At 43.4% G+C, this 72,089-nt stretch overlaps 2 protein-coding genes across 4 annotated transcripts; one reads left to right on the forward strand and one right to left on the reverse strand.

The window, feature by feature from the left end:
- Positions 1-2,374: 2,374 nt before the first annotated feature.
- LOC148020961 (putative methyltransferase At1g29790) lies at positions 2,375-4,447 on the forward strand. The gene is made up of 2 exons (XM_087698790.1): positions 2,375-3,260; positions 3,766-4,447. The coding sequence occupies exons 1-2, from the start codon at positions 2,500-2,502 to the stop codon at positions 4,316-4,318; spliced, it is 1,314 nt and encodes a 437-aa protein (XP_087554916.1). The 5' UTR covers positions 2,375-2,499; the 3' UTR covers positions 4,319-4,447.
- Positions 4,448-19,064: 14,617 nt separating this feature from the next.
- LOC148020962 (uncharacterized) lies at positions 19,065-60,107 on the reverse strand. 3 transcript variants are annotated; one of them, XM_087698791.1, is made up of 9 exons: positions 59,846-60,101; positions 59,535-59,647; positions 59,185-59,423; positions 22,209-22,273; positions 22,046-22,110; positions 21,866-21,955; positions 21,640-21,773; positions 21,297-21,402; positions 19,065-19,676 (listed from the first exon to the last, which is right to left on the reverse strand). In XM_087698791.1, the coding sequence occupies exons 1-9, from the start codon at positions 59,998-60,000 to the stop codon at positions 19,417-19,419; spliced, it is 1,227 nt and encodes a 408-aa protein (XP_087554917.1). In that variant the 5' UTR covers positions 60,001-60,101; the 3' UTR covers positions 19,065-19,416. The 3 variants fall into 3 exon arrangements, with proteins under 3 accessions (XP_087554917.1, XP_087554919.1, XP_087554918.1); XM_087698792.1 differs by lacking the exon at positions 19,065-19,676 and adding an exon at positions 19,708-20,194 and having other exon boundaries at positions 59,846-60,107; XM_087698793.1 differs by lacking the exons at positions 59,185-59,423; positions 59,535-59,647 and having other exon boundaries at positions 19,114-19,676; positions 59,846-60,093.
- Positions 60,108-72,089: the final 11,982 nt, after the last annotated feature.

Here is a 72,089-nt window from a genome sequence, read left to right on the forward strand (position 1 = left end):
GAATCCAATCCTATGGCAGGGTGGTCTCGATTAGCAGAGAGGTTTCCCTAAAAATAAATGCTAGGAAGAAATTCTAGACAGGGTCGATTTGCTGACTTACCTAGGGTTTGGTCTCAGAACCCGGACTGTAAATTATCTTAGGGAAAAGGTACAGTAGCTATACTAGAGCACTGCGACGGATTTCATAAAATCCTTAGTCTGCTACTAAAAAAAGTGTTGTACTCCATGAACCAAGGGTAATGGCAAACCCTCCTTTCGGACAAGAAGCCTCTCGAAGGACACCTTCGGATGTGAGCTAGTTGTTGATAGGTGACTGTTAGGTCAATTAGGAACCTTCAAGTTGGTCCTCCGTGGGTAACGGCAAGACGCTTCCCCTGCGGGAGGTAGACCTAGGGTTATAGAGACAAGAAAAAAATCCAATCATTCTGGTTAGAGTATAGATGGCGACGGCTGAAATGTAAACTCTAGATGAGTACTAAAACATTACTCGTCACGTAATAAAGGCGGGTATGTTACAAATGGTATCAGAGCTAAAAGAAATTAAAAAAACTTAGTAATTGTAGCCTGAGATGTGAGATGTTTTTCCCTTTCTCTTGCTGATATGTGTTTTTTTTTTAAATCTTATCCAGAGAGACGAAGATTGGGAGCAATTCCTAGTCTTCCGAGCAATGTTTACATAGGCAATGCATTCTACGGATTATGGATGGAGAATGCAAGTAATGTGAATTCTGGATCGCATCTACGATCCTTCTCTACTATACCGGGAAAGATACTAGATGATAAGTGGTGGATATTGTTATATCGATGTAAACCGTCTTGCATTCCTTCAAACCAATTTGAAGAGGATAAGATGGATGAAAAACCTTAAAGTTGTGAAGATTTATTTATTCCATGAAACTAGAGTGAATTCAACTTTACTCACTAGATGAGTGTTATGTGAATTAGGAACTTTCAGGTCGGTCCTCCATGGGTAATGGCAGGACACTTTCCTTACAAGGTAGACCTAGGGTTATAGAGCCGGACAAAATCCGATCATTCCGATTAGAGTATGGATGGCGACGATTGGAAAGTAAACTTTGGGTGACTACTAAAACGTTACTCATCACGTAATAAAGGCAGGTATGTTACAAACACTTTGCAAGTGCATGACAACTAAAGAAGATAAAGAGAATCTTATATGTGCTTGAACTACATACACCTCATTAATGGTGTGCTTAGGTACAAAATGTGTGACAAACACTAGTGTGAAGTACCGAGAGAATCTAGGCATGGTACGCTTGGTAGCCTCTATGAATGGCATCATGGCAAGAAGTTGTATAAGGCCATGGCTAGTAACTCTACATTGGATAAATGGCAACAATATTTAAAGAGACATCGTACATGAATAATTCATAAAACTTAAACCATATAACTAAGTAGCATTTCAAAAATTGTGTTTAGCAAGAGAGTGTTGTCATCACATAATTGGTAGGAAGCTACCATAGATAAGGGGTAATGGGTATTATGGTTTAGGGGCCATCACTTTTTTGGCATTCAACTATGAAGGCAAACGCTACATTAGCTTAAGCATAGACTACACTTATATTTGAAGGTATTTTGGATGTGAAATGATACTGTATTAATTGAATATCAAGGTTTATATTGATATTGCCCAAACCCTTGACTACCAACTCTTATTAGTTGTAATTGAATGTCATTGTCCCATTACAACACTCTATTGCTTGTAATGATGATAATACCCTTATTACTTATAATGGGATGATAACTTGTAAGTGCCATCCAAATCACCATTTACAATATGCAAGGTGTCTTCACCATTGCCCATGAGAATGGAATCCTTTACATTGATACTTGTGGCCAAGGGCTATCCAAACTTATGACTACCAACTCTTAGTATATATAATAGGGTATTGTCATCCCATTACAACACTCTATTGCTTGCAATGAGACAATGTCACTCTTATTATTTGTGATGATGATAGTTGGTAAGGGCTACCGAGATCACTTTTTACACTGTAAAGGTTAAGCGCACACTATCTCACTACCATCTTGTGGTGGTGGGTCGAACACACCATCTCACTACCACTTGAGTTAGCGAGTCTTGGCGATTGGTATTTTATTTTATTAATGCTATTATAGGTTCATGTCTAAGCGTCTCTAAGGCAAACACTAACCTCGCAGAATCATGGATAGCAGAACCTTCAATAATAAAGATCAAACATCTTGAATCCGTGACGGGTATGATATGTCCCCACGAGCGGAGCGTGCGGGGGGCGATCAAGAAGAAGCCATGTTGTACGACAAAGGAAGTCTGATGGAAGGGTGGTCCGAAAGGCACAGAGAGAGAGAGAGAGAGAGAGAGAGAGTAAGTACTCGTCACGTGTGTGCCTCTCTCTCTCTCTCTCTCTCTCTCTCCCTCGGTGTGTGTCTACGACTGAAAAGAAACTGCAAGAATATCGATCGATCGATCGAGAGAGAGGGAGAGGGAGAGAGAGAGAGATGAAGGAAGGTAGAGAGAAAACAGGAGGTGCCGGGGGGGGCCTGTGGGCTTTCGCATGGAACTCCCTGGTGATAGGGTCTCTGGTGGCCACCAACATCCTCAGCCTCTACAGCCTGACGGTGTCGCGGGAGGTCGGCCGCCACCTGATGGCGCCCGCCGACGCCGGCGTCTGGCAGCTCACCCGCCTCGCCCAGGAGCTTGCCTCCCTCCGCCAGCAGCTCGACCGCGACTACCGCAACCTCACCGACTGGCTCCGTCACCAGCAGCCCCCCTCCGTCACCCCCACTGGCGCCGTCAATTCCGACGGCGACGCCACTGACCAGAACTCCCCCTTCACCCCGCGGCTAATCCCGGAGCTCACCGCCTTCTCGGCCGTTCGCGCGTTGCCCCTCGGTCGCAACCCGGCCTCCGGCGAGGACACCATCGTGGCCCCCGTGGGCCACCCCTGCCACCTCAGTCTTGACCTCCTCCAGCAATACATGAACTACAGCGTCGGTTCCCTCTGCCCCGATGACTGGGACCTCGCCCAGCGCCTGATGGTGCGCGGTTGCGAGCCGCTGCCCCGGCGCCGGTGCTTCGCGCGCACGCCCGCTAACTTTCCCCGGGCGCCCGACCCGCTTTGGACCGTGCCCAAAGATGATGCTATCCTCTGGACCCACTATGGTTGCAAGAGCTTTGCCTGCCTCAAAGAGCGCCCTAAGACCGGGCGGTTCGCGGACTGCCTCGATTGCTTCGACCTCGATGGGCCCGAGAAGGAAAGGTGGGTAACCTTTCTAGTTAAATAAATAAATTGCAAATATTTTAACCACCTTGGGTTGTGTCATGCTAGGATTTGATTAGATTTTGAGTTGCAAGACTTCAAGGTCAAGTCAATGTGACTAGAATTTTAGTTGCCACAAGATTAATTCAATTTGTAGCATCCCATGCGAAACCAAGATTTAGCGCAAGTGGTAGAAAGGGTCTCTTGCGCTATAGAAAGGGTCTCTGAAGTACTTAAGGTCGCAAAATCAATTCTATTGGATAGCACAATGAGGCATCCTTGGGATGGATTGTTTTAAGGGCTTATGTCACAATGTCCCCTAATGTGCTATTTGGATGGACACCTTGCAAGGGACAAATATTGTCCTTTGTTGAGGGTGTTGGGTACCTTAAGACCTTGGAGCCCAAACCAACACGTCGATATCATCTTTTATGTGTACCTTAATGTGAATGTACATCACTTATTGAACAATTGTTGAAGCTAATGTTTGGGCAAAATTGTGTAGGTGGATCAAAGCTAGGGATCGTGGCGATTTTACTATAGAAGAAGTTGTTAGTATTGGGAGTGGTCGTTTTCGCATTGGTTTGGACATAGGTGGTGGTAGTGGCACCTTTGCCGCTCGCTTACATCCCTACAATGTTACAATCATCACTTCTACCTTAAACTTTGATGGTCCGTTCAATGAGTTTGTATCATTGAGAGGCCTTCTTGCCCTCTACATCACAGTATCACAACGCCTACCATTCTTTGATAATACATTGGATTTGGTGCACTCCATGCATGTACTAAGCTATTGGATACCACCTCTCTCCTTGGAGTTTTTGTTGTTTGATATTGATCGAGTATTGCGGCCAGGTGGTTTCCTTTGGTTGGACCACTTTTACGCTACATCAGATGGTATGGTAGCTACATTTATTCCCATGATTCGACGCTTGGGTTATGTGGAGCATCGGTGGGCTACCTTCAACAAGAATGACCCTAATGGTATTAAGAACCAAGAAGTGTACCTCTCGGCACTACTAGAGAAGCCTGTTAGGACATCCTCATTGTATACCTGAGGACTTTTTAGAATACTTGTAAGCATGTAGGATGTGTCACCCTAGGGTCATTCCATTATTTCAAAAGACATATAAAGATTATTAGTTTCATTTATTTTTGAAATTGTAATAAAGTTGGATTTCTCTCTACATGTGGGTATGCTCTAAAGCACATAAGCATTGATTTTTCAATGCAAGTGTCTATAACACTTTCATTGTGAATTTTCATACATGTTATACTTTTTGAGTAAATATGGTCTAATTCATTAGTAGCTATAGAGATGCTAATGTAAACATAATGTTTACAAAGAATGTTAAGATAATCCATGCAAAATCTTTTGAGAACACTTGCCATTATTGTTAATTGTGAATGAGATGACATTGAAGTCTACATTTGTACTAGTGATTATAAATGACAAAGAGTGAGATTCAACTAGATGACATTGAAATCTCCACTTGTACTTGTGATTATAAATGCAAAGAGAGAGATTCAATGTATAGCATAGAACTGTAATATCTTTTTCATGCCTTGTTAAATTTGAAAGAGTTTTATAATTGTGCCATTTCATGAGATTTTATTTCATCTTTTTTATCAAATATTTGTGCTAGTTCATTTGTGCCAAAGCACACACAATTTGTCACTCACTATGCAAAAGCACATTTTGTTGATAGTGCTATTATTAGTATGGCCACTAATAAATAACCATCACCTCATTTTGTTGCATTAGAAGATAAGTACTAGCCATGCAATTAGAATTTGGCTCTATTGAATGCTAATTCAAAAAATTGGGAGCTTATTCAAGTGCTATTTTTGAAAGTGCCCCACATTGGAATATACGGTGCATTCTCTTGGAAAACATTTGATTGTTTATTCATTTAACTTTAGGTTGGTTGACGTATGAGATGGGAATATAATCAATTTTCTTTTTCTAGTGAAAACATGGATAAAATATGTTGGGATGATTTCATGTAAATCAAGAGTCTTAACCATTTAATCAAGAAAGTTTAGTGTTAGAAGTGGGCTACAACAAGTGCTATTTGCTTTGGAGTAACAAAAATAATTGGTTACCAATAATTCCAATATTGAGACACATAACAACCTTCTTTGAGCTTGATAAATCTTGAAGGCAAGAGAGAAATTTGGAAACAAGGGTTTAAGATTTCTAATTCCACAAGCTATCAAGTATAACCTATTCATTGCAAATGATCTCGTTTAGTGCAAATATCTCAATACAAATTGGTACTCCACCTTATCTAATTTCTTATTAAGATAGCTAGAGCAACAAATAGTTAGCTTGCGTTCCCTTTCTTTGAACTTTGTATCCAATAAGATTAGCATTGTAAAAGCTTGTTGATCATCCATTAAGTCCCTATCATTATATACATCACCCCAAGAAAAATTGAGCTATATAATATAAACTTAACTATGAGGTTAAATTCCATAAATTAGTCTCATGGGAGTTTGTAAGATATTTGTTTTTAAAATATAATGTATAACACTATATACATGTGTGTGCATGCATGCATGTGTGTGTGTGTGTGTGTGTGTGTGTGTGTGTGTGTGTGTGTGTGTGTGTGTGTGAATAAATAAATAAATAAATAAAGTTAAAGAAGAATAGCTTTGAAAGATACCAAGTGTAACTTTAATTTGAAATTTATCAAGGAATTTAAAGTTATGTAATAATAAAAAAGGTAGTAAATGAGGCTTTTTGAAAGATAGCTAACATGCTAGAGAGAGAGAGATTGTGAGAAATAGAGAGGATTATGAGAGAGAGAGAGAGAGAGAGAGAAGGATTGATTAAGATAGAGAAGAGAGAGGGATAGAGACAAGTAGATAGTGCCATGGAAAATACTTCTTTGACTCTCTAACAACTATTTCGATCTTCCCTAACATACTTGGTCTTATGTGGCTAGGGTCATGAAACTTATCAATCACCACCTCGAAGCAAGCTTAAGCCGATTGTTGAAGATCTATTAAGTGAAGATTGAGAAGGGGATTCTATATGTGAAGTTTGACCTTTGAACAATAGGTGACATGGTACCCAAGAAAAGCATTCTAGACTCAAAGCACACGATTGTGACTACAATGATTAGTCTACACATTGCAAGCTTTCCAAGTGCCTTTTATATAGTTGGACTTCCTTTTACCTAAGCAAATTCTTAAAAGGATAAGTAATCTAGTAGTTGAAGATAAGCTACAAGTTGGTAAAAGCAAAAATTAGACGAGTATAATTAGTAGCATGAATTGCTTGAATAGCATGACTTATTTGAAGAGGAAGCTTATGTGATTACATTCTAAGAAAGAATAAGTTGTGGATCGCATCTTCTTTTGCAAAGTATCTAACGATATTGTTTTGCTTTGTTGACTAATTCTTTTAAGATAAGATTTATTGACTTGGGAAAGTGATGGTCTTCTTAGTCAAGAAAGTCGCTTGATGGAGTATTCAAAGTGATTGTCTGGATTGAAAGGGGATGTTTTTGTAGCTCATGATGATAGGTTGGTTGCCTTGGTTGTGTATTCTTGAAAGGTAAAAGGAAGGAGTGTGCTAGACCTCCCCCAAGGCTAGTTGCAAAACCCTACACCAAGAGAGCAAGAGGTCCTTCCATAGGGAGGACATTAAGTAAGAGGTAGTAAGGGTGCATGGGGGATCTGGCTAGTAAATTCCTTATTCACTTAGGAACTACCTAACCCCTATGTGACTCTGGATGGACTTCTTGAAAAGCCTTGAAACTAGTTAAGGGTGGAATCTTAGTGGGATTGAACCTTTGGATTGTTACTTCCATGTGGATAGAAGGAGAAATTGTAATACTTTTGTATGGATAGGAGAAGAGATTGTAATATGAGGATGAATAAAGGAACTATTTGGAACTACTTGACAAAGAACTATTTTATCATGTTCACGTGTTGTGATATAAATTATGTGGATGAACCTAGTATTCTTAATCGTTAATTAAGAGAGTTGCCTTTATGTGTTGAAACATAAGTGTGATAGGTAATTAGATAACTCAAGTTGATCCAAAGAGGGAAGTAGGAGGTCATGATTGCCGACATATCCATCCTACAGATAGGTGGTCTTGGTGAGCAGATATTTTTCCTTCAAGACACTAGAATTAGGAAAATGCCAAATGCTTGACTACCTAGTGTGTTGTCTTAGATCTTAATTAATGTAATTTTAGGGGATCGAAGTTGAGCTTATACCCTACAAGTAGAGGGATCGAAGCTATCGCTCCCCCTTGTTTCTCACTCATTATAAACCAAGTGTGAGATTGATTTGCTTTGATTTGGGCAAACTTGCAATGGTTCGAGTACCAATACTAGAGAACTTATAGGTGACCTAAGTCTACTCTAGAAACCCAGATTCAAGTTGATCCTTATGGGTTATGGTCGAAACATTCCGTTGTGCGAAGTGGACTCAAATGAACTTAGGTGACAAACCTCATGTTATTCCAATGAGTACCAAGTGGCATTGCTTAGAAAAAACTCTTGATGAACCACTAAAATAATGTCATTGAAGGGATTTTAATTGGGCACATTATAACAAAAATCTAGATACATGATATGCTCAACACTTTCTATATATCTTCATTTATTGAATGCCATTTCTTACTTTATTAAGCATTGCATATAAATGCAATAGGACAAACTTTGGCACTAAAGCTAAGAATCATTTTTGTTGGATGGACAATCCCCTATTTGGAGCCATCAAACTCTAGATTCACAAACAAAATCCAAGAACCTCTAGAAGCATAAAACCAATCTAAGTGTGTTGCTCTCCATGATTGATCATTGCCAAATCTACCATCTCATGGGGGGTATCCACCATATTCTAGTCCCCCATGTACGACATATGAGACCATCCCAATTGACCCTACTTGTTATAAAAGAAGAGCAAAAACAATATCTAGGAAAATGCCCATTCTTCTTATTACTAAATAGCATGCATTAGGGAAGGGTGAGAATTTAATTGAGCATGTGATATCAACATTCAAAGCATCAATACACTCCAATGCTACTAGGGGGTTCCATCCTCCTGCCCTAGGGGGTGGGACATAAAGCACTTGACTTCATTCTAGCGCAAGATAATAGCTTGAATTGCCCTTATGATCAAAGCCTTGAGCCTTGAGATCATAGTTTTACTTGCTTCTCATAGGAAAAATATGCGATCTCCACATCCCCTACATGCCACATGTGCAAACTATTGAAGGCCAATTGCCTTATTAAACACCTCTTACAAAATATTGACTAAGGCTCTTACTCAAAGAATAAAGCATACCCTAAAGGAAGGAATCCATTGTATGCAATTCATATTTGTCTATAAAAGAAATATCTAGTAGGCTATATTGAACATGGTGATGGATCTTGATTATGCCCTCTCTTAATAGAGATTTTTGTCGTGGTCACTCCACCTTGATAAGGCACATGTTAGAGTACAGTGAGATTTCATCCTACTTACTCTTGTTGAGAAGATGAGATTTGATATGGTATTTTGCAAAATGGTAAAGGTTTTGTTTGTGAATGCTTCCTCTAGACTTTTGTCTCCATGGATACCTGAAGAATTCTTTTGTGTTGGCAAGATCGGCATGGTACGGCTATCTATTGGCTTTGCTATTGTTTGTAATGGCATTTAACCCCCTACTACATAATTTGGATAGGCTAGTTTCCTCTAAAGCAATGAAAGGCTTACCTTCGCCAGACGGTTTGGGCATATGTTTGCTAAATTTGGATGGGCTAGTCTCCTCTAAAGCAATGGAATGCTTACCTTTGTCAGATGGTTTGGGCATATGTGCTAGATGGTTTGGAAATATGTTGATGATCATGTGAATATCATTGAAGAAGACCCCTCTAGTATCAACACATTATCTGAGGTGTATGATGCATTTATTAGACCACTCATTTGTAGAGAATATCTCCTAATAATCTCAACCCACCATCTAGCCCGTTTAGCTCTTTCTTGCTTCTGAAGCTTAGCTTGATGGTCTTTTGGGTCTATTTCACTGCCTTTTGGCATACACTAATAAACTAGTCCTTGTCGACCGAGATTCAGAGGCCACCACTTATTAGCGGCTCTTGGTAGACGCACCACTTGTTGGGACCTAAAACAGGTCTAACAATGGCTCTATGGCACTAGCCAAGCCTCTACTATACACCTAAACCACCCCTTGGCCTCATAGCCAAGAGCGTCTAAGGGGTATACTACCCTAACCTCTAATGTAGAACTTCGCGTTTGTATGGATTGTAATCCAATGGATAACCCTTCCCACACTCCTTAGAGGGAGTCCCTACACATATCACTATGATACACCATGTAAGCACAGATAAAGAAAGTGCCCCTCAACGAATTGCATGGCCCCATTACACCTCTCCTACACCTCGGGGATAGGCCCCAAGATGTGTCGCTCATACATAGAACACATGCGATATATACTCCACTCTTTTAATGAATCGATCCAAAAGATGTAATATATTCCAGACTATGGATCCAAGGTAAGTAAGAAAAGATTGAACTATTGTGAATCTCTCTAAGAGAGGATATGGGTATCTTTGATATACTTATGGAATCAAAGATATTGGCATAGGAAAGTTAATTAGATACCTTGGCTACACTATTGGTCTAGGTATCTCACTCAAACAAAGAGTTGAGTGGCTTTTGCAAAAATTAAAATAGAAATTGGTAGAATGGATTAATAAGTCTCTTTCTACTGGTAATAAACTAGTGGTCTTGAAGTACATCCTCTAGTCATATATCATTTTTGTAGTTATTATATTTTTCTTTGTGAAATTGGCCTAGGAAGAAGTTAAAATTTTGTTTAGATAGTGGTAGTCTAACCAATAGCATAATTGGCATTTCATTTCATGGTCTTAGGTTACTACAAGAAGAGAAGGGGGTCTTCGGGTGTCCTGTCTAATTGAAATGGCAAATAAATTCAATTTGAAGTGGCTTTAAAAATTTTAAGACTCAAGCTAGATGTGGGTCCCATGTTGAAATCTTGGATTGCATCAGCCCCCATCCATAAGAAAGTCAAACCTGCCCTTAGATGTGGGGTCCCATGTTGAAATCTTGGATTGCATTGGCCCCATCCATAAGGAAATCTTGGATTGCATCAGCCCCCATCCATAAGAAAGTCTAACCCATTCCATTATCATGTAATATCATGGGCAATGAATGAAACATTGAAAGGGTTTGCTTTTACGAGGATTTCACTTATACACCTACTGACACTAGTTGGATTGTCTTTCAATCTTAACACTCATATGGTACCATCTTGTGACATATTCCTCACATTGTCCAAATCTAGCCTTTATCACCACTTGTAACTACCTCAATGACATATTTCTCAGGTTTTCTAGACCCAGCCTTCATCGCCACAGATAACTACCCCTATGGCACATTTCTCAATTTGTCTAGACCAAACCTTCATCACCATATGTAACTACCTCTACAACTACTACTCACTCTACCAAACCAAAAGAGAGTAGTGGAAGAAGACAACCTACATGCACTCTTTTTTTATGTGAGTGCAATGATTGACATATATGCCATGGTGAGACATCCTTGGAGTGACCATGCTACCAACCTACTACTTCGAGATGCTCAAGGATATGAATGCTAGCAAGTTCATGAATTGTAGCCATCTATTCCCTCTAACAACACCGCTACTAAAAGAGCAAAATTGGTCCCCCCAAAGAGCTACACAATTAGAGCTTGCATCGAGCAATCATTGAAGCTACTCCCTCTAATAGCACAAGGAAGGGAGAAATAATAAAAATTAAATTTTTTTTATTTAAAAAAAAGAAAGAAAAAAACACAAAACATCTAATATAGGATAGATACCTACACAATCCCATCACCTAGGGGCTCTTAAGCTAGGTACATCTTGTGGTCTTGGTTATTAGGTTCCACTCCTAATCCCCTATGACATCCCCCACATCACAATCTCAGGGCACATTAGGGGTAAGACATCCCAAGTTTACTTGGCAGATCTATCACCTTGAGCATTATATCGTACCTCCCCTCACACCAACCAAGTCCTCAAGTGCGACATGATACTCTAGGCTTGCTTGGAGTTCAACCCATCTCCTGGTTGCACTCACAAAAACCCATGCATTACAATAAGATAGGCACACCCCTAGGGAGTGCATATTTATCTAATTATTTCCTTCTCTTCCTCAAGCATATGCTTATATCCTTCTACAACAAAGATAAATTAGACCTCAACACCAATTTCCATTACCACTCCTCTAAGTACCCCATTGTTACCATCCTACACATGATGCTATAAACTAGAATAGAGTGTCATAAGATTGGCACTCATAGGGGAGTAATGTTAATTGTTGTTCATGTTCATGATTTACAAGTCCGAAACTATAAAAGTCCAAAAAGTGGAAATAGCAAAAGTGAATGCAAGTGTGGTGTGGTATTAATTTTTCTCAAATGCCTATAATTTTTTAAAAGTTTTAATTTGATATAACTATGAGAGCTAGGCTTACTCCCGTACAATTTGTAAAAATATTGTTTAGTCACAAAAGCATCCGTAATAGTTGGACGATTGTGAACATGGCATCTCTATTCACCATAAGTTAGGATGGCCTGATTAATTTAAGTCATGCATAAGAGCAAATAGGTCAAACTTGAGTAAAAAGAAAAGGGGTGCCTAATTTTCAAAGGGAGTCCTCATTTTAAAAGCTTCATGATAAAAGTCAAAAAGTGGATGCATGGCTCATTCTAGTGTGTGCAAACTTGAGAGAGCCTCATCCCTTGATTCTTGCTTCTTGATTCTTACTTTATACTTGCTTGTATGGAGAGACAAACAAACAAACAGACAGACAAAGAATGAGAGACCAATTGTAAAAGCTTTTATCCTCTTCTATCTTCCTCTTCTTCTTCTCTATGTCTTTCAACATATGAAGTTCACACAAATCGGATCAAAGTGATGAAAAGAAAGCATACTTGAGGAGTTGCATTCGAATCGCGGAGCCATCAATGCATATTGAAGCCTCGACTACAATGAGGTGAGTTTATAAATTCACTACTCATCATTCTAACTTTCATGCTTTCAATGTTGAGGGATGGAGAGGAATAGATAAATGAGAAAGTACATGCAATGGTTAGGCACAAGAGAGCCATAGTGGTGCCGATCAAAGCTCTTTAAAATAAGAGTTCTGCCAAGTCCCTCGTTGTTCGTATTGCATTGCGAAAGTGGCAGCAATCCCCAAATTGCCATTGCCATCAACATACATCACCCACCCAACCTATCTAACACTTTCATATTGCTTTCCTCTATTCTGTTTTAACAAGCAATCACATGCATATAAACCCTTGAAAATGCTTTATTTTAAGGAAAAAATATTGGTACTTTGAAAATAGAAAGAGGTTTTAAGGCAAGTTAACATGAGAGCTAATACCAATACTTTGTTGCAAGAATGCCTAATGTAAGGAGTAAAGGAATCTCACTCCATGCAAGGAGGTGCAATTAGAAGATTTACCATTCCTTCATGAAGTTCTCACATTTGTCAACATAGCAACCCTATCCTCTAACAAGCTTTTCATTTATTTTGACACTTCTCAACCCATGTAAGGAAGTACAATTAGAAGAATTACCATTCCTATTACTTCTCTTGCCCTATCACCCTATTAATAGCTCTGATGGGCTATTTATTCATTTTGCTTTAGCACGTAGCTCTTATTTACCAAACACCCATGCTGGCATTGGTAAAATTATATGATTGTAACTTTTGGAATAGCCTATAGATTAAGAAAGCACTTAAGGCGGTCCAATGAATACAAGACAAAGATTGCTAGTCTCAAGGCTCCTTTTGAGGTACATGGTTAATTAAAATTTCCCAATCTTTTACTTCAAACTTCATTCGATGGTCATATCCAAACAATGGGATAGAAACAAGAGGATAGCTTCAAACTTCACATGATCGGAGCATATTTCTCGCAGCCCAAGAACCTTGTGCTATAAGGGTCATTGAGAATGACCAAAATTCAACAAAGTTGAGCAACCAAGTAGTCATATAATCAACCATTGTAAACTCATGATGCTCTTGTATAATGCTGCACATACCTAGCACAGTGCAAGTCATGCAACTGGAACACCTGGATAAAGATTTAAAACACCCTGGGGGCTTATCATAATAAGAGTTGAAACATCATCTATGGGAATGGGCATATCATGAGATTGTGAGAGCAGAGAATCGAGGTACAGCCAGATTCAGTAGACACTGTGAGAGTGAGAGAGACAGAGTTGAAGCACGACACCCAAGAGAATAGACTGAATGAGTGTAATCTGAAAGTACAAAGTACAACCCTTAAACCTTAGGGTTGTAGGGGGGTGTTCACACCCGACACACACTAAGTGCCCAAATGTGTGTAACATAAGCACATAAGTACATACGATAATAAGACCATAAGTCTGGGGGAAAAAACCTCTCCTACCGAGAGTAAAAAGTGCCCCAATGTCCTACTGATCACCGACACTCCCATATGAGCGTAGGCGTAAGTAAGGCGTGAGTAAAATACCCAACAAACCCCCCTGGAGTGAAGAGTGATCAAGAGTACAAGGATCATCCGCCACCAAAGGATATCAAATTTAAAGCATCGCGAAATGCTTCAAATTTGTCACGAGGAAGAGCTTTGGTGAAGATGTCTGCCACATTACTGGTGGTAGGACAATAGATAAGGCTGATATCACCTGCATGTAGCCTCTCTCTGACAAAGTGATAGTGAATCTCAATGTGTTTCGTGTGAGCATGAAACACTGGGTTCCATGCCACTGCAATGGCACTCTGACTGTCAGTGAACAATGGAGTAGGCTCAGTAACAGATACATCCAAATCAGCTAGCAAGCGTCTAAGCCATACGCATTCAACTGTGGTAGTGAAAGCTGCCTTGTATTCAGCTTCACATGACGATGTGGCAACAGTGGATTGTTTCTTGCTAAGCCAAGAAATGCAAGAAGTGCCAAGAAAGAAACAATTGCCACTAGTAGAGTGACGTGTATCATAATCACCAGCCCAATCAGAATCACTGTAAGCATGTAACTGCAGTGGTCCCCCCTTGGCATAAAGCAACCCAAGAGAACGAGTACCCTGCAAGTAGCGAAAAACACGCTTGACAGCTTGCCAATGTGACATACGTGGCTGATGCATATACCTGCTCAAAGCTGAAACTGCAAATTGTATGTCCGGCCTAGTATTGCATAGATAGATAAGACATCCAACTGCAGGCGCATATATATGTATATCAAACAAATCACTGTCATCGTGTAATGACAGTTTCAGTCCAGGTTCCATGGGAGTAGTAACTGGCTTGCAATCCTGTAAGCCAAATTTCTCAAGAAGCTGCCCAATATACCGTGACTGTGATAACCCAATACCTCGAGCATTATGTATGAACTGGATGCCCAAGTAGTAATGCAAAACTCCCAAGTCAGACATGTCAAAAGTTTGCTGCAAATTTTGTTTGAATGCTGAAATCTGATCAGCATGTGTTCCAGTGAGCAAAAGGTCATCAACATAAAGACATAAAATCAGCATAGATCCCCCTTCTTTACATACGTAAAGGGTAGACTCAGATGAGCTGTTTAAAAACCCCTAACCAAGCAAGAAAGCATCTATCTTTTCATACCAAGCTCTAGGAGCTTGTTTTAAACCATATAGTGCCTTTTTGAGCTTGCATACCAAATGTTCTGAGCCTTCAACTGCAAAACCAATGGGCTACTGTACATAAACTTCCTCCTAAAGTTCCCCATGTAAAAATGCAGTCTTGATATCTAGCTGATGGACTGTCCAACCATAATGTGCAGCCAAAGCAATCATAGACCTGATGGTCGTCATACGGGAAGTAGGAGCAAATGTCTCCTCATAATCAATGCCCTTTTTCTGTGCGTAGCCTTTAGCTACCAGCCGTGCCTTGTATTTATCAATGGATCCATCTGCTTTTCTTTTCAATTTGTAGACCCATTTTGTTCCAATGGCTTTCTTCCCAAATGGCAAGGACACCAAATCCCAAGTGTAATTCTTAGTAATAGAATCTAATTCAGCTTGCATGGCTGCCATCCAATGCACACTGTGTTGTGCATCCTCATAACATTCAGGCTCTTCATTATCAAAAGTACTTGCTGCCATAATAAACTCCATGGTATGTGCTGAATCATGCAAACGAGTTTGCCTTCTAGTACGACCAGCCATGGGTGCATCCAAAGGACTATCTTGCATAGTCTGCAAATACCATCTAGGTAGCTGTCTAGCATCCTAGCTGTGTGCAAGCTCTTGCTGAATTTCTGTTTCAGCATGATGCTCAATATTCCGATCAGCCAATGGCTGAATTTCTGCACTTTCCATAGGAGCAGCTGGCTGAACGTTAGGTTCATTTTGTGAACCTCCAACTGAATCACCAAAAGTAATGGGCAGCAGCCCTTCAAAAACATCACGGGCAGCCTGATATGTGTCAAAACCAGCCAAGGATAATTCTGATTTTTCATCAAAAACAACATCCCTGCTGACAAAAACCTTCTTCGTAACGGGATCATAGAGTCTGTAGCCTTTGCTCTCATTGCTATATCCCATAAAAATGCACTTAACAACCTTGTTGTCCAATTTTCTTCTAAGTACCTGTGGAATATGGGCATAGGCAAGACACCCAAAGGTACGAAAGTGACCAACAGAAGGTTTACGGCTGTTCCAAGCCTCAAATGGTGTGATGGTCTTCAAGGCTTTGGTAGGGCATCTGTTCAAAATATGGCAAGCACACATGACTGCTTCCATCCAAAAACTATGCGGCAAGCTCTTTGCCTTCAGCATACATCTGGCCATCTCCATGAGTGACCGATTTTTCCTCTCTGCTACCTCATTCTGCTGTGGAGTATAGGCTGTAGTATACTGATGTACTATGCCCTTCTACTGCAAAAAAGAATTCAGCATAGAGGACATATATTCCCCCCCTTGGTTCGAACGGAGAGTCTTAATGTGGCATCCAAATTGGTTTTCAACAAGTGCACTGAAAGCCAAAAATGCATCATACACTTCTGACTTCTTTTTCAAACAATAGACCCAGCAGAAACGTGTGAAGTCATCAATGAATGTCACAAAATAATAACAACCACCCAATGACATGGTCTGCATAGGCCCACAAACATCTGAATGCACCAACTGCAATCTGGTTGTTGCTCTGAAAGCAACATCACGAGGAAATGAGAACCGATGCATTTTTCCCAAAATGCATCCCTCGCATAAGTACTCAGGAGGTCTCTCCAAGAGAGGTAAGCCATCCAGCATCTGAGTACGCTGTAAAAGCATCAAGCTGCCAAAGTTTACATGCCCTAAACGAGCATGCCATAACTCCGCCTGTATCATAGCAGAAGTGAGAGTGGATGTCAAGTATGCTGACTGATCTACTGAAAGAGCATCCAACTCATATAAACCATGACACAAAGATCCTGTCAATACCAATGTCATGCATTCTTTTTCTCGAACCATGCAACGGTCATCATCAAAAGTGACCTGCATACCACAACGTGCCAAAGAAAAAATAGAAAGCAAATTCTTCTTTATTCCAAGCACAAACAAAGCATCCTGCAAGCGGAGAATGGAGCCATCAATGGCTGTGAGCTGAATCTCCCCAATACCACGAACAGGGTATGATGCATTATTGGCACACTGTACCGATTTCCCAACGGAAGGTGCACTAACTGAAGCAAACAAATCTCTGCAAGATGTGATATGTCTAGAAGCACCACTGTCAAAGAACCAAGTGTCGGCATCCTCTGTAGATCTAAGTGCTCTATCGGCCCAAGAGATGTCATAACTGCAAGTGTAAAAACAATAGTCCCTGTCCACAACAAAGGATGGGGACTCACTAGCAATGGAAGGAGTAGTAGAAACAGACATTCCTGACTCCTTCTTCTCTTTGGCAATGCGCTTTCTACACTCAGTGATATAGTGGCCGGGCTTCTTACAATAATGACATTTTCCTTTCTTTGCTTGCGTCCCCCCTTGTGATTGATTCTGCAATGTGCCCGAAGTGCCAGAACTCTGTGGAGCATTTTTCACCTTGCTGTTCTTGCCTTTCTGTCTTGCCACAAAAGCCTGCTCAGAGACTATAGCATCTACACCACTATTTTTCCGTGTTTGCTCCTCCTCTAGAAGCAAGCTAACCAGCTGAATAAAAGTGAGTGGGTGCTCAGCAATCCTCATGGTGAGGTTCAATGCAGTATGAAAAGACAAGTACGAAGGAGGTAAGGAGTTCAAGGTGGTGGATATCAACTGTGCATCCGAAAAATACTCATCTACATTCATGAGCTGCTCCCTCAAGTCCTGAATCTTGTTTAAGTGATCCTACATAGAATCACCTTCATGCATCTTCAGAGTTTCCAACTCTTTTTTCAAAAAAGAGATCCGAGTCTCATTCTTTCCTGCAAACATATGCTCCAAAGTCAACCATGCATCTCGTGAAGAAGATGCCGAACGGATATGAGGTATGATGGACCGCTGAACTGCCAGAGCAATCAGCGACAAGGCCTGTGCATCACGGGTAGCCCAAGCTTTTTGAGCTGCAATTCTTGGAGGAAGTGGCTGAGGTGGAGCGGGCTGAGGTCCCCGTTGTCCACGTGCGCCATGGGGAGGAGGAGTAGCGGGAGCTACAACTCCCGGTCGAGTTTCCTCTCCACGACATAATCCCATAAATTCTTGGCCACTAATACATTTTTCATCATGAATGACCAAAGGGAATAGTTGTTTCCGTCCAGTCTGTCCTCCTTGGATACATACGTAAAAACATCACCTCCCTAATTTGCCATGATGACAAATTTCCAAAGACAAAATGAGCAATGTCAAAGCAGTACGAACTGGAAATCTGCAAATTTCTAGAAATTGCAGCAAATACGTTTCTGCAATTAATTTGCAAGGGCGTACTCTATTAGAAAACTGTCTTTTAATGCACGCTTCCCAAGGTGCAAACAGTGCACTGCAACACTGTTATGTCAAAATCCCCAAAATTTCTGTCAAAAACAGTCTTTCTGTGACTGTATCAACAGTTTAAATGCATCTGTCCTCCAAATACACAAAAGCCCCAAAATGTCTGACGATCCTGTCCAAATATTTGCATGAAATTTTTCCCTGCACTTGTTCTGTGTTGCCGCGTGTGAACCTTCTCTTCCAGAGCTTTGTTCTAGGCTGAAATAATAAAAAATTTTGAAATTTTTACCTGTTGCAGAGCAGACTGGCGTGTGGTCAAAAACGGTGGTCTGACGGGCGTCGTCTGACGAAGTGGGCAGGGGACGTGGACAGGGCAGGCGACGTGAAGATTTAAAACGGCGGCAGGCGCAGGAAACGGTCGCGAGCTGACGTGGAGGTTGACAAGCGGCGCAGGCGTTGACTCGTGGCTGGTTGTCAGGCCGTCTGACGGAAGTCGTGTGGGCGAACAGTGCAGACGTTGGAGGACTGACGGAAGTCGCCTGGGCTCACGAGGGCAGCGCTGACCTGGCGGGTGGAGCAACACGCTGTATTCTGGAGTTGCGCAATGTAACGCTGGCAGACTGACGGGGGCAGGGGCATGCTCAGCAGGCGAGCAGCTCTCTGACGTTGGCGACTGTTGGCGAACAGCACTGGCGTGCTGAAGACTGACGACTTGCACACTGCAGGCAGGAGCTGAGTTTAGAGCTGTGCTCTGATACCAAATGTGAGAGCAGAGGATCGAGGTACAGCCAGATTCAGTAGACAGTGTGAGAGTGAGAGAGACAGAGTTGAAGCACGACACCCAAGAGAATAGACTGAATGAGTGTAATCTGAAAGTACAAAGTACAACCCTTAAACCTTAGGGTTGTAGGGGGGTGTTCACACCCGACACACACTAAGTGCCCAAATGTGCCCTCCTACCGAGAGTAAAAAGTGCCCCAGTGTCCTACTGATCACCGACACTCCCGTATGAGCGTAGGCGTAAGTAAGGCGTGAGTAAAATACCCAACAGAGATTGTAAAAATATCATATGATAATCAACAAAAAATGTAGAATCAGAGATTCTTATGCTCCATGGCTCAAGAATGATCAAGTGTATAATAACACAGGCATCCCTTCTTCCGCAGAGATTTCTGCTCTACATTGTTTGAGGGTGATCTTACTATCTTGCTTCAAGTTTATGGACCACCACAGTCATTCCATCTTTCATCAACTTCCGAAAGTTCTTGTAGAGCCCTTTGAGAACTTGGAAATGTTGATCCCTCCATATGAGGTCTGCATACTCTGGGTGGTCAACAAAAGGATTTCGGTTGTGCTGATAGACTGCACACACTCGAGCATTCCTCAGCTTCTCTTCAACTGAGGGGGGATCTGTAGTGTTCCAATCCAGTAGAACAGAGAGAAGTCCCATTTGTGCATTAGCTGAAACATTTCAAAAAACAATTGTTTACTGGCCGTTTCCTTGCATGTCAGGAAAAACTAAACAGCCATGAACTAAATACACAAATGCAAAACATACAGCAAGTATCATTATATGTCGTATGTGAATTACCACAATCTTACAGGCAAAGAATCTACCTCAGCTAATATACTCAAGTTGATAGCATTTCATGAACAATTTGCAAGCAGAGAAAAATATCATCACAACCTAGATGAATTATCACAAGCCTACAGCCAAAGAATGTAATCACATGGTTTGTAGCTGCACTCAGCTATAACCAAGCTAAAATAGTACAGTGGACAGCCAACTCAAATGGTCTAAAGTAGCTTGAGCAAACATATTCACATTAATTTCTAGTATTTCTGTCAAGATCAGAAGAGCCATTGCAACAAACAAGATAATGTGTCATCTGCCAGCTGAGTACAAGGCTTTATTTGTCACTGTGCATGAAGCCTTACAGCATTTGCATTCACGTACTCGGTCATATATTCCTTGATGCCTGTCAATTACAATGCAAACTTCAAAGTGCTTTTGCTTTAACTAACCAGATTTCCAATTGAAAATATTGCTGATTTTCAAGTATTCAAATATTTGGTCCACACAAGAGGAGGTGGAGGGTATGTTATTCCATTTTAGACTTCACTGGTCTTCTGATGCTTTGCTGAGAAAGCTAATGTCAGATCTATAACCAGACTGCCAGTGAACACATCTGTTAAAGTTGTCTTCTGGAAGTGAAGCATGGCAGACTGCCGTCATCCATGTCTCATTTCTACAGAATAGTTTTCTGATAGCTATACTTTCATATGTATTAACAAATGGCAGATGTATATGTAACCATCTTGGGCAGCTTGCAGCTTGATCATTTTCTCTCTGTAATGAGTTAAGGGATGATCTATGGAAAAGTGACACCTGTCCATTAACATGTATTCTCAGTCATGCATGACTGGCCTTGCCATGTATGCTGCATTCTTTTAATCCCAAAACTAGCCGAGTTAATTGATGCCTATGAAACAATCTGCCTCTCCTTCCATTCACCCTTTACAAATCTCATCAAAGAGACTTTAATAAGAGGAATTTGGCCATTGATGTTGCCGTACTCTTGAGTCTAAATTGGTCTGCTCTTATCATCTCTGCAATGCTCTTTGAGTAACAATCATTCTTGAAGGATTAGGGGTAGGAACATTTAATCTGCTGTTACAGATTATAGCAGCAAAGCAGCCCTTTTTCTATTTACATTTGCAAGTAGCTTACATTTTGCATTTGTCCTATTGTTTGGATGTAATGAAAAATGCACACATTCAACAGTAATTTTCATCGTCCCCTCCCCCATCCCATCCCCTCCCCCCCCTATCATCATTGTTTGTAGCTGCCTTTTAGATCCCCCCCTAAATCTCTTGCTCTAGCAATCTAAATTCTACTTCACCTGATACTGTGTACAAAGTTCATCTAGATACATACACGTTGAAGATATACCCACCCCACCCAATACTGTGCAAATTTTTTGTGGAGTTTTGAGTTTTACAATCCATTTTGTCAATGACAACCTAAAAGACCACGTAAACAAGTGCTCACTATTCTAAAATTGAGATTAAGTCCCAAACCATCATTTGGAGTGTCCGACAGCTGAAGTGTCACGTTGGTACTTGGATCATTGCTTCCATATCGTACTGCCATGTACATTAAGGACCGTGCTATATCTCCTCTGACCTGTAAACGACAGACGTGTGATAAAGGCATGAAACAGGCATGTCAACTATCTCCAAGTCTCTAGAAACCCTTGTTTAAACAAAAGGGACATAAGAACTTGCTCATGATACAAAATACAAATTATTAAGCTCTGGCATCACTATTTAACATTATGTTCTTGACATACTTCACATACTGTGTTCATGACTTTTGAAACCAGAGAGGCTCCAATACAAATAACAAAAGAAGAAAATAGACCCGAGATGGTGGCAACCAGACAGCCTTGTCTGTTGCTGTATCCAAGGCAGCTTCTCGGTTTGCAGGCACATAGCATGTCTTGCTCTTTTTCTGGGTGCAATCTCCATAATACTTGTTACCACGTGCAGAATTGACTGCAGCCATAAAATGCACAAAAACATGAGTATCAATGTGTAAAGAGAAATAGAGCTTATCGATATCACACATTACAAACGTAGAAGACTACCATTTACATCTGCCGGGCGCAGATTATGCAAATCACTGAAGTCAGGATGCCCTTTAGTAAGACCATAAGAGCGTGGCCATAGATGTTCTCCTACGACAAAGATAGTAGCAATCAAAATAAGTATTGGCTATAACCTGCAGACAAATGGAAATGGAATAAAGTCAATAACCCAAGCCTTACTATTCCATCCATCTGGTTTTCCAGCTAGCTTTTTGGAAACTCTTCTCTGAGAATATATTTCAACTCTACAAAACAGCAGTTATAGAGAATAGTATGAACTCCAGAATGCAAAGATGATCTATAATTATTCAGAAAGGTAATAGATGCAAAAGGAAGAACTTACACATCAGAACACATTTCTGGATTTTTTGCATCTACTGCATCCAACAGCATAAGTGCCTCCCACACCTTTACAAAGAAAACAAATACATAAATACATGGAACTGTCTAAAACACAGACAAATCAACGGTTGGCATGTTAAATTGTTTTGCGTGATACAAGAGATAGACTACGAATGCCTTTCCTTGTCTGGACCGTTGGTGTGTTTGGATTGTGTTTGCCTTGACACAGTTGCTGTTCTTTCCTCTTTCATCTACACCCTCGTGTTAGCAAATGGAGGACCTAGATTCAGGATGATAGCATCTAACCACCTAGAAGAACCCTCAGAACCCTTACATGAAGCGATGACGGTTCAAAGTTAAAGAGGGATGTATTAGTTTGGTATGTATCATGTATTTTAGGCACTTTGTTAAGCCTTCAGTCAGGCACCTTTAAGAGGCAGCTGGGTGGCTCTTTTAGAGTTCTTTCAGTTGTCTAGGGTCTCGTCTTGAGGCTGTCTATGGACTCATCCAGGGGCCTACATATGCTCCTCTCCACTTTCAGTTGTATCACATCATCTTGCATCCTTGGAGAGAGGGAGACCGTAGGCACTATTGCTGGTCATCATTTTGTTGGGACCCTAGTGGTGTTTTACTATACATCTAATGCTTCATCTTATGGATTCCATTGCCCATTCATCCTTAATCCTCCTATTTTTGTGTTCATTTCTTTCCATCAGCGTTCATGCTTTGTCTTTCTCGTTCCGATCATATGTGCATTCTCACATGCTATCCAACCACCTGATTTCAAGTCTGAAACCCCTATGTTTTCCACAGCCCGAGCTTTCTACCCTTGCATTTCTACTCCCTACCCCTTTCCACCTGGCAGCCTGCACAACAACTGGGTGCCCTCTTCCTAGCAATAGGCGACCAGTTCTGAAAAAGGCTAACCCTGTCTTTTCTGCTACTGCATGTTCATGAGGGGGCATATGTTCATGGATATGGTTGTGTTGTGTCTTGCATGGGCAGGTTGGATCCGACATGGACCTTTTATTTGTATCAAAGCCTCCAACCTGTTGTCTGACACAAGATTCAAAGGCATGCACAAAACCACCATTTACCCATGGAACCGTGATATTAACATTTGACAAGTACACTTTCCTCTCATATAGGGTGATATTAGACAACATGTATTTTAGGAAGTGTTAGCAGCTACAACATCATTAGTAATCGTGGTCATGGGGATAGGTAATTCTTTTCCATAGACAACTCCAAAAGGTGCTTTACCAATAGCAAAGTGTGGAGTGTTATTGTAAACAAATTGAAGGATGGACAAATATCGATCCCATTTATTAGGTTTGTCAATGGTGTAGGATCTAAGAAGGTCAAGGATAGTACTAGTCGCTTCAAATTGACCAAGCTGAGGTGAAATCCATCTTAGAACCTAGATTTTTAAACAATGCTACCCAAAAATAATTACAAAATCAACCATCACGATCAAAAAGTATAACCTTAGGTAACCTGTGATTAGATTCATGGGCTATTAGATACTAGTAAAGGTATAAACTATCCATATTGTTTACCATGATAATGTTTAATATGTTGAGAGACAATGCATTCAGACACAATTTTTGCAATATCGTACTTCACTGCAAGCCAATAAAAACATTCTTTGTATGTAGCTATCGTAGATTGAATATCTCAATGTCCCATATAAGCAGGTGCATGCATTTTAGTCATGGAAATATCTCTAAAAGGTATAGTAACACGAACTTTCTTTGATCATATAAAAATCCATTCATATAAGAGTAATTATAAACGGATATTCATTATTCTCCTGCCATCGCATCGTTGCTGCCCCCCGTCTCTGTTCGAACTGTCGTCGTGCCAGTCCTCCCCTCCCCCTGCCTGCACCAGTCCCCCCGGCCCTACGCCAGTATCCTCCCTCCCGTTCGACATCCCTCCCCCCCCCCCCGGTTCGACTTTCCTCTTCCCTCCCCGTTTCCCCCCCTCCCCTTTTGCCAACCCTACCCCCCCACCCTCTGCAACCGCCTGCTCGCCCTGCGTCCGCCGCCTGTCCTACGCCCCCCCCCCGTCCGCCCGCCCTGGGCCTCCCTGTGCTCCCCCTTTCCCCCCCTAGCCGCCAACTGCCCCGCCGCCCCCCCCACGCGCGCTCCCCCGCCCTGAGGCCCCACCAGACAATCACACCACAGTTTGGAAAATAGAAACCCCCCGCCTCCTCACCATTGACTCCCCCCCCCCCCCCCCCCCCAAAAACCTCCAGTTGCTCCCTCCCCCAGCAGCAACTCCCCCCCCCCCTGGTAGCACAGCAGCGTGATAGGCAGGTTCCCAACAGGGACACGCAATGGAAACCTCTAGTCAGACGCCAGCACATTCTGCGAGTGCCCCCCAGTCAAACACCTTGCGCATCATCCTCTCTGAGGAACAGCTCTTGGCCGTCCGAGCCACAGAGCTAGAGTTAAAAGAAACGGCGATGTTTGGTCAGGTCGTAGGACACTCCCCATCGAGGGCCTAGCTGCGGGATTGGCTTCGCTCCACGCTGCGCATTGGAGCAGCGCAGATTGTGGAGGCAATCCTCATGGGCTAAGGGATCTTCATGGTTCGACTCACCTCTGCGGATGTAGCTCGTGAATTAGTGGAGAGCTCGCCCTATGCCTCCACGAAGGGGGTCATCTACATGGTTCCCTGGTATAGCGGCTTCACAATGGAGACATTTGCGCTCCACAACAGATTTCTCAAACACCTAGTCACCTTACTATTCCCCAGACTCGCAGTAGAGTACCGCCAGTTAGTGGAGAACTTTGGACGGCTCTTCGGCACAGTTCTTCCTGCCTCCTTTGCGGATGCAGTGACAGCTGCAAGAGTCCCAAAGGTACAAGTGGCCGTGAAAGACACAAAGAGTATACCAAGATTCCTGGAGATTGAGGCAGGAGGTCACTCCTTTAGGCAGTAGGTCATTGTGACTGGGCAACCAGCAAGCACTGCCACAACTTTGGGCATCAAGCAGCAGACTGTACGCGTTTCGGAGCCAAGACAGCTTTGTCGACAGGCCCGCAGGTGGACGCCAACGGCTTCACACGGGTCCAGAGACGACAGGGGGGGCCGCAACCAGCTCCTCAGATGCAAACTCGACAACAGGGAGCAGGAGGGTGAGCGACACCCCCTCGGTAGAGCACTTTGCAGCCCCCCCCCCACCCACCTGGTAGGACCGCAGTCCCGCACAGCCACCACCCGCGCCACAGACTACCTCACCTGAGATCCCACAGTCCCCATATCCACCCCCCCCTCAACCTCCCAGGTTTCCCCCACTGACCCTGGTCCACAGCCCCCCCTTTCCAGGGCCACCAGTCCCCCCCCCCCAACACCCGCCACGTACCTCCGACCATCCCACCTCCACTCGATCCTCTTCCCCCCCACCACCTCCCCTGCCAAGCACCCCCCCAATCCACATCCGGTTCAGGTAATCCCCCCCAAATCCACCCCCCCTCCTCCCATAGAAGGTGACGAACCACACACGCCTACATCCTCCTCGCACCAACAGTTTTCCCCCTCCCCCACAGCCACCAGCTCATCTGCCTCTGCCGCCTGTCACTCTCTCCCAAGACAAGCACAGCTATTGCCACAGGAGTTCTTCCGCAGTGGTTCATGATCCTACCTGAGAGTTGCGGAGCGTAAAGAGTTTCCACTACCTCTAGAGGTGGGGATGTTCGCGATTTGCAAGTCAAGAAGGGGCAAGGTCCATCTACTAGCACCATGGACGTCGACACAAATAGAGGAGTTGAAGAGTCTGGTGGCAGACCACATCTCCCAGTGGATGGGAGAAGAAGGACTAGCACTGTTTGCACAACAGTGGCCTGGTTACATGGTGGACATTAACTGGTTGTGCTGAGATCCCACACTTGAGCATTATCTTTCAAGCCCCTCCACAGTGGAGAGCTCCGAAGGATGTGACTGAGTGGCCCTTGGCACAAGCGGCCCGTTTCTACCAGTGCACAGAGTCACGACTCTCAGTATAGCTGAGATGCATTGATAGTACCACCTGGAGCATCTATCACCCCTATGGTCCGGCCGAGGATCACCATAGGGGACTGGAGTTCGCCGTCCAGATCTGCGGCAAAGCGTACTTGCATGCCCCAGAGTTTTTCCTCTTCATCAACAGCCTCCACACCAAACAGATGCCTATTCGGTCAATCACAGGTTTTCCCATGAGCTTACACCTTGCATCCTAAAATGTGAATAGCCTCCACTATAGTGGGGCACGTGGTTTCAAGAAGTTGATTATTCGGTAGGAGCTACAGCCTGCCCTTGCCGGACGGATCGACATCTTACTTCTACAGGAGCACAAACTTACTCCCACCCAGGCCCAACGGGTAGGGAAGGTATTCCCAGGCAGCTCGCATACTTACTAGGAGCACACCATAGGTGCCCACAGCAGGAATGTTGACGTATGCACCTCTATTGGCCCGAGTCTCACCGCATGTGTACGAGACCACGGGACGATAGTGGCAGGGAGGGTTCTATGGATCAGATTGGATATTGGGGACTCGTGCCTTGGAGTCCTCAATGTCTATGCCCCTACGATGCGATGTAAGCTCATTCATTTTGGCTTATCTCGATGTTTCTGGGCTGAAGCAAGCTTAACAACGGTATTTGTGCAAAATCATCTTCCTACAACTACTCTTTCTGGTAAAATACCAATTACTACTTGGACAGGTGAAACTCCTATTTCATATTTTCAAACTTTTGGATGTATTGCTTGTATTCATGTACCCAAAGAGACTCACAAAATACTTGATCCTCCCAGTTTGACAGTTCTTTTCATTGGATATTCAATTTTTTCTAAGGGATACAAGCTTTATGATCCATCTTCCAAGAAGGTAATCATAAGTCGTGATGCTTTTTTCAATGAGCAACTTATTGGCATCACCACATGGTCTAAGGAGGATTCTGGGTGAATGTGGTCACTAGAGAACGTTGATGATACAAAGTCATTACTCACTTATTTTCCTTTTCTATATGATAATGAACCTCCTTCATAGCATAATATTGACTCTTCAAATCACGATTCACAACCTGTACCTATTATTGCTATGTGTCTCTTGTGTTTGTTTTTTCCTCGAGTATTTTTAGTATAAACTTTTCTCATTGTAGGCGTATTCACCTTCTGAATAGTTAAGGAAAATAGGGTATCTTTGATATAACTCCTCGTCCCACTCTTGCTCTATTTGGTAATCCTCATACATGCACTAATCCTCTTGCACGTTTGCCTAGTCCTCACACTCTCCTGGCAGAGTTTGTATAGCCCTTCTCTCCATCTTCCCGTACATGAACCTGACTTGTAAAGTCACCATTACAAATCTTGAATGGATTGGCAAGATAGCACCACAGGCATGCTACTAAAGAAGGATATTGTGAACTATCTATACAGAAGCCTCCATGTTGCCAACTTCGTTGACTTCTGTGACTCTATATATTCGTTTGGCTTAAAATCATGGAAGACAATGTGAAACATTTGCTCCCTGGATCGTTGAAGGAGACTTCAACAACCTGGAGGCTTTGGAGGACTAGCAAGGCAGAGGCAGAAACTACCAAGGCATGGCCGGGGAGGAGCAGGAGGCATGGGAGATCTTTCTACTGGCAGTAGGAGCACGCCATGCTTGGAGAGACCCTGCCTTCCGCAAGAGGGAGAGGTCGCTGGACTTCTCTTGGGGATACAGGCGGCTAGGTGGAGTCCTGTTGGAGGGGTTGGACAGATTTTATGTGGGAGAGTGGGGAGGCTCTCCAGGAGACCAGATTGGGTAGTTGGCAGGCACCACGTGTTATCCGATCATTGCCCGGTTCTGCTGACACTAAGTACCCCTAGCATCTGCCCTAGACACATGATCCTGTCAGATCCTTGACTCGATCTATAGGCGAAAGGAGATGACGAGACAAATAGAGCAGATTTGGACCAAGGGATGGGGTAGGAGGGATCGGATCGCAGAGGAGGCTGCAGAGGTCTTAGCCAAATCGAGTCAAGCACAATTTGCCAAGAGGCAGCCATAAAGCCAGGCAACAGAGCTGGGAGAAGGAGAGAGCCCTCCGACAGGACTTTGCAGCCACGCTCGCAGAGATTGTTTTGGGAGGCACCAGGGGATCCCACCCTCCACACACAAGAGATGTGCGCATGAGCAGCCATTGCTGGCCTAGAGGACAGGTACTCAAAGTTCTCTTTCCACACCTTAGCAGCTTTTTGTGCATGGAAGGGGAACATGATGTGCAAAGAGTTTTTCCCGGTACACCATCCTTGCACCTCAGGAGAGCAAATACGCAGCCTTCAAGATCAGTATGGGAGGACTCGTTCTAGCCCAAATGAGGTGATGGAGATTGCCACCGACTACTACAGACGCCTTTTCCAACAGGAGACAGCCTCAGCTAGAGGACAGCGATATAGGCAGTAGGTCCGGGATCACATCCCGTCCCTCATCACAGAGGAGATGGGACACTCCCTCCTAGCCCCCTTCACAGAGAAGGAACTAAAGGAGACTTTCCATACACAAGACGCGCAGAAATGCCCTAGCCTCTCTAAGGTCTTCTTCACTACCTACTGGGAAGTGGTGAAGGACCCCCTACTAATGGCCTTCCAAGAGATTTTCACTTCAGGATAGATGCCAAGGAGCCTTTCGACAGGCCTTATTAGTGTTCTCCCCAAAGGGGGAGACCGGTTGGAGCTTTCTCAATGGAGACCAATCACCTTATTGTCAATGGCCTATAGGGCACTGGCAAAGATGATTGGTAAGCGACTATGCCTCGTACTTCCAAACATCATCCACGATACATAGACAGGCTTTGTCTAGGATAGGAGCATCCTAGACAATGTATTCACCTTCTTTGAGGCGATAGAGTGGGCTCGACACAGTGGGCAAAGACTGGCCATACTACTCTTGGACTTCGAGAAAGCTTATGACAGGGCGGACTGGGATTTCCTAGAGGGCACCATGGTGACGTTGGGTTTTCCCCAAGCTTGGATTCGCGTGTTGTGACGGATTAGGCACAGAGATCGAGACAGACAGTCGTTACGCGCAGTGAGAGTCAGAGAGAGTGAGACAGAGCAGAGTAGAGAGTGAGCCTGTTAGTAGGTACAATGACAATAGTGTACCTTTAGGTTTTTAGATAGATATATATGTGTAAGTACAAGTGCTAAGGGTGTGTTCACACCCGAGCACATTTAAAGATACGAGACCTTTATTCCCTACAATCTCCCACCTAAAGGTAATGTGCCTGAAGAGGATAAAAGAATTAGCTAAGTCTAGGTATGTACAAAGTTGATTACATATATCTATCCAACTCCCATCATATGTCAGCAATGAGCAAACCGCTCTGCTGGAAGGCCCTTCGTGAGAAGGTCTACAGGGTTATCATCTGTATGCACTTTGACAAGCTCAATGCTCTTACTGTCAAGTATATCTCTAATGAAGTGGTACTTCACCTATATGTGCTTTGTCTTTGCATGAAAGACAGGATTCCGTGCTAGCATGATAGCACTCTGACTATCACAATGGAGAACAGGTAACTCTGAGATGCCAAGCTCTCCCACCAAACGTGAAAGCCATAAAGCCTCCTTGCATGCCTCAGTGGAAGCCACATACTCTGCCTATGTAGTAGACAATACAACACACTTTTGTAGCCTAGAGATCCAAGATACTGCTCTCCTGTGAAAGTAAACACATACCCAGAAGTGGACTTCCTGCAGTCCGCATGACCAGCATAGTCTGCATCCGTAAAGCCAATAACAGATGCCTTCTGCTTTCCAAAGCAGATGCACAACTCCTTTGTGCCTTTGAGGTATCTCATAATACCTTTCACTGCATCCCAATGCTTCTTGCCAGGGGTTGCCATGTATCTGCTAACCACTCCCACTGCAAAGGCAATGTCAGAACGTGTAGCAACCATAGCATACATCAAACTGCCAACAGCTGAAGCATATGGTATCTTGGCCATTTCAGCCTTCTCATCATCAGATATAGGGCTGCCCTCTGCACTGAGTTTCACATATGGAGGCAATGGAACCCCAATTGTTTTCCCCCCCTCCATATTGAAACGCTACAAAACTTTGGAGATATACTCCTGCTGAAATAGATAGAGTAAGCCTTTCGATCTATCTTTGAGTATTCGCATGCCAAGAATGTGATTTGCATCACCAAGATCCTTCATGTCAAAGTTGCCATGAAGACTTTGCTTCAATGAATCCAAGGCATGAGTATCCTTGCCAACAATAGCATGTTATCAACATACAAAACCAAGATAATCAGGCTGCCATCTGCTGCCTTCTTGGTGTACAAACAGTGATCCACTTGACTTCTATGAAAGCCTTGGGATTGCGTGAATGTATCAAACTTATGATACCATTCGCTTGGTACTTGTTTCAGCCCATACAAACTCCTTTTTAGTTTACATACCATTTTTTCTTTCCCTTGTTCAACAAACCCTTCAGGCTGCTGCATATATATGTCTTCATGCAGATCACCATGTAAAAACGCAGTCTTTACATCCATCTATATGAGCTCCATATGCTCAATTGCAACCAAGCCCAAAATGGTTCTCAATGTAGTCATCTTGACTACAAGAGAGAAAATCCCATCAAAATCAATTCCATGCTCCTGCTTGTACCCCTTTGCAACCAATCTTACTTTGTACTTTGGTAAGGAACCAAAAATGACCTTCATCTTGTAAACCCATTTGCATGGAAGGGTTTTCTATCCTTAAGGCAACTGCACCAAGTCCCAAGTGCCATTTTTTTCAAGAGATTCCATCTCTGACAGCATGGCTTTATACCATTTCTTGCTGTCCTGTCTGTCCATTGCTTCCTTGAAGCAAGACGGTTCACCACAGTCTGTCAACATGACATAATCAGCCACATTAATTGCACCAGAAACAAACCTGTCAAGTTGTCTAGTAGCCCTAGCTACTAGACAATCTCCTAACCCAATGGTCATTGTTTGTTGGCTGTTCCTGCAAATTTCCATTTTCAGTATGCTGTCCTGGCATTTCAGCCTGCAAATCAGCATTAACAGCTTGTTGTACTGGTTGTTCCTGCACATGTAATGGCTCATTTTCATGGGGGATAGCTGGCTGATCATTTCCAGCATTATTTCCTACATTTATAGGTTCATTTACAGCAAGCATTTGCTGCCATACAGCGGGCATATTTTGCTGTCCAAAAAGTATTTCTTCCCGGAATACAACCCTACGGACCTCCTCAGTCTTTTCGGGTTGTTTGTGCATGCCATCTTCCCGGAAGATAATATCATTGCTGCATACTACTTTCCTTTTCTCGAGATCCCATAATCTATACCCCATTTCACCCTCGTCACCATATCCTAGGAAAATGCATTTACATGACTTTGGCTCAAGTTTGCTGCGTTTTTCTTTACGAATGTGCACAAAGGCCTCGCAGCCAAACACTTCTAGATGAGCATATGAAGGTGGCTTGCTCGACCACGCTTCTTGGGAAACTCCCCCCCCCCCCCCCCAAAAGACCTGTTTGGTGACCGATTAATTAAGTGAACAGCTGTCATAACAGCCTCTGCCCAAAAACCATGGAGTAATGCAGCATGAGACAGCATCGTACAGACCTTATCCTGTATGGTCCGATTCATATGCTCTGCAACTCCATTTTGGGGCGCATTATGAGGAGCAGTGAGCTCCCTCTTTATCCCTTTGCTGTCACAAAATGCCTAAAAGGCCTTGGACACATATTCCCCACCATTGTCAAAGCGAAGACACTTAAGTGTCTTATCTGTCTGATTTTCAGCCAATGAATTTTTTAAACTTGTCAAGCACTTCATCCTTGCTACAAATAGGGTAAACCCATACCTTCCGTATAGCATCATCGACAAAGGTGACAAAATATTTCTTTCCCCCTGAAGATAATCCTGGCATTTGACATACATCCGAATGTAGTAACTCTAGAGGAGAAGATTTCAAAGAAAGAGACTTTTTGTGAGACGTTTATGCATGTTTGCCATAAATACAATGATCACAATGCTCAAAATCAGCATAAAAGAAGACAAGGCAAGTAACTCAAACGAGAAAGTACTTTCATTCATGTTTGACTCATGTGTCCCAACCGGCCATGCCACAAAGAAACGCATGGCTGCTCAGTCACGGCAACAACATGGTCACGCACACTAGATACATGAAGTGGATACAAAGTATCACTCTTGCAACCTCTGGCAATAATCCTAAATCCCTTATAGATCTTCCATTTTCCATCACCAAAGGTGGTATGAAAACCATCATCATCTAGTTGCCCTGTACTAATCAAGCTCTTCTTAAGCTAAGGTACATGCCGTACATGCTGAAGTGTAAAGACAGAGCCGTGCCGAAACTGAAACTGCACACGGCCAATACCTGCAATCTCACAAGCATAGTTGTCCCCAAGATGGACAACACCATGTCGACCCCCTGTATAGGCGGAGAACCACTCACGATGAGGCGGAAAACCAGTTTGTAGTGACGAGTTAGGCACGGAGATTGGGACAGGCAATCGTTACGCGCAGTGAGAGTCAGAGAGAGTGAGATAGAGCAGAGCAGAGAGTGAGCTCGTTACGCGCTGTCCGCTGCCTATTGGTCCTTGTCAGCTGTCGCTTGGTTGCCGTGCAACGCGCTGACTGCTACCCTATCGCCCATTACTACGCGGCAGTTGATTGTAACACACCTATCGACTATCCACTTGCATGGGCCTTATTGCACAGCTATCGTCCGTCACAAACTATTGCACGCCTTGCAACACTTTCTGCTCGCCTACGACTTGCCGCCTGATTCAGGCTACAACTCCCGTCAGTCGTCTGTTGACTGGCAACACGACTGCTTCTCCTACACACAAGCTTGCCTTCGACTTGTCTCGCCTACTTACTCGCATACTCCGAGAGACACAAACACTTCAACCTCAGCTCTGATACCAGTTTGTAGTGACGGATTAGGCACGGAGATCGGGACAGACAGTCGTTACGCACAGTGAGGGTCAAAGAGAGTGAGATAGAGCAGAGTAGAGAGTGAGCCCGTTAGTAAATACAATGACGATAGTGTACCTTTAGGTTTTTAGATAGATATATATGTGTAAGTACAAGTGCTAAGGGTGTGTTCACACCCGAGCACATTTAAAGGCACGAGGCCTTTATTCCCAACATCGCGGAGTCTCCGCACTTTATAGATCGGCCACCAGTAGGGTCCTCATAGGAGGTAGGCGCGGGGAGGAGTTTCGACTGGAGAGATCGGTCTGACAGGGCTGCTCCCTGGCCCCATACCTGTTCCTACTCTTTGCAAAGGCGACGTCTCACTTCCTCAAGTCACATGTGAGCGGATTACGCAGCCTTCGACTTCCAGTGAGAGAGGAGACTGAGTTGCTAGACTCAAGAGTATGCAAATGATACAGCACTCTACATAGAGGACGATGAGTTGATGCTGAAGAGAGTGACGCTGGCTCTTGAGGTGTTGTGTTCTGCAGCGGGAGCGAAAATCAACTGGCGAAAGTCGGTTGGTTTCCTCAAAGACCCGGACTCTAGCATGGAGTGGGGCATCCACCTGGGATTTAGATGGGTGAGCAGAGGGCAGACCATCCGGTACCTAAGGTTCCAGGTGGGACTCGACATCACTCCCGCCCAGCAGTTTCTTCCAGTCCTCGATTCTATTTGGAGGAAGCTGACCTACTGGAGCACGACTCACCTCTCACTAGCCGGCCAAGCCCTGGTGGTTAACCAGGTCCTCCTAGCGATGGCCTAGTACATCGCCTCGTGTTGGTGCTTCTCCTCATCCTGCATAGTGCAGCTTCGCCACCTAGTATAGAACTTCCTTTGGTCCGGGTCAGATGGCTTCGAGGACTCCAAGGCCAAGGTGGCATGAGCAACCATCATACAGCATCGGTCAAGGAAGGGCTTGGGATCATAGACCCAGAGTATCAGAGTATGGCCCTTCTAGGCAAGCTAATTGTCCATGGCTTCACGCCAGGAGGGCAGACCTAGAAGGTCATTTTGCAGGAGGGTCTTTAGGATTGTAAACCGAGACTTGGCGATGAGTGGAGGCCGTCCCTGAGATGGATCTTCACATCAGCTCAGATCAACCCCCCCAGATCACCTTTCCTATGTAGCTTGCTCTGCGTGTGGCAAGGTCTCCGTAAGGCCCTAATCCAGAGCCTCCCAAGTTGCCAGGAGGAGATAGACCATCAGCCGGTGATTTGGAACCCCCAGGTCAGGCATCGGGAAGGGGCACAGATTGGCAAGCGCCACTATATCCAATGGACTGGTTGGGAGGCTGGCCCGGCTTGTACCATCAGGACATGGCGGGAGGTGTACAGGATGGTGGACGAGGAGGTGCTGCAGCAAGTATCAGACTGCCAGAGAGGAGTGAAGTTGAGAAGAAGGGAGATAGACTCAGCTATACCTTAGGAGTCGCTTGCTCCTTCCATACGAGAGCCGATAGAGCCTGGAGAGGTATGGGCCGCTAGGTTCTCACCAGCAAGCATCCCCCTACAAGTGGCAGGTAGAGTGGGCGGCGCTCCACCTAGGACCTTCTTCACCGTACAAAAGGGGGGGTGTCTGGCTCTTAACAAAGGGCAGCAAGACAACGGGATAGCTATTCTTTCATGGAAGAGGATCCGGATGATTGGCCTTCAAGGAAAGACATGGCGTCTGGACCCTTTTGTCTTTTGGCAAGGAGCTCAGGGAGTGGTGTCTCTGGATCTAGGAGAGCAGGCCACTTGATGAGCTGGAGTGGGATCCGAGAGAGTGGCTATGGCCGGCCACTGCGGTCACCAAGAAGCCATCGAGGTTCTTGGAGTACACCACCAGGATTGGCAAACACGTACTGATGCACGAGGATATGGATTGGGCATCGTCACGTAGTAAGCACTGGTTGGAGCACAGCATCACGGAGCCTTTCCGACGGACCTTCTAGCGCCACCTATGGGATAGTTGGAGGCCGAGGAGAGTATCGTATTTTCTATGGCTGGTAGCACATGGAGGTTTGGCGATGGGAAGCTCGCTCCCCTAGATACAGGAGAAGGGAGTTTGTAAGTGCTGCATACAACAATCTCTGGAAACCCCAAAGCACTGCCTTTGGGCATGTGAGATGGTGCAGCTCATGTGGACAGGAGCACGCCGCATCCTTCGTCATATAGCACCCAGGCTTGGATGTATCTCATAGGAAGCTTTCTGCTAGCAGGCGGTCAACCAAAGCCGTCACCTTCTGTATGAGGCCAGGATGTAAAACGGGATATTTATTATTGAGGCAGTTTCATGCGTAGTGGTCGGTTTAGAGGCTCTACCTATCCGCCAAGTTCTAGAGCCCACAGTAGACCACTCTGAGGTACGCGAGATCATAGGGAGTCTTACTGGTTGGCATATCTGGAAGGCGCGGTGTTAGAAGGCTTTCGACGAAGAGAGACTTTCAATAAAGGCGACCTTAGAAGAGCTTTGGACCTCCATCATCCACTTCCTCCGCGGCCAATGGGATCGGGTGCAAGGTGAGTCCAAGGCTCGTCAAGAGCTCCAATGTCATTTCATGTGCACTTGGGGCGGCCAGGACCTATTTTTCGTGATGCAGGCAAGCAGCCCCAGATAGCAATACACCCCCCCTCCATGACTTCTTGCCCCCATCCCCCCCAAACCACCTTGAGAGGCTTGTATATATGATGTACTTGTGACTTTCATCAGCTTCAGCTAGTCTGTTGAGCATGAGCACTCTGTTGTAATCAATTTTTTTTAGTAATATAATCAGCCACATTTTACTTGCAAAAAAAAGAGTAATTATAAAATACAATGATATTAGTATTTTGCAATATTTGTCAAATTTTTAAAAAAATTGAGATCTAAAGCACACATAAAAATCATGGCATCAAAAGTTTGAATTTTAATTATAGAAACATGATTCAAATACACATTTTTAATTCTATCAAAACCAACCAAATAATGTGATGCAATATTTTCCATTGGCCTACAACTCAATACATCTGCAACTATATTAGCATGAGCTAGTTGATATTAAATCATGGGATGAAAATTTTGAATAAAAGAAGCCCATTTAATGTGTTGGTCAAAAATTAGAGATTGGTTCAATAAATGTTTCATGGCCTACTAGTAAGTTTTGATGAGAACCTCGAACCCCATAACATAGTGCTTCAAATATCCAAAGCATGAACTACATCTAATAATTCTTTATCAAAAGTACTATAGTTTTGTTCAAAAGGTTTCAATCTACGACTTTTATAGGCAATAGAATAATCATTTTACATTAAAATTGCACCTATATATCTGAACCACTAGCATCAATGACTACAAGAAAGAAAGGTTGGAAGGAATTGAACAATTAAAGGATAGGTACATGGATCAAAAGATATTTCAATTCAAATGATTTTTGTTAACTAGGGCCCAAATGAAAAACAATATTTTTATGCAACAATATAGTCAAAGTCAAAGCAATCAATGAAAAATTTCGAACAAATTTTTTGTAAAACCCGGCTAATCCCGGAAAAGAACAAACTTTATACATTCATAGGCCAATCTTTTATAGTTTGAATTTTCTGAAGTCAACTATATACCTTTAGTAGAAACTATGTGTCCCAAATATTTTATTTTGTATTGAAAGAAAGAACTCTTATCAAGGTTAGTATATAAATGGATTTTATGTTGTAAATCAAATACACTACTAAGATGTTTCTAATACTCCTCATCTAATATACTAAAAACAAATATATCATGAAGACAATTACAAAACCTTGATAATCTAAAAAATTTATATCCATCATGCGCACAAACATAGCTAGTGCATTATAAGACCAAAGGGCATAATAATAAATTCATAGTGACCAAACTGTGTCCTAAATGCGGTCTTAAATACATCAATTGAATCCATATGAATTTGATGATATCTTGATTTGAGATCTATGTTGCTAAAAATTTTGGCTCCCCTAAGTTTATTAAGCAAATCATCTACTCTCAAAATAGGATACTAATTTTTAATAATTACCCTATTTAAAGGGCTATAATCAATGTACATATAATATATTTTATTTTTCTTTTCCTTCGACAAGACAAGTGCACCAAAAGGAGAAGAACTAGGATGAATCAAACCTTTGTTTAACAATTCTGTTACTTATCTTTGGATTTCTTTTTTATATAAAGGATTGTGCCAATATGTGTTGAGAAACCCTTCACCCTTCACTCGTAGTTTGCGTTTTTGTGTTTCTACATTTTGCGTTTAGGGTTTGCAACCCCAAAAAAGGGTGCCATCCTAGACTGACTGTGCCTATTTATAGGCCACTCTCTCACTCATTCTTCATAGCTGATTCATTCAGTCCGTCACCTCTTCTCTCCAGCCTCTCCACTACCCTCACACCCCTTTAGGAGGACATTGTGGTTCGTGGTCCGTGGCTGTCTTTATCATCTTCCTTGTGCTACGGCACCTTTCTTCCCTTGTATCACATTCACTCCATGATTCAGAACTTCATCATTCCATTCATCAGAGTTTCTTCTCTCTTCTCTTCTCTTCTCCATGTTTGCCGAGTTCACTCCGTGTTCCTCCCCGCAAACCCTACTTTCTCGCTGGTACATCATCTTTTGACATGCTATCAGAGCCAGATCTACTCACCTAGCAGCAAAGATCCTCCACTCCAATGAAGGCAAAGACCAGTGGTGGGTTCAGCATCCACTTCTCTTCTTCTTCCGCTACATCAACATTTTTTCTGGCGGCTGTCCTAAGCTGTGTTTGCAGCCTGCAGCTTAGCCAAACCAGCCCAAGGTTCAGTCCAGCTTGCATTTGCAGCTGGCTGGCTGACCTTTGCTTTCTCTGCCCAGCTCCTGGCGGCTGTTTTTCTGCCGCTGGCCTGCTCTGCCCTGCATCCCGGCAGCTGTTTCTTGTCAGCCAGCAGCTCAGCTCCTGCCGCCGACGGCTACACTCAATCTGCCTGCGTTTTTCAGGCGGTTGCTGCTGGCGGCGCTGGCTGCAGACTGGCAGTTCCACCCAGCCAACTAGCGGCGCTGGCTGCAGACTGGCGGTTCTGCCCAGCCAGCAGCCAGCTGACGGTTCTTCCTTCTGCTGATCTGTGTTTACAGTAGGTGGTTCCTCCCCGCCAACCCTACTGTCTCACTGGTACGTCAATTTTTGACATGGTATCAGCCAGCATATCCAACCAGCACTTTTTTTTTTCCCACAACAGGCAGCTACACCTTAACTATTGGTGGTTCTTCCTGACCACTAGTGGTTCAGCCAATTTCCAGCCCTTCCCCTGCCCTCCCACCCCTTGAGCGGCGGACATTGTGGCTTGTGGTTTGTGGCTAACCTCTTCCTTCTTCAATTTGCCACACCGGTACCATGGCATCTCCACCGACAGATTGCCAGTCTACTCGGTGTTCCTACTGCGGCACGAACGGTCATCCCACCAAAGACTGTCAACTTCGACCTTTGCTCCCCACCCCCCCCCCCGGAGTATATGCGTCTTCCACCAGGCACTCCTTGTACCACCTCACCTTTCTAGGCCACAGAGATCGTTCTACATCAGCTATTAGAGTACTATGCTCAAGGCAATAAGCCGCTGATTGGCGCTACGACCTCCTGGAGATCGTCGCAATGCCAGCGGCAGTCTTCTCCCAATTATTTTCAGGTACAGTGGCTTCCCCGACCTACGGCTCTGCACTCCGCTCCACCAAGAGAGAGTGATTGTTTGATACCGTCTCCTCGTCAATCCGCTCCTTCGAGAGATAGTGGCTGCTCAACTCCTTTCTCTTCTTCGGCTACCCGGTCCGCTCCACTGAGAGACAACGATTGTTGCCCACCTCTTGCTCATTCTCACCCCCACCCTCAACTACTCAGGTTCGAGAGGCTACCTCTGGGAGCTCTTCAACACCCCAGATACCTTCTTCGGCACAACCAACAGCACTTTCTTCATCATCAGACATTTCAGAGTCCGCGATCCATGAGTTTTTGGATTCCCTATCTACTTCAGAGGGGGATTCAAAGGGGGATGTTATTTCTTTGCCCTCACAGGGGGCAATTACTTCTTCTTCGACTTCCACAGGGGCCCCTCCACCTCCCACCTCAGAGGGGGAACCTACTCCACATGAAGTTCTTCACCCATCCTCTACTTTCTTGGGGTGGCTGTCTTCAACCAGTCATCTCTTCTACTCATACCCAGGATCTTCAGGTACCACCTAGATCGGGACCTCAGAGGTTCAACCGCAACTTGGTGACAAGGCCTTCGTGTTCCTTCTAGCATAGATGCACAGAGCTAGTGGCTTCTCTCCCGAGGTTGAGTTTCGGGTTCTCCAGTTCACTCTGTCTCCTGTTCTTTACTGCAGGTTCCCTTTCCGATGGAAATCTTGGATCTTAGGGATCCTCTACATCTTCTTCCTCCTCTTCTCTTCTTGCCTTGGTCACTAGGTCAGCATGGAGCCACCTCCCGAGATCGAGTACGGGTATATCCTTATGGTTCTCGGCACCACACAAAGTCCGACATTCCTCCTCTGCATTGCATGTTTTCATCACCTTTGTACTAGGGCGCTTGGGCAAGTGAACAATTTCCCCACGAGGGACATTGTCCAAGTGGCACCTATTGCATGAGCATTCTTCAGCATGTAGCATTGCATCTCCGCCTCACTCTTCTCTTGTTCCCCTTTTTGGGCCTGAGAGGGGGTGTTAAGAAACCCTTCACCCTTCACCTGCAATTTGTGTTTTTACGTTTCTGCGTTTTGCGATTAGGATTTGCAGCCCCAAAAAGGGGCGCCATCCTAGACTAATTATGTCTATTTATAGGCCACTCCCTCACTCATTCTTCACAGCTGATTCATTCAGTCTGTCACCTCTTCTCTCCAGCCTCTCCACTACCCTCACACCCCTTCAGGAGGACATTGCGATTCGTGGTCCGTGGTTGTCTTCATTATCTTCCTTGTGCTACGGCACCCTTGTTCCCTTGTATCAATTCACTCCATGATTTAGAACTTCATCATTCCATTCATCAGAGTTTATTGGGAGCCTTCCGATATTTCACCAAAATTCTCCTCTTCGTCTCTTGACATGGTGAGAAAGTTGGACCCAAAGATCTTGTCACCCCAAAAAAGTTCTTGCAAAGAAGAAGTTCTTGCTTTGATACCAATGTAAACGCAGCAAAAAGCATGAGAATGACAATTCTTTGAACTAACCAACTCGATTAATTTTCACCACAAAGATTAGGGGGAAGAGAGAGAGAGAGAGTCAACACCATGTTAAGAGGGAAACCAACCCATCCCCCTTTACAAGAATCTATTAAAACAACCATGGGTACTAAGTGTCTGAACCATATACAAAAGTGTTGATTTGTTGCAACTTTGAAATTTAGGGTTTTCAAAACCCTAATTTCTACAAACTCCGAGCAGCATGTTGATTTTTTTCTTTAGTGCTTGGATTAAATCAAGCTAAGTTAAAAGTGCTTCTTGGATGAGAGATAGGTAAGAGAGTACAAAGCATGCGGCTGAAATTTCAATATGAGAGCTTATTCTAAATGAAGAGAGAGATCCCCAATACATAGATGTGGGGCTTGGATGCTCAAAAGTGAAAAGTAGAGGTTACAAATAATAAGTGTTTGTTGAAAATGACATCTTCTACTCTAAAAATCTCTCAAATGGTTAAGAATTGAGATAGATGTTGAAGACAAAATTGTTCCTTTTGAAATTCTAGAGCCTTTGATGCAAACAAAATTTTCATTCGAGCAACTTCCAAAAACAATAACCTTCTAAATTTTAGGAGTTGCCAAATTTAGATTCCAAATAGCTTCATTATGTAGATTTACCGGTTCATGGTTTGTTTCTTTGATCATGAGCATTTGGTTTCACTTTCTGAAACCACTCATTATATGTATTTCTAGTCAATTTGACTATCTGAGTATAAAAGCCTTAGTCAACTTGAGCTTTCCGCTCAACCTAATTACTTAACTAAAATTTTAATCTCTTGGGCATCTCGTCAATGACGACCCAAGTATAATTATAGGGCATTCTCGCCATTGGCTACCCTTAAATAGAAAAATGAACATTTAATCATATTTTGAAACACTTATGTAACACAAATCGCCTTTCAAAGTACATGAGCATAAAACTAATTTGAATCATTGAGCCAATATATCTTGGTAGCAATTTATATACAAAAGGTTGGATACAGCCTCTCGTCTTCTAAGAGGTCTTGGCTAGTTAACAGTAGAGCTTCTAGTCATATTACTCCACGAGCTGATTTATTGCAAGATCTACGCTCTTCTGAGGACTTGGGCTTTCCACTTCTCTCAGTTTATGACCTTACTAGGCTTGATACCTAGGCTGTCTTCACCAAGCCGGCCATTGTATTTAGGATTCGTCTATAGGAGTTATTATTGCAACAAGTTGGCAAGAGAGTGGGCTTTACAAAGTCCATTTCCTTTCTCTTATGCAGGGTCCTTTGCGGCGGCAATTATCTTTTGCTATATCTATTCCCACTTGTGCACCATCTCTTCCACTGGTTCCTTCCCATCCACCACTTCTCCTAGAATGGTTCCGTGATATGCAGATAATATCCCTAGATAATGGCACCTACTGCCCTATTTGTGGGTTCTCCATCTGCAACAAATCCCACAGACATGCTCTCGGCCAATAAGCTCAATACTTGTAACCCACTCTACTATAAGTACATATGCCAACTTTCCTGTCCCTGATGCATTATGTGGAGATATAAAATACACTTCCCCACAAGAATAAGCAATCATGCCATGAATGGATCGCTTGCGAGTATCACTCCAATCATCAACAATCAATGAAACTCCATTTTTAGCCCATAGGCTCCTTCTAGTCACTGCTACTTGCTCAACAGGCCCTTTCCTTATCAAGCAAAGTGGTGCATAAGGTCTCTGATGATGGAGGTATATATGAAGGGCCATGCTCACCAATCTTCTTACACATCAATTTGAAATACTCTGATATGGCTACACGAAACTGAATATGGTCATGATAGAAAAAATATACCGCTAATGTATCCACCTCTTCCTTTTTCTTGGGATCCCAACTAGCATCAAGCGTGCTCTGTCTACGCGCAACATGTGGCACTTTTGATACCATGGCCAATGTAATGCTTGCAATAGGTGTGAAGGTAACACTTCCTGATATTGATCTTGCTCTAGACACATCTAATGGGAATGATGTCACAAAAGTTGCAAGGTTAACTACAACACGTCGTGGTCTAGACGCAAGATAAGCTTGTTGACCTACTACACAATCATGAAGCTCCCTTTGCTTCTCCAAGGTCGCATTAGAACAAAACTGTACCTCTGAATTTGGCTTACCTAGGAGATGAGCTTGGACCTAATTATGCGTAAGACGAAACAAGTGGCAACTGGTTTTCCATATTCTGATATTTAAGTAACTTTGAAAAGTTAAAATCAATAAAATTTTGAAATAGAAATGCTCGGTTCAACGAATTACCTTATTTGCTTCACTAGTTCGCCTGTATGGACAAAGCTTGCAAGCCCATGGTCGAGATCGTCCACCACTCAATGGGCAAATCAGCATTTATTTCTTCCCACCATGACCAATCATCAAACCTTCTTCCTCGACCACCGGCATGACGAGCGGCGTGAGAAGATAAAGTCATTTCAAGCTGAAAATTGAAATAAAGGTGGCTGAAGAAAAGTCTAAAGAATTGGCTACTACGAAGAGACTCGAGAGAAGGGAGAAGGCTCAAGAGTGAGGGAGAAGTTGAGAACTTAGAACTTAGAAGAGAGAAGGGACAAGGAGAGAAGGGAGAAAGAAGAAGAGAACAGGAGAAGAATGGAGAAGGGAGAGAAGAGGAAAGTAAAGAAAGGAGGGAAGTGGGTGTCAAAAGATGACATACCAGCGAGACAGTAGGGTTTGCGGGGAGAAACATGGAGTGAACTCGGCAAACATGGAGAAGAGAAGAGAAGAGAGAATAAACTCTGATGAATGGAATGATGAAGTTTTGAATCATGGAGTGAATGTGATACAAAGAAACAAGGGTGCCATAGCACAAGGAAGATGATGAAGACAGCCACAAACCACGAACCGCAATGTCCTCCTGAAGGGGTGTGAGGGTAGTGGAGAGGCTGGAAAGAAGAGGTGACGGACTGAATGAATCAGCCGTAAGGAATGAATGAGAGAGTGGCCTATAAATAGGCACAATCAGTCTAGGATGGCGCCCCTTTTTGGGGCTGCAAACCCTAAACGCAAACCCTAAATGCAAAACGCAAAAACACAAAAACGCAAACTGTTGGTGAAGGATGAAGGGTTTCTCAACACCCCCTCTGAGGCCCAAAAAGAGGAACAAGAGAAGAGTGAGGTGAGATGCAATGCTACATGCTGAAGAATGCTCATGCAACAGGTGCCACTTGGACAGTGTCCCTCACGGGGAAATTGTTCACTTGCCCAAGCCCCCTAGTACAAAGATGATGAAAACATGCAATGCAGAGGAGGAATGTCGGACTTTGTGTGGTGCCGAGAACCATAAGGATATGCCCATACTCGATCTCGGGAGGTGGCTCCATACTGACCAAGTGACGAAGAAGATCCACCCTGTAATCTGAGAATTCCACCTAAAAGGAGACCTTTGAAGATAGTCAGGAGACTAAATGAGTTGTAGAACCCGAAACTCAACCTCGAGAGAGAAGCCACTAGCTCCGTGACTCCATGCTAGAAGGAATACGAAAGCCTAGCCACCAAGTCGCTGCTGAAGACCCAAGGGCCTCGATCTAGGTAGACCCTCTAGATCCTAGGTATCGGTAGAAGAGATGACTGGTCGAAGACAGCTACCCCAAGAAAGTAGAGGATGGGTGAAGAACTTCATGTGGAGTAGGTTTCCCCTCTGAGATGGGAGATGGAGGGGCCCCGTTGAAGTCGAAGAAAAAGTAGTTGCCCCCTCTGAGGGCAAAGAAATAGCATCCCCCTTTGAATCCCCTTCTGAAGTAGATAGGAAATCCAAAAACTCATGGATCACAAACTCCGAAATGTCTGATGATGAAGAAAGTGCTACCAGTCCTACCGAAGAAGGTATCTGAGGTGCTGAAGATCTCCCAGAGATAGCATCTCGATCCTAAGTAGTTGAGGGTGGAGAAGGATGGGGCTCAGAATGAGCAAGAGGTAAGCAACAGTTGCTATCTCTCAGTGGAGCGGACTGGGTAGCCGAAGAAGAGGAAGGAGTCAAGCAGCCACTGTCTCTCGAAGAAGCGGACTGACAAGGAGACTGTATCAAACGATCATTGTCTCTCGATGGAGTGGACTGCAGATCCGTAGGTCGTGGAAGCCACTGTACCTGAAAATAAGTGGGAGAAGACTGTTGCTAGCATTGCGACAATCTCCAAGAGGTCATAGCACCAATCAATCCTCCATGTGCTCAAAAGGACTTAGTGCACATCGGATGTGTCTTATTGCCTTGAGCATAGTACTTTGATAGCCGATACAAAACGATCTCTATGGCCCAGAAAGGAGAGGTGGCACAAGGAGGCCTGGTGAGAGACGCATATACTTCGGGGGGGTGGGGAGCAAAGGTCGAAGTCAGCAAGCATCAGTGGTGTGTCCAGTGATGCCACAGTAGGAGCACCCAATAGTCTGGTCATCTGTTGGTAAAGCATGGATACTAGTGTGCCTTGTTGAAGAAGGAAGAGGTCAACCACCATGAACCACAAACCGCAATGTCAGCCTCAAGGGGTGTGAGGACAGTGTGAAGCATGAACCGCAATGTTCGCCTCAAGGGATGGAAGGGCAGTGGAAGGGCTGGAAGTGAGCTGCCAGTGGGAGAAGGATGCAACCAGCAATAAGGGGTTGCAACCAACAGAAAAACGCAAGTGAGGAGAGAGAAATACTAAAAACGCAGGCAGCAGGTAAGAGAGGCTAAAAACGCAGGCAGGACAGCCCGCAGGAGAGAGAATGACTAAAAACGCAGGAAAAAACAGCAGCAGCAGTCAACATGCTGAAATCAGCTCCGAACAGTGTGTGATAGGCTGGAAACAGGCGCCAGACTGTTGTAGACAGCAATGGCCAGCTTGGACCGCGATGTCCTCCGTGTTTGGGGTGTAGGCAGCAAGCTGAAATACCTGAAATCTGCAAAAACGAGATTGTTTTCTGAATCGAGAGTGATCAGCAACAATCGTTCTACTATAAACAGCTGCAAACTACGGGTGGAAGGCTGGAAACAGGCGCCAGACTGTAGATAACAGCAAGGGACAGCTGAGATTGTGATGTCCTCCGCGAAAGGGGTGTGGGCAGCAAGCTGAAAACACCTGAAACCTGCAAAAACGAGGTTTTATTGCAGCGGAAGAAGAAGAGAAGTAGATGCTGAACCCGCCACCGGTCTTTGCCTTCACTGGAGTGGAGAATCTTTGCCACTCTTTGAGCAGATCCAGCTCTGATACCATGTCAAAAGATGACATACCAACGAGACAGCAGGGTTTGCAGGGAGGAACACGGAGTGAACTCAACAAACATGGAGAAGAGAAGAGAAGAGAAGAGAGAAGAAACTCTGATGAATGGAATGATGAAGTTCTGAATCATGGAGTGAATGTGATACAAGGGAACAAGGGTGCCGTAGCACAAGGAAGATGATGAAGACAGTCACGAACCACGAACCACAATGTCCTCCTGAAGGGGTGTGAGGGTAGTGGAGAGGTGGAGAGAAGAGGCAACGGATTGAATGAATCAGCCGTAAGGAATGAATGAGAGAGTGGCCTATAAATAGGCACAGTCAGTCTAGGATGGCGCCCCCTTTTGGGGCTGCAAACCCTAAACGCAAAACGCAAAAACGCAAACTGCAGATAAAGGGTTTCTCAACAGTGGGAAGTTGGAGAAGAAGAGAGAAGAGGAGGTGATGGTGCTGGCAGCTACACACAGCAACAAATCGGATGGGGCAACAGACTAGACCGGCTAGAGGAGCGAAACAAAGAGGTGGGAGTGAAACAACGAGATGCATGAGGACGGAGTGAAACGAGGTGCGGAAGTAGGAGCCGACCGGGTAAGTGGCATGCCACATGGCGTTCCCTATCCCATTCCCTAAGCGTTCCCTATCCGAAACAGGACAGGGACACAATTCGCGATGGATTCTATGCGTGCAAAGTAAGTTGCAAAAGTGTATGGTCTCCGAGGAATTTAAAGCATGGATGGACGAGAAGCCCGTAGCAAGCATGGAGGAGGGCAAAGCCATTCAATAGCTTTGCCTTAAAAAAATTAATTTGGGCTGAGATGCGAACCATGTGTCAAAAATAACAAGTATGCTCTGATATCATGTCAAAAAATAACAAGTACTACCATGTCAAAATAAGCAACAGTGCAAAGAGACAGTAAGGTTTGCAGGGAGTAACATAGAGTGTAAATGGCAAACACTGAGAGAGGAGAAACTCAAAAACACAAGAAGAACGTGGTGATAATGCACTGAATCATGCTATGAGAAGAAAAGCTAATATAATAGAGCCGATACTCAAAAGATAATTGCACTATCCTATCTGAACTAGGCGGCAGCACTTGTGGAAATCTGCACACTGAAGGGAGCAAAACGTAATCCTCCGAGCAGTGGCCTATCGAAGTAATCAATGGAAGGTGAAGAATAGTTGTTGAGGAAGTAAACCGGAGTCCTCTAATGCTATCAGAGATGTGGAAGATAATCACCAACTATCGAGGGAGTGAACCACAATCCTCTAATGTCAGGGAGTGACTTGGGCAGTAAAACGCATATCCCAGACTGTCGGAGTTGTCAAACGTAGGGAGAGCATCCCAATCGCTAATGCCAAGTGGATAATGATGATGTTAAATAATGGAGGATGAGTCGACCTGCAAAAACACAAGTCCCAACAACCTCTATAACAAACAAGTGACACCAAGTGATGGAGAAAAAGCCACGCTGCAAAAACGCAGGTCCCAGCAGCCCCTGTGATAGACGAGTGATGCAAGGTTATAGCGGAGGAGCCAAGCTGCAAAAACGCATGTCCCAACAGCCCCTATGATAGACGACGGACGCCAGGTGATAGAGAAGAAGCCACATTGCAAAAACGCAAGTCGCAACAGCCCTTGTGATAGACAAGTGATGAAATCACTAACGCTCAATGATGTAAACTGTCACCAAAGGCTAGGATGCTAACGCCAAGCTGGAGATGACGCCAAGCAAGGATAAGATCTCCACATTGAAAACCACAGGTGAAGGTGGAGCCTAATGGAAAAAGGTGTTGACGCCAAGCAGATGATGGTAATGCCAGGTGGAAGATGCTCCAAACACAAAGTGCGATGCTTGAACAGGGTGCCTAAAGCTGAAGAGAAAGGGTGAAGGCAACCACGAGCCACGAATTGCAATGTCCTCTTGAAGGGGTGTAAGGGCAATGGAAGGGGCTAGTGAGAGAAGTGAAGTAGTGGAGGTGACCGAAGAAGGTGGTGAAGAATGACTAAAGAGAGAGTGATGGAATAAATGAAGTGATTGCCTATTTATAGACATAAGCTATCTAGGGTGGCACACCACCGTGTAGGCACCCATTGAAAAAGTGGCCAAAATGTGAACGCCAACCCTTTTTAGGGCTATCACTGCGAAACCCTAAATAAAGTGTATAAACTAAAGAAGGGCTTTCTCAACACCATGGTCATTGTGATCACACCCATGTATAGGATTCTTTGCTAGCATGACATGGGTGTGATCACAATGACCATGGTGTATAGAGTCCATAACATGACTAACCTGGGTAGGCGGCAATGCCATACGGCAACCAGGATGATTATCGCTGATTATTTTATTATTTATTACAGTAGTCGACAATTTTTTTATCAAGTTGGCGCCAATTTGCTAGCCGCCTGCACTATTTTATTACTTTTTTCCTTCCTATTTAGGCCCCAATGGCAGTTTGCCTTCATCACTTGTCTTTTCAGGTATAAAAGAGAGAGATCAGCTCGAGGAGGTACTTCGACAACCCCTTGTATGTCTACCTTTTTTATTTCAGCATTCATTGACTCCAGATTTTTGTGTTATTCTGTCTCTTTTCACACATGTTCATTGTCTTTCAGTCTTGTCCATTCGCTGCACTCTGATATTGCCATCCACCTCTTCCTTCAAAGCTTGCCCTTCCTCTAGAATTATCACAACCTCCCGAATTCGCATATCATTAAACTATTGATTTAACTTGTTTTGTTGATTACCACCAATACAACCCATACCACTGTTGAGAAACCCTTCACCCACAGTTTGTGTTTTTTGCATTTCTGCGTTTTGCGTTTAGGTTTTGCGTTTAGGGTTTGCAGCCCCAAAAAGGGGGCGCCATCCTAGACTGACTATGCCTATTTATAGGCCACTCTCTCATTCATTCCTAACGGCTGATTCATTCAGTCCTTCACCTCTTCTCTCTAGCCTCTCCACTACCCTCACACCCCTTCAAGAGGACAATGCGATTCGTGGTTCGTGGCTATCTTCATCATCTTCCTTGTGCTACGGCAACCTTGTTCCCTTGTATCACGTTCACTCCATGATTCGGAACTTCATCATTCCATTCATCAGAGTTTCTTCTCTCTTCTCTTCTCTTCTCCATGTTTGCCGAGTTCACTCCGTGTTCGTCCCCGCAAACCCTACTGTCTCGCTGGTACATCATCTTCTGACATGGTATCAGAGCCAGATCTACTCACCTAGCAACGAAGATCCTCCACTCCAGTGAAGGCAAAGACCGGTGGCAGGTTCGGCATCCACTTCTCTTCTTCTTTCAGTGCATCAAAATCTCATTTTTGCAAATTTCAGGTGTTTCAGCTTGCTGCCCACACCCCATTCGCGGAGGACATCTCAGCGGAAGCTGTCCATTGCTATCTCCATCAGTTGGCGCCAGCCTTCCACCCGCAGTTTGTAGTTGTTTACAGCAGAACAACTATTGATGATCACTCTCCATTCAAAAAATAATCTCGTTTTTGCAGATTTCAAGTATTTCAGCTTGGTGCCTACACCCCAAACACGGAGGACATCACGGTCCAAGCTGGCCATTGTTGTCTACAACAATCTGGCGCTTGTTTCCAGCCTATCGCACACTATTTGGAGCTAATTTCAGCATATTGACTGCTACTGCTGTTTTTTTCCTACGTTTTTAGTCTCTCTCTCTCCTGCAGGCTGTCCTGCTTGCGTTTTTAGTCTCTCTCACCTGCTGCCTACGTTTTTAGTATTTCTCTCTCCTGCAAGCTGTCCTGCCTGCGCTTTTAGCCTTTTTCTCTCCTCACCTACGTTTTTCTATTGGTTGCAACCTCTTACTGTTGGTTGCATCCTCCTCCCACTGGCAGCTCACTTCCAACCCTTCCACCATGACCTCTTCCTTCTTCAGCAAGGCACACTAGTCTCCATGGCTTCTTTACCAACAGATGACCAAACTACTGGGTGCTTCTACTGTGGCATCACCGGACACACCATCGATGCTTGCCGACTTCGACCTTTGCTCCCCACCCCTCCAGAGTACCTACGTCTTCCACCACGCACTCCTTGTGCCACCTCTCCTTTCAGGGCCACAGAGATCGTTCTGCATCGGCTATCAAAGTACTATCCTCAAGGCAATAAGACGCATCTGATGCGCACTAAGTCCTTTCGAGTACATGGAGGATCAATTGGCACTACGGCCTCCTGGAGATCGTCACAATGCCAGCAGCAGTCTTCTCCCACTTATTTTCAGGTACATGTCAAAAGATGACATACCAGTGAGTTAGTAGGGTTGGCGGGGAGGAACACGGAGTTAATGACTTCTCTCCCGAGGTTGAGTTTCGGGTTCTCCAGTTCACTCTATCTATGTTCTTTACTATAGGTTCCCTTTCCGGTGGAAATCTTGGATCTTTGGCATCCTCTACATCTTATTCCTCCTCTTCTTATTGCCTTGGTCACTTGGTCAGCATGGAGCCACCTCCCGAGATCGAGTATGGGCATATCCTTATGGTTCTCGGCACCATTCCTCCTATGCATTGCATGTTTTCATCATCTTTGTACTAGGGCGCTTGGGCAAGTAAACAATTTTCCCACGCAGGACACTGTCCAAATGACACCTGTTGCATGAGCATTCTTCAGCATGTAGCATTGCATCTACACCTCACTCTTCTCTTGTTCCCCTTTTTAGGCCTAAGAGGGGGTGTTGAGAAACCCTTCACCCGCAGTTTGTGTTTTTTGCGTTCTACGTTTTCATTTAGGTTTTGCGTTTAGGGTTTGCAGCCCCAAAAAGGGGCGCCATCCTAGACTGACTATGCCTATTTATAGGCCACTCTCTCATTCATTCCTGACAGCTGATTCATTCAGTCCTTCACCTCTTCTCTCCAGCCTCTCCACTACCCTCACACCCCTTCGGTTCGTGGTTGTCTGTTAGCCAGTCATTTCCTGGACAGTGCAGACATCAGTGCCATGTCAGCAGGTGCCACGTCAGCATCTGCAATCGGGCAAGTTGCTACAGTAGCTGACCTGCTACAATTATTTCCTATTTTTTGGCTATTTAAAGCCGGTTTTGTGGCACACTTCATCAATATTCATTATTCAGATTATGATCTTGAGATCTGTTGGCTGAGACAGACTGCGCTTGGGCTGACGGAGATCGAGGCCATCAAGTCGGAGACATACGTAGATATTTCCTCTGCCCCCTTGTGTATTTCTGCACTCTTATACAACATATTACACCGCAGATTTTCTGGGTTTACACTCTCTTTTCTCTCTCTCGCTTCTCTCTGTGTTCACTCTCTCTCAGTCTTTGTCCTACGCTTCCGCATCGCTGCACTCTGACATGGTATCAGAGCGGTGAAGATGGACTGATTGAGGGCTGAACCTATCTGAAGAGGAGATTTCAGCGCAACACAAGGCTATGTTTCCAAGTTTCGAGGGTGAGCGGGAGGGCTGCGCATCGGATCAAGGCTGAAGCGAGCATGGGCGTACGGGAAAGGAGTCTAATCGGTGGATTTGCTGCAGGTTATTGCTGTTTGAAGGGGAGGAAGGCTGCGTTTAAGGCCTTCCATTGCAGATTTTACCTTTTCATCACCTCCAGCGGGTGCAAAAGGTTTGGGCAACGGAGGAATCGGTCCTAGAAGGCTGCGTTTTCACAGTTAGAGGGGGGCTGCTTTTGCGTTTGTGCAGGTATTGCAGGTTAACATGTCTTCAGAGACTGATTTGGAGTTCCAGGCGATCATGGACAGGAAGGTGCCTGTCCTACCGGCTCTTCCAACGGATCAAAAGCTTGATGGTGACAATTATCGCATCTGGCGGGTGATGATGTTGGCCATTTTAGAGTCTTATGATTTGTCGGAACTAGTGACGGAGGAGATTAACAGGCCCTCGATGAGGGATGAGTCCAAACTCTCTTCCAATGCTCGTGCGAAGTTGACCAAGGCCCAATCTCATTGGGACAAACTGAATGCCAGGATTCGATCTTTTATGTTTCTGTCTTGCACCACAACCGTGATAGCTCACATCGAGCATTTGACGGTGGCTCGTGAGATATGGCTGGAGCTCGACCAGATGTATAACTAGATGACCCTGATGAAGAGGGTTTCTTTGGAGGTGCAGATGCGGAATTCGTCCATGAATAAGTCTTCTTCTCTTCAAGAACACATCAACAAGCTTCGGCAGCTTCAGATGCAGGTTCAAAATGCGAGGAAGCCTATTTCCTCCGAAGACATGGCGATCACCTTACTATCCCAGTTGCCGCCATGATTCGGTACTTTTTATTCAGCTCTTATTGCTTCAGGGCGGAAGTCGACTCTTCGGTGGGAAGAGTTGGTTCCTATAGTCTTGGACCAAGAGGAACAATTGAAGAGACAGAATGCTTCCAAATGGGAGGCATTGGTTGGTCAAGCCTCTCAGAAGAAGGGGAAGGACCAAAAGAAGAAGGAGGACAACAAATCCAAGAAGGACAAGGAGAAGGAATCGACTTGCCATATTTGTGGAAAGGCCGGTCACTGGAAGAAGGATTACCCCGACAAAGACAAGAAGGATACCAAGAAGAAGGACACGAAGGACTCTGGAGCGGTGGCTGCACCCTCATCAGCTACTTTTCTACGCTTAGCAGTCATTGAGGACTCTACACCGACAACTTCTGATGCTGCGATGACAGCTCTCCAAGCTTGAGAGTGGATTGTGGACAACGGTGCCTCGTGGCACATGACTCCTTCTTCCGTTGATGTTGCCCATTTGCGACCTTCGCATGGGCAGATTCTCATTGGAGACAGCTCTTCTGTGTCTATTGCTGCGCAGGGTGAGATGCAGCTTATTCTAGATGGACGTGGTGGTACCCACACCTCTGAGGTGTTGCATGTGCCAGGATTGGGATATCATTTACTTTCGATTCATAAGATTTGTGCTCTTGGCCTCTTGGTGGAGTTTGACAGTGATACTGTTCGAGTCCTTGATCGTGGATCGAGGAAGGTTCTCTCTGCAGGGTATGAGGAGAATGGCGTCTAGAAATTAAAGTCTTCTTCAACTCTTACTTCTCTTCTTCTTACTTCTCAGACACAGTCCGAGCTATGGTATGCTCGGTTTGGCCACCTAAACTACGAGTACCTTCGGAAGGCGTCGCAAGGGTCATTTGTCCAAGGCTTGCCGGACATAGTGGTGAGCCATCAGCCATGTGTCTCCTGCATTCGTGGGAAACTGCATCAAGATGTGATTCCCAACAAAGCTTCTAGGCGGTCTACTTCACCCATGGAGCTTGTATCTATGGATCTTTGTGGCCCGATGAGGACCGAGTCCCTGAAGGGGAGCTTGTACTTCATGTTGATCCTAGATGACTACAGCAGGATGACTTTTTGGGCCTATTTCTTGACTTTGAAGTTGAAGGCTTTCTCTCATTTCAAGGATTGGCTTCTTTTTTAGGAGAACCATTTTGGCCGGCGACTAAAGACCTTGTGTTCCGACAAAGGAGGTGAATTTATGTCTAATGAGTTTGCTCGTTTTTGTGCAGATAGGGCATTCACCAAGAGTTTGCTAACACCAACACTCCCCAAGAGAATGGCATTTTGAAACGGAAGAACCGAAGTGTGATCGAGATGGCATGCACCATGATGGAGCACCGCAAGATACCTCAGTTTCTGTGGGCCGAGTCAGTGGCTACCGCAGTTCACATCCTTAATCGATCTTCCACTTCGGCCGTTGACAGGATGACAGCTTTTGAGGCTTACTTCGAGACTAAGCCCGATGTCTCTTATTTTCAGATCTTTGGGTGTGACGCTTATGTGCACATTCCGAAGACGTAGCGTGATAAGTTCGAGGCGGCTTCCCGACGACAGGTTTTTGTTGGCTATAGCTCCCGATCCCAAGGTTATCGTTGATCCCGTTAAGCGGGATGTCTACACGAGCCGAGATGTGCGGTTCGTGGAAGTACCAGCCACAGAGGGGGGTGAGGAGCACCCCGTCCTTGGAGATCCAGGGGAGAATGGGGCTCCCGAGACAGTTTCTTTGGAGCCAGAGCCTCTTGATGAAGATTGTTCTTCGGATTCAGAGTCTTCTCTTCCACCGGCCACACCCGAGGAGCTTCCATCCGTGGATGTTCCTAAGTCTTCAGCAAATGGAGAGCGACGGGGAGAGGTTCGGGGAGAGGTTCGTCCTCCTCCTCGTTGGGCCCGTGACACCCTCCGAGATTCAGGGATCGAGGGCGTCCCTAAGGAGTGGGAACCGTAGGATGGACCGCGGAGGTCACGGAGAAACCAAGCATAGTCTTCGGAGCTTGTTTGCTCCAACTATTGTTTGTTGATCCATGTTATGCAGGATCGAGAGCCCACTTCAGTGAAGGAGGCTTTGCAGTCTGATCATTGGCGGAAGGCCATGGAAGCCGAGTTGGAGGCTATTGAGAGGAATGGCACTTGGTCTCTTGTGCCTCGTCCCTCTCACAAGAAGGTGATTGGTGTCAAGTGGGTCTTCAAGACCAATTACCTTAGCGATGGTTCTTTGGACAAGCACAAGGCTCGCCTTGTTGCTAAAGGTTTTGCTCAGCGCCCACGCATTGATTTCCATGATACTTTTGCCCCCACTGCTCGTATGGCGACTATTCGAGTTGTTCTTGCCTTGGCTGGCCATAGGAGATGGCCTATTTATCAGTTGGATGTGAAGTCGGCCTTTCTGAATGGTGACTTGCAGGAGGAGATCTATGTTGAGCAGACTCCTGGCTTTGGATCCTCGGATGGGAAAATTTACAGGTTGAAGAAGGCCTTGTATGGCCTCAAGCAGGCTTCGCATGCGTGGAACGAGAAGATTGACTCGTTTCTTCAGTCGAAGTTGAGATATTCACGAGATTTATCAGTCTCAGAGGGGGATGTTCATCTCTCAGCACAGGTACATTCAGGAGCTCTTGGTTACTTTTGAGATGGAGACTTGTCGACCCATTACTACTCCTATGGATCCGAATTGGAAGGCCACTTCACAATCAGATTCTCCTGTGATGGATGCTTCACGCTACCGTTAGTTGATTGGATCCTTGATTTCGCTTCTCAACACTCGTGTTAATCTTTGTTTTGCTGTGGGTCTTTTGGCAGGGTTCATGACGGAACCCAAACAGGTGCATTGGCAGGTTGCCTTGAGGATTCTTCGGTATTTGAGGGGGACCTCTGACTTCGGGATTTCTTATCCCGCAGGTACAAATGCTACAGATATGGTTCTGGCAGGTTGGAGTGACTCGGATTGGGCTGGCGATGTGGACCACCAACGGTCTACTACAGACTATTGTTTTATCTTAGGTACAGGTGTTATCTCTTGGAGTAACAAGAAGCAGCCCACGGTAGCCCTTTCTTCTACTAAGGCGGAGTATCGAGCTGCGTCTTCCACCACATGTGAGGTTGTGTGGCTTCGGAGATTGTTGGAGGAGCTTGGCTGCCCCTAAACTCGTCCTACTCTTCTACGGTGTGACAATGAGAGTTGCATTGCCTTGGTACGGAATCCCGTATTCCATGCCCGGACGAAGCACATTGACATCCAGTATCACTTCATTCAAGAGAAGCTTTTGGATGGGACCATTGATGTGGAGTATTGCAAGACCAAGGATAATCTTGCAAATTTGTTCACAAAGGCACTTCCCCAAGCTCTTCTTCGACAGCATTCCAGATCCCTCAATCTTTTCACCCGTCCAGGATCTGAGAGGGGGTGTTAGCCAGTCATTTCCTAGACAGTGCGGACATCAGTGCCATGTCAGCAGGTGCCACGTCAGCACCTGCAGTCGGACAGGTTGCTGCAGTCGGACAGTATTTACTGCAGTCGGCTGCATTTGATGCAACCGACCTGCTGCAATTATTTCCTATTTTTCGGCTATGTATAGCCGGTTTTGTGGCACACTTCAGTATTCATTATTCAGATTTTGATCTTGAGATCTGTTGGTTGAGACAAACTGTGCTCGGGCTGACGGAGATCGAGGTCATCAAGTCGGAGACATACGCAGATATTTCCTTTGCCCCCTTGTGTATTTCTGCACTCTTATACAGCATATTACACCGCAGATTTTCTGCATTTACACTGTCTCTTTTCTCTCTCTCTCTCTCTCCTCTCTGTGTTCACTCTCTCTCAGTCTTTGTTCTACGCTTCCGCAACACTGCAATCTGACACTATTTTCCTCTTCAACCTTATTCCCTTGTATCACATTCACTCCATGATTCGGAACTTCATCATTCCATTCATCAGAGTTTCTTCTCTCTTCTCTTCTCTTCTCCATGTTTGCCGAGTTCACTCCGTGTTCGTCCTCGCAAACCCTACTATCTCGTTGGTACGTCATCTTCTGACAACCACAGCCTCTTAAAGAGTGACTGCCATGTGTCCTTTCTGAACTTGAGTAAAATTCTTAGACCTATTCACTACTTCTTTCTAACGACTCACCCTACATGTTGATCTCTTTAGAAATCTCATAAGAAATACCGACTTATCAAAATCTGAAAACGGCTTCTGTATATACACGAAAGTAACAAAATGTCTCCATGCCTTCTGATTATTAAGGCCACCCAAAGTAGATGAAACCAAATCATCATTAAGCATTGCATCAATAGCCTACTAAGACATCTCCAATGCTCCTTACCTTCAAAACATGCTTTCGTACAAGCATCTTTCCTTTCTTCAAAGTGTTCAACTCTTCAAAGAAAGGAAAGACACTTACTTACATGCATCTTTCCTTTCTTCGAAGTGTTCAACTCTTGCTTAAGCTCTTTTGTACCTTTGTATTAACTGAAAACATATTTTCGAAGGTTGCCCAAGCTACATACGAATTCTCTACATTCCTGATATGCCCCAATATAATGTTATCAATCACTGCAAACAACCAATAAATTACTTTTTGTCTTTTGCATTTCATTCTTTCCATGCCTTTAATTCTGTTATGCAATCGTTGGATCACTTAGATCTCGTTCTTTTTTTCGCTTGAAACAAACTCATAAAGGCCTTTTCTAACAAGTTCGTTAAACGGAACTTCCATAATGGGTAGTTGTTATTTTCTAGCTTCTCAATAATAGAATTTTCAATATTCTCAACCATTATAACAAAATTAAGTACCAAGCAATAAGAAAGTCTTCTTAACCTTTCATGAGATGTGCACAACAATAAACTAGGCAATCTTATTCACTGACTGCTTAATATTACATGCAATATGCACCATGTTTGTAAATAAACCTTGTATTTGCATCCCATCAAACACCTCAAAACTTATAGATTTGAAATCTATAACATATACACTTAAAAATAGCTGACACAGCTGAAATTACAATGTACTCTAAAATTATTATCCGCAACCTTATGGAGCTAAAATGGAATCCAAAATAGCCTCAAATGGCCAAAAATACAACAGGTAGGCCCCAAAGGTCCTTTTTGTAGAATATACACCATTTTGCTTGCACACTGAATATCACAGTAATCTGAGATTTTTGCTCTACCCTGCTTCCAATGCCTCCACAGCCACTATGCAAGGAAAAGAGTTAGAGAATTGAAGAGCTTCTTACCGATTGCTTGCTTGCTTAAATTCTTGCTCCTTCTCCTTTACTTCAACCTCCAAAACCACCCTCTCTTAGTGGTGCTACTCTAATACCATGTCACAAATCGTATGGTGGGGGGACTTGAGTTACTACATTGAGCACACATAAAATATGCAAGAAAAAGCTCACGTAAAAACACGAGAGACGGAGGCCAAAACGTTTTCTTGCTAGTTTTTCTTCTTTCTTCCTCACACAATACAATGTAAACAAAGTATAGATAAGATACAACATAAAGGAAAAGGTCCTACAAGTTAAACACTACATAACTAACTATACCAATTGACTAGCACTACAACTATGCCAGTTGTAGTTAGGCATAACTAACCAAATACAATAAGTGCTAGGTCAATGGCCATCTGAGGATCATTATGACCACATACTAAGTGTAGAAATGCGGACCCATGTAGTGTTGACATTTGCAATCACATCCATGCTGCCTCTTTGTAAAAGCAGATGGGCTAAGGACATGCAGGCTGCAAGAATCCCATAGGCATAGAGGGAAAGACTGTCACCTACCCAACTCTATTTAACATTGTACTTGCTTGTCATTTTCATATGAGATGAATGCAATGTCACTATCATGTTGCTCCTCAGTACAATGTACTTGATGATTGCCATTTACTCTTGAGTCAAGGTTCTTGGTCTCTATTATGTCAGTGTCTTCATGTGTCTAGTTAAGGTCTATGAGCCACCATAGCTGCCATGCTCTAGATCCCGTGTTTTCACATGTAGCTAGGCAGTCTATCATCAATGTCCGCACGTGTTGAGCTTGCCATCTCAACAAATAGAAGAGAGTATCGTGGTAGAGGAGATGGCAACCATGATGGTTTCACTTGTACTCTACCATCTATTATTGATGGGACATTTGGTCATATATGTCACTTGGGGGATTTTAGATCATCTTGACCGTCGAGTGCATCAAATTAATGTATATGCCTCTCTAGCATCCATTTTGTCTAGCATTTAGACCCTATCAGCACCTGAGTGTGGGCCAGTGCCATCTCTTCCAATATCATAACTAACACACATGATTGACCATGCCACACTATCATTTTATCTCAGCTTTTGCTACCTAACAGATTCACTTATTGTCCGATGTCCTTGTGCACTTGTACTCTTTTATCCCAAATGCTCCTTTGGCATTTTGGTAGGCCTAATTGCCTTAAAATTTGTACATAAGACATGTGGAAGGCTGCATAAAACGTGTGGGGGTTGCCTACACAGTTTCTTCATTTATTGTTCTCAGCCTGAAAAAGCAGCATCTGCAATCAATAACTAAATCCATCTCAGCAATCTTGTCACAGGCCTATGCTTAACTTGTACAGCACCTGTTGTTCACCATTGTGATCTCCCACTGCACACATTGTATCTCAACAGTATGTCAGTCTTAGGATTCATTCTATTAATCAATCTGCCTATTCCTTCATAATAGTGCCACATTTACCACTGGTCTGTGTGCCTTGGGAGGCATTTGGGAACTGAGGGCTCCACAAACAGCCAGCAGTAAGTCTCAACCTTTGGCAAACACTAAACATGATACCAAGCAAAACACAAAACGCTTAGACTATAAAATTTGTAATGGACTATCAATTTATACCCTGAAATAATAAAAGTTTGTGACACCATATTTGAGCATTCAGAAAAAGAACAGTTGCACTAAGCCTACTTGCTTCCCATGACAAACCTTAATAGGGTGTCATAATGCATAATCAAATGGATCATTGCATATCTTCAACCAATAGAAGTGTTGGTCAAAACGCTTTCCAATGAATGATGAAAATAGTTTAGCTTTTCACAATCATTCACAACTCAATCGGGAGAAGTCTCATAGAGCCTCCAGGAACATCAACATCGGTGCTGCATATTATCAGATAATCCATTCCCAGATAACTTGAAGTTCGGAACTTAATGAGCTTTTGTGTTAAGAAATCCTGGAGTCCTTTGCTAAAATGCAGTTGATTTGAAGGTGTGCCAACAAGATGTTGGTATATGGAATTGCATATTTTCTTTGAAAATAGATCAGATTGATTAGATGGTATGCAAACTGACCTGTGCATATGGTACAACATGGTGACTCTTGATGAGGCTGTAAAGCTTCTGCTCTAGACGTTTGCCCATCAATCCATCCAAAGATTTATAGTAATGGATCTCGTCCATACATTCATAAGACACCCCAGCTGAAACATCAGCTGCCAGAATGTGGTTGTTGAATGGAAATCCGAAACAAACCAGGACGACAAGAAAATGCTGGAGAGTAAGCTGCACAAGCCTGGGGGATAAGTGCACTCCTGAATGTGCATCCAAAAGAGAAACATGAGGACAGCACGTTTTCTTTTATTCATTCTGAATTACAATGGGATTTAAGCTTTTTTCCCCTTTGAATCCATGAACTTACATACCAAATGGAGTATGGAAACTCCAGATGAAATTGTTCGATCTTCGATTAAGCTTAAGGAACTGATTAGATTGTCCTTTACTGGGCATGGAAATTCGACTTGGGAATCGTTTGAACCTTTAAATTAAGCTTAAGATCTGATTAGAGTCCCACCACGTCCTTCACTAGTTATGGAAATTCCAATTTGGAATCGTTTAAACCTTTGATTTAAGCTCAAGAAAACTGGTTAAGAGTCTCACACTGCCCTTCATTGAATAGACAAGAAAACGTTATTTGTCCCTGCTGAGGATTCACGAAAGGGAGAGACAGGGGGACCTGTGACTGTGAGACAGGCGAGGCTGAGACCGGGTTGATATGTCGAACTCTAGCCGTCGCCATGGGCTACACTGGGCTCTACAAGCTCGCGCATCGTGGCTGCCCCAAACGCAAATGGAAGCCCCGGGAGCGGCAGCTGCACTCCCCATCAACATGAAATGTGATACTGCATCAGAGGAACCAGCCTCCACACAAGAGAAATGGCAATCTATTAGTGAATAGTCATTGTGATCTAAGCTTCAATGCTAGGTTAATGAAATCATTAAGCCCCAAAGTCTTAACTTTTTCAATTGAATCTCTCTTTTTCAATTGCTTTTGTAGTCTCTCAAATAATACCAATAGATGCAAATAGGGTAGCATTCAAATATGTGTACCTTAGTAATAGCCTTTATCCAAAAATGTTGCTTCAACATTGTTCCAACCATCTACAAGTGTCTCAACATTCCTTTTCTATCATGTGGAGTTTAGGAAATCACTTCCAAACATACCCATCTTTGAAGAGTGGCTCACTTGACAATTGTACAATTGATAAGCCTGAATTGGATTGCTCTTGGTAGGTAGCGAGGGGTGGGACCAAATGACTCTTAATCCTACTTTGGGCCTTTTAATAGTTAGGTTCAGTGATGATCAAATCATCTATTCTAACTTGAACAATGAAGATATACATAATAGGTTAAATTAAATCAAAATTACTTACACGAATAGGTAAAGCCTTTTGATTAGAATATCCAAGCCTATGACATCTTTTGATATGTATTGAGTAAATCACCATCACCATAAGCTCTGAAAAGATAATCAAGCATTGTTAGAAAGGGTGCTGCACTGCTTAAGGACCTAAAAGTTGTTATTAAATTTTTGAAATCTGCAAGCTCTTTTTTTGGTTTTGGCATGTGTCTATGAGGAAATTGTTTTGGCATGTGTCTATCAGAACAAGCTCATTACTTCCTCTCCCTTCGTTATATGCAATTCACCATGATGCCCGTTAGTATGGAGATCCTTATTATCTTATTATGTTGGGATTGCTTAATTGCCTTTGTCTTTTTAATTCAGGTCCCTTGCCATTGGCTTGCATCCATGCAACAGCTTATCACAAAGATGCATTTTGGTGTATCATTTGCTAATTACATGCAATTTTGTACAAAACACTATGGGTTCCAATTGTAGAGCCCTTCTGGTTGCAAAGGGGCACATTTTTCTTCATTGCATGGCGCTGCCAAAACCATCATTGTGTGCTCCATGCATGCAACTTTGTCTTTAGGTTACATCAAACGTTTCTATTTGTGGTCTTCTTGTGATATGGACTACAACCTAGCTATAAATCCACGCTTGTTTTGGCAATTTTATGCTCAATCTACGACTTGTTGGCATACAAGGTTTAGGGTGATTTAACTATATATTGCACTTGTCGGGATGCAAGGTTTACGATTACTAATGCATATTGGGATGGTCTTCTTGTGGTGTGGAAAAACTTTGAATTCGTTTCAAAAATAAGCGTGCAAGGTCTAGGGTTATCAAATTATATATTGCACTTGTTGGCATGGAAAGTTTATGATTATATTGATGTATATTGTGGTGGGTCTCTTGTGTTATGCAAAAGCTTTGAACTCATTTCAAAACAAATACATCTTCCACTTTTGGCTTTATTTGGATTTTTGAAGTCAAATCCTCTTACAAACATTGCTACAACATAGTTGTATATCCATTCTTATTTAGGTGGTTTTGAATGCACAATATATGGTTCTAAATATGCTACACTTGTTACCATGCAAGTTTTGTTCTCATTTATGACAACCCTAAACAAATACATCTTGCACTTTCATTTCTTTTCAAAGTTTCAAAGTTAAAGCCTATTTGACAATGTAAATGAACCAAGTATTATGAAGTCATGAAAATGTCAATGCAAGCTTACAACTCATAGGTTTAGGTTCATACTTCATAGGGATTAGTTCAAGGATCACATATGTGTACGTAACAAGCTTAATTGTCTATACATCATGGGTATCTTTGAGGAATCATGTATGCACATGTATGAAAGTTAATGGTAGATAGTTCATAGGGATTTTTTTAGGAACCTTGTATACGTATGTTGCAAACCAAAGGTTAGGGTTCCTACAAACAATTTGTATTCTTAAAATAGTTAAAAATAGGGCATTGATATAATTTTTAAATAACTTGTTAAATGACCTTAAATGTGGTCCTATGTGGAAGGTTTCAAAATAACCCCATACGATGTCTCCTAAAGCTTGAACTTGTGAAAATCTAGTGATAACAAAATTCTTCTAAGAATTTTAAATTAGATCTTGACTGAGGCTCAAATAGCACCAAATAATTGTAGTACTCACATGTAACTAAAAGCTTGATATTACAAAAAAAACATTATATTTGAGTCAAGCTTTATTTCAAGTTCACATGGATATCTTTGAGGTTGGCTTGTATCCTTGTCCTTGTTGTGGAATGGACAAAAAGAACTAGATTTTCTCACATGCCTTCTTGACATTCCAATTGATGACTACTCCCTAACTCTTGGAATCATACTCTTGGTTCTTAGACATGTACTCGGACTCTTGGTTCTCAAACATCTCCACATTTAAGGAGGTTGTTCCCAGCTCCTAGACTTTCCACCCCCTTTGATACCATATGATAATACATTCTAGTCCCTCATGCATGCTACTTTGTTCGAGCCTTCCCCCCCCCCCCCCCCCCCCCGCCCCCCCAACTGCGACAGCACCACCCATAGGAGTTCTTGCCCTACTTGCATGGCCTCCCCTACCAACTTCTACATCTATTCCATCATTGAACTCTTCACCAACACTACCCACCATTGGAGTGGCTATTTGCTTAGGTAGCCTCCCTTGCTAGCTTTTTCACTTATTCCATCATCGAACTCTTCATTGACACTATCCATTAGAGTAGTTACCCTACTTGCATGGCCCTCAGGCCTTATTTGAGTTCTATCTTCAAGTGCTACATCAATAGTGTTGTTGCATGCAAATCAAGAGGTGTAACCCTCAACAGTGTGAGAAGTAATCCTCAGCCCCAACTTATAAGAGATCTTTTGAATTATGCTCTTCCACAGATGTGAATGTGCTACTTGACTATTGTGAAGAAAATTGGATTTCTCTTAATAGGTGAAATTTCAAATCAAAGCATTGCACTAACATAGTACATGATATGAATGTGAAATGTGGTATAGATTTCATAGAAAAATAGTGTAAGTATAAATGGAGAATATGAAGTGCACCTTCATGGACAAAACAAAAGGAATCTTCCTTTAGAACAAAATTGACATAGAGGGAGCATTTTTCAAGAATGTTTGACCTCCTTAGTGGCACTCCCAAAGTTAGTGGCTTGCAAGGAGGTTTCCCAAGTGAGGACTTTGTTGTACCTAAGGTCATTTCATTGGCAAAGGATGAGGAAATGCAAAACCTTGCGGATGATGCACCAATAGCTCCAAGACTAGAACATTGATATGACTAGGGGTGCCTTGTTGCTAAATCCACTCCTTGCAAGGCTAGTAACAACAATGTGGATGATATTGTGCTAGGCCCCACCATAGGGTAGGCAATTTGTGGGCAAAGAAATAAGAAGCAAAAGTTCATAGGTGCACTTGATGGGTTGGGTGCCTCACTAGTGAGAGTGAGTTGAAATAGAGTGTATGAATATGTAGTTCGAGATAGTGCAACATTTGGCCCCATGCTAGGATATCCCTCCCAACCAAGAGTAGGTGGAGACATTCCATGAGTTTGGTGGTTTTTTTGAGATCGTTATAGGATCATATGTTCCTTTTTTCCCATGCATGTTCTGAGTATTTATTGTTGTTTGTCCCCCTCAACAATATCATGAAGGTGTAGGGTTTGTAATATGCTTGCATCTACACTATTTAAACATTGCTTGGATACGATATTTGCAAGATTGATATGTGGATGACTATTATATAGTGTGAACAACTATTCTTATACTATATTTGTGACAGTACTATGTTAATGCATTCATAAAATATTTGTGGCATTAATATGTAAACACCTAAGCATAAACCCTATTTGCAACAATAATATGTGAGCATGTTTATATTGATTCAAGCAATCAACTAGTTTAACTAATGTCATTTAATAGAGATGTGAATATTGGGAAAAGAATGGCCAAAACATAAATTAGAGTAAATCCCATGTAAAATGGTACATAAGGCATTACATGAGTCCATTCTTGGAACATACTATCTCGAAGAGCTTGACCTTGTAACATATTGTCTCGAAGAGCCTGACCTTGTAAAATGGTACATAAGGCATTACATTCAGATGATGAGTCCATTCTTGGAACATACTGTCTCAAAGAGCCCGACCTTGTAGTCACTCTTAGACCTTGTGGCATTCCATTCAACAATGTTGTTATTCAAGTGGATGTCAAAGTCCTCCTCCCTAAGCTCATCATGTGTATTCTCCAAAAGACAATAAAGCACAACAAGTGACAATGTACACAAGTACACGTTCAAGATCAATGCTTGTGCCTTTAATAATGTGCCACTTATTCTTGAGCATTCTGAAGGGATTCTCAATGTGGACAACATGGCCCCTTGATAGCTGTTGATTAAATTCTTTCCAATCCCTACTTTCTGGAGGGTGTGAATCTTGAAAGAGGGTGATGAGGCATTTGCAAGGTCCATAACTTGTATTTTCCAGCAACAAGTAAAGGGTGATGTACACACCTCATATGTGCACAACCGATTCTTAAAGCACTCTCTATTCCTTGAAGCACATGTAGATAGAGGATGCTTTCCAATGGGGCCACATCATTTGTGCCATTAGGTGTAACAACACACACATCCCATATTTGCATGTGCACATCACAAGTATCTTGAAGAAGAATTAAGTGGAAGTGCTGTCTACACCAATATCGAGTAGGGATGTGCTTGAGGTTTGGCTTCCTTGATTTGTGAGGTTTATGCGGGTATAACCAATCACCTTGCACACATTGGGAAACAATGTTAGGGTTTGCAAATTTACAATCACACTTTGAAGGCTTTCCTTGGAAAAATTGAGATGAAAGACAGCCTAAGCGTAGTTGTAAGAATCTCCATGTTGACATGACATTTTTTTCCAACTATGGACTCTCCTATGCTAAATGTGTTTTCTATGTGGTAGGTTGAGTCATTGAGACTAAGTCTTGTCTTTGATAGTCGGGGATGTTATCCCTTTCACCATCTTTGTGAGAAAGAGGAACCGACATGTACAAGAGATGCTCTTGATGAATCATACATCATTTTGAACCACTTATGGAAGAAGCCATCATGTGCATCAAGCTCACACAACCACATATTATTTTGCACCTCATACCAAAAATAATAATGCCTTTAGAACATCCACCATTCCTTGAATGATGATTGGATGGAATTTGATGGTTTGAGTGATGCATGAGAAATAATGAAGAAGTACATGAACATGCCCAAGGAATAGAATTGTAGATGGCACACTCTCCAACTCCATTATTTGCATCATGGCAAGCCAATGCTACTGCTATTATCGATCCATTAGTGAGAGAGAAATGTTTTAAGTAAAAATAGAATGGTGACAATGCAGGGGAGACTAAATCTTGTTTGGCTAGAACCTTGTTGTCACTACATAGCATGGATAAAATATTGTTATAAGTACAAGTACAAAAGTTGTGGAAATAGAAATATAAAATGTTAAATGGACACTAAGAGAAGAAAGAAGAGTAATACAAGTCTTTTCTTGGCTAATCATGCTTTGCATGTCTTGAAATCCACCTCAAATCTCTCCATTGCACCATGATTAGACAAATGGAGCATGTGTGGTGTGTGTGCATGCACACACACACATGTATGTATATATGCATGCATACATGTATGTATGTATGTATCTCTGTGTGTGTGTAGAGAGAGAGAGAGAGAGAGAGAGAGAGAGAGAGAGAGGAGTACATGTGTTCATGTTGTCATAGATGTGTTTTTTTGGATGGGGGAGAGAGTATGTGTGACGGAGGACTAAAAGAAGCCTATTTTGCATAAAATATATTTAGTGTAGGTATTGTGGTAGAGAGAGAGAGAGAGAGAGAGAGAGAGAGAGAGAGAGAGAGAGAGAGAGAGAGTGTGTGTGTGTGTGTGTGTGTGTGAGAGAGAGAGAGAGAGAGAGAGAGAGAGAGAGAGAGAGAGAGAGAGAGAGAGTGTGTGTGTGTGTGTGTGTGTGTGTGTTGGGCAAACTAGAAGATGTAGCACTTCAAGCATTGAAGCTCCACCTAGTTTTAGCAGGATGACACTACCTATAGCAAATCAATCAACTCGTGATGAGTGATGTTGGGAATTTTTGGAAGATGTAGCACTTCAAGCTATGAAGATTGACTGGGTTTTAGTAGGGTGATGCTGCTTTTAGTAGACTAGTCAACTCATGAGTTTCGACATTTTAGCTAGCCGATCTACATAGTTTGAAATTATTTAAGCTAGCCAACTTTTTGTTAGATTTGGCCTATTTATTGCCTAGCTCTCTCCTTCAAATATATTCTTCACTTTTGAAAACTTCTAGTGCAAGTCTTGTTGGGGAGAGGAAGTTAGTGCCATTGCCCACATAGTTGGTGATTCACTATTGTACTTGATTGTTTGATGTCATGGTATCTGGATTCCATTTCCCGAGTATATCTTGAGTTCGTTCTTTTGCAATGTGCTTCTATTTCTCTTTTCTATGTCCATGTTAGATCTTGGAGTGTTGTTTTCTATTATTTTAGGTTTGCTAACTACTATTGCTGGTCATCATTATCTACTATCATAACTTTTCAGCCTATGTAGCATTATTTTACTACACAATGGACATCTACTAATGCATGTTTTCTACATATTAATGCCAATGTTCTATGTTCAACTACTTTAGTTTTTATTTTTGACATTATTTTATTGCTAATTTCTTGCATTTAATGTTTTGATCAATTTGTGTTTTTGACTTATAACTATTGTGTTTGGTTGTACTCTCTCTTTGATCCTCTTCTTTCCTTTCTCTCTTATCCTATCCTTTCACTTCATCAAACTTTTTAGGTAGACTAACCTTTAGCTCCTTCTCTGTAACTAGGAGAGTAGGTCATAGCAACCAAAAAGCATGTTTCATTGTAGTGAAATACCTAGATTACCACATGCACCCCATAAAATATAAAACCACTTATACATATCATATACACATGTATATATGCAAGCACACATGGTGTCATTGCTTTTGCAAGCTTGACCATTAGACTTAACAGAATGCTTATTATTTCAAGCACTTCATCCAATTCAGGAATGGCTACCTCACACATAGTTGATACATCTCTTGCACTCACCAATCTATCCATCTTATCCCAAACCATATGAAAGCAATAATTAATGAATAAACAAGGGTGTAGTGAACTCATTACCTTATCTTATCCTTGATGCTGCAAAGTGAAAGCCAAGTGGTGGCTTCATGGTCTGTGATGTGGTACTCGATCCACCTTTTCTACTCCAAAAGTGGTGGCTTCATGGTCTGTGATGTGGTACTCGATCCACCTTTTCTACTCCAAAAGTGGTGGCTTCATGGTCTGTGATGTGGTACTCAATCCACCTTCTCTACTCCATAGTGAAGGGTGAAACCCTAATGGAAGCATGTACAAGCGGAAGCAAGAACGATGCAAGCTATGAAGAATGGAGCAAGAGAGCAAGAGAAAGAGATACAAGATGTGGGAACTCCAACAGTCACAATGTGTGATTGGTCTTCCCTTATTTAATAATCACTAAAATAATAAAGAATAAAGTGATAGTGATGGGTGCCCGCTACCTACAATATACAGGTGTGTGGTTATGATATGTGTAGTAAATGCAAGGCAATGTAGGCACATGTACATTTACCCCTAACAACCTCCCACTTAAAGGAAAATATGCCTTGAGTGAGGAGAGAATAAGAAAAAAGTGACAAAGTACAAATGTACATAGATTACAATAGAATGAGAAATATACATCATCTCATTATAGATATTGGTTAGATTTGAGTGGAATGGTTGAAGTTGTTTACCATGGAGGATGATAAATTGAGGTAGAAATTGCAAGTTGCCAGATTTGCTTGTACATGCAAGGGAAAACCTCTCATGCTCTCTCCCTAGAAGAGTGCTAGTTTGTTTCGTGTGCATAGGACATATGGATGGATTGGGAGATGGGTTGAACTCCAAAAAAAAAACCTAAATGTTGTCCTATACTTGAAAACCCAATCCATATATAGGTTATGGTGTAGTTTGTTGGGGGTTGCGGTGTCCGGTTTGTTGTGGTGGGTTGGCATAAGTCATGACCTCCCTCATTAGGCTTGGCACTGAGTTGCTCTACCGGTGGCTCTATGGCCTTAGATGGAGTCATCCTACTCTTGCTAAAAGCTAGCACTATCCGAACATTGCCAATGGTAAGGTGATTATGCTATGAGTTTTAGTTGACATTGCAATGTGCTTATTTCTTGAATGCACATCCTAGCAGTGATTCCTTACCAACGGCCTTGGTATTAAGCAACACGTAGAAGATCAGTGGTAGGATTTTAGTCTTGATAAAGATCGCTATCTTGCACTTTCCCAATAGGGAATAAGATTGCCCCCCAAACAGGCCGAGTTTAGTATTAGTGGGCTGCAATTGGGGCTAACCAATATGAGGGTCCAATGATTGTGTACAAGGATATTAAAGTCAGCTCTCTCGTCAATGAGTGCATCAAAGGAAAGTGTCCTCTTGACTGTGACTGGTATACATAGGTATGAAGATGCCACTACTTCCTCACCTTTGTCCTTTATCTCAGTGACTGTAGCTACTCTTACATTTACATGCAGGTCCAACGTTGGAGACTCGTGTAGTGGGTATGTTGGAGGGTAGTAATTCTTGAGGCGACTACCATTAAAGAAGCCTATGCTCTCTCCCTCTAGAGTCTCGAGCTCTACATTGTCGATTGAACTAATGTTATGGACCTCAAAAGGTCCCAATCCCCTGAACTTCATCTTTTGCTTATGGCCCTTCATAGAGTATAGGAGCACTAGGTCACCATGCTCGAAGTCACATTATTTGACATGTTTGTCAAATGAGCTCTTGCGTCTTATCTTTTCATAGATCAATGTATGGGTTGCTAGGAATCAGGTTTTAGAGAGGCATTCTAACTCCATCACGTGTTCCATCCATGCTTCCTTTTCCTCCAATCTCTCTTGTACTGCCACTCTCAAGCTTGGAATGAAGAACTCCACTAGCAAGATTGCTTTGGTCCCATAGGTAAGCTTGAATGGTATCTACCCTATGGTTGTCTTATAAGCTATCCTATAGGCCCATAGCGCTGCCATGAGCTTATTGTCCCAATCAGTGCGCAAGGTGGAGACTATCTTAGTAGTTAGGACATTTACTAGGATCTTATTTGTAGATTCTTCCTAACTGTTAGCTTGAGGGTAATATGGTGAGGATTTCTTATGGATGATCAAGAAGGTGGATAGTAAATGGGCAATCACTTCATTAATAAAGTGTGTGCCTTGATCACTAACTAGTTCGATGGGGTAGTCGAATCGTGAGATCACTTACTCCCAAAGGAACTCAGCCATGGTCCTGGCATCATCCTTCCTGGTGGCCCAAGCTTCAACCTATTTTGTGAGATAATTTGTCACCACAATTGTGTACTTCACCTATGAGTAGTATTGCACTGTGGGATTGATTGGCCCAATGAAGTTGATTCCCTAGTTTTTAAAGGGTTATCAAACTATTACTATGGTCAACTCAATCTTGTCCTTATGTATGGGGACTTTACTTCTTTGGCACTCGTTGCAATGCTTTAAAAACTTACTTGCGACGCGGAATAGGGTGGTCACCATAGTTGAGATTGCAGTACCTTGCATGATGTAGTGTCTCCGCTGAAGTATCCTCCAGCAATTCCACAATGCACTTCAGTAAGTGCATCATGCATCTCATGCTCACACATGCATCTTCATAATAACCCATCCTTGCCTAGTCTATAGAGCTAAATGGCTATTAATTGATAGGAATGTACCTTGATCATAAGGTGCTTTAGCTTAGCCTTCTCTATAGGTCTCTTAGGCAATCCATGCTCTAGCATTTTGACTATGTCATCAACTCAATACGATGTTAGATCGGCCCTGAATAGGTCTCTCTCACTAGGCATGCTAGAAAGATACGCATTTGATAAGTTGTCTACGATACTCGGACCAATAGCTTCTCTTATGGGTATGCAGGACATATGGTTTGCCATGTAGTGTTGCTTGCTTACCCTTGCATACAACCATGGAGAAGTCAAACTCTAGAAGTAGAAGCAAATCCTGATGGTCAACAAAGAAGGTGAAGGGCATAGCTAAAAGATTATAACGGAACTTCATCACAGCAAACACCATAGCTAGGCCTTTCCTCTCAGTCATGGAGTAATGCATCTCCGTATCTATGAGTTATCCACTAGTAAAGCTCACAGGATAATCAAGATTATGTTCACCAGGTTGGCACAAAACAACTCCCACGGTGTACTTTCATGCATCAATGTGCACGTGGAATGTTATGTTCCAATCTAGGGCTCGTAGGATTGGTGCGGCCATAAGATCCTTCTTTAGTTCCTCGTAAGTGCATTGGCATTTTTTCGTCCACTATTCTTCTTCAGGACAATCACTATAGGTGACATCCAATTCGTGTGCTCAATTTCGTAGATGAATCTAGCCTTCAATATCTTATTCATCTCCTCCTTATAACAGCATCTGCATGCTCCAAATTCAGTGGGTATGGATGCTGCTTAATTGGCATTGCATCAGGAGTTGTAGGGATGTTATGAGTCATGAACCTTGGATCTACTCCTTTTAGTTTCGTCTAAGGACCAAGCAAAGACATCTATGCACTCTTGCAAGAGAGTGACAAGATCGACCTCCTTTGCTCATTTAGATCCTCAACTATGAACATGGGTCGAGTCTTTTCACCTTCCCCTACTAAGTTGGCCTCCTTGACCTTAGTAGGCCCTTCTATTGGTTTGCTTGCCTATCCTTGCCTCTTAGCTCCCAACAAGATCACCACCATGTTGCCTTTTTTGAACTTCGTAAAGCACTTTGGTAGATCCTAGGGCTTTCTTCGCTTTTTGGCTTCTAACTCCTTTGATTGCCTCCTCTCTTCCTCCTTCAACCACCTACACCTTAGGTGGACTGGTAGGTTCCCTTTGGTGTGTTTGGTCTTAGGTGGTCGGGATATCTCTGGATTGCTCTCGGAGCTCACTTCTAATTTAGAGTTAAACCCATAACCCTCGCTAGAAGGAGTTTCCCCTAGTGGTAGCAGCTTTGAGGCTGATTTAATTCTAAAGAGTGGTGTGGTACTTGGTTGAACTAATCCAACTTGCTCATAGTCTATTACACCTAGGTGGTCATGTTTCATCTTGATGACTCCTCTTTCAATACTAAAAGACATTTGATTTTTGTAACTTGGAGTCTACTCGTATCTATTTGATCACTCGACCGATTGTATCATACTCGATTGTATCGGCCTCTTCCTCACTTTCCTCATTCGTAGAGTAGCAGTCTTCGTAGTTGTCGTCTAAATCACCATATTTTGATTGCTCATCATCTCCTAGGCTTATGCTCGTAGCCTTCTTTTCGTCCATGATTAGTGCCCAATTGTACAATAGATTCAAGTTGTGCACTTTGGTCCATTGCCACTTTGGCTCGTCCATTAGGTCCTTGAGAGGTTTGAGATTGGCAACTAGGTTACCATCTAGCTCTCTCATCAAGTATTCAAGAATCCCCTAGAGTTTGGGTTTGTTAGGTGGGACATGGAAGGAGACATGTATTGGGGTCAATTGCTAGAGCTCCTAGCCATCATGTAGAGAGTGGCATTGATGGTGGGATCCTACTCTTCATCAGTAGAGTTGAGATGGTGTGACTTTGTGGGACTCATCGCGGTTGACCTGGTAGCCTGCTTATAATCCTCCTCATCATTCAAGAATGGCAAATCGATTGTGGTTAGCACATGCATCCAATCATCCTGCTCGTCCCCTCAAGGCAAGGGATATACTTTCTTAGTGGCCCGTAGGAATTGGTGACTTGTGAGTCTTCTTTCAAGATAGCAAAGATGGCATCCAGGTCGACCGGTGTGGTCTTCCAGAGGCGTCGATATCGACTCTCATAGCTTTCAATCTATTCCCTAAGTATATTAGACCATTGCCTAGTCTTCTATCACTCATGCCCTTTGCATCTAGGGTCGGCGGCCTAGCAGGATGTCATAGTCCACTCTTGTCATGACTATGAA

The sequence above is a fragment of the Lygodium microphyllum genome, chromosome 18, assembly GCF_053477565.2.
Source record: "Lygodium microphyllum isolate KBCC chromosome 18, Lygodium_microphyllum_v1.1.10, whole genome shotgun sequence".
NCBI lineage: Eukaryota > Viridiplantae > Streptophyta > Polypodiopsida > Schizaeales > Lygodiaceae > Lygodium > Lygodium microphyllum.

Excerpts from the sequence above, each read along its gene's own strand:
- LOC148020961 (XM_087698790.1), top strand. The coding sequence starts at position 2,500 with ATGAAGGAAGGTAGAGAGAAAACAGGAGGTGCCGGGGGGGGCCTGTGG. Across the intron at positions 3,261-3,765 it reads GATGGGCCCGAGAAGGAAAG|GTGGATCAAAGCTAGGGATC; the intron begins GTGGGTAACCTT and ends AAAATTGTGTAG.
- LOC148020962 (XM_087698791.1), bottom strand. The coding sequence starts at position 60,000 with ATGTTGATGGGGAGTGCAGCTGCCGCTCCCGGGGCTTCCATTTGCGTT. Across the intron at positions 59,424-59,534 it reads GAGTTTCCATACTCCATTTG|GAGTGCACTTATCCCCCAGG; the intron begins GTATGTAAGTTC and ends ATGCACATTCAG. Across the intron at positions 21,956-22,045 it reads AAAACCAGATGGATGGAATA|GAGAACATCTATGGCCACGC; the intron begins GTAAGGCTTGGG and ends TCTTTGTCGTAG.